This window comes from Sciurus carolinensis, chromosome 11 (genome assembly GCF_902686445.1).
Source record: "Sciurus carolinensis chromosome 11, mSciCar1.2, whole genome shotgun sequence".
Classification (NCBI taxonomy): domain Eukaryota; kingdom Metazoa; phylum Chordata; class Mammalia; order Rodentia; family Sciuridae; genus Sciurus; species Sciurus carolinensis.
Window position 1 is genome coordinate 130064506 of NC_062223.1, and position 72089 is coordinate 130136594.

Here is a 72089-nt window from a genome sequence, read left to right on the forward strand (position 1 = left end):
GTGTTATGGTCTATTTGGTTTCTAAAATTGAGAAGGATTTGTTTAACATATATGGATGAGCCACTGTTTGGGGCATAGATGTTTATGATTGTTATATCTTGCTGATTTATGCTTCCCTTAAGCAGTATGAAATGTCCTTCTTTATCCCTTCTAACTAACATTGGCTTGAAGTCCACTTTATCTGAAATGAGGATGGATACTCCAGCTTTTTTGCTGAGCCCATGTGCATGGTATGTTTTTCCCCATCCTTTCACCTTCAGTCTATGGGTATCTCTTTCTATGAGGTGAGTCTCTTGCAGGCAACATATTGTTGGATCTTTCTTTTAATCCAATCTGCTAGTCTATGTCTTTTGATTGATGAATTCAGGCCATTAACATTCAGGGTTATTATTGAGATATGATTTGTATTCCCAGTCATTTGGTTCATATTTAAAATTTTTGACACATCTTGGTTCCTCCTTTATTTGACAGTTCCTTTAGGATAATTCCTCCCTTTGCTGATTTGCTTCTTTGTTTTTTATCTCTTCCTCATGGAATATTTTGCTGAGAATGTTCTGTAATGCTGGCTTTCTTTTTGTAAATTCTTTTAGCTTTTGTTTATCATGGAATGATCTTATTTCATCGTCAAATTTGAAGGTAAGTTTTGCTGGGTATAAGATTCTTGGTTGGCATCCATTTTCTTTCAGAGCTTGAAAAATGTTGTTCCAGGCCCTTCTAGCTTTTAGGGTCTGGATTGAAAAATCTGCTGATATCCGTATTGGCTTCCCCCTGAATGTAATTTGGTTCTTTTCTCTCACAGCCTTTAAAATTCTGTCTTTATTTTGTATGTTAGGTATTTTCATTATAATGTGCCTTGGTGTGGGTCTGTTGTAATTTTGTGTATTTGGAGTCCTATAAGCCTCTTGGACTTGATTTTCCATTTCATTCTTCAGATTTGGGAAATTTTCTGATATTATTTCTTCAAATAGATTGTTCATTCCTTTGGTTTGTTTCTCTAAGCCTTCCTCAATCCCAATAATTCTCAAATTTGGCCTTTTCATGATATCCCATAGTTCTTGGAGATTCTGTTCATGATTTCTCACCATCTTCTCTGTTTGTTCAACTTTGTTTTCGAGGTTAAATATTTTGTCTTCAATATCTGAAGTTCTGTCTTCCAGCTGTTCTATCCTATTGGTTGTGCTTTCTATGGAGTTCTTAATTTGGTTTATTGTTTCCTTCATTTCAAGGATTTCTGTTTGGTTTTTTTTCAATATCTCTAACTCTTTATTGAAATGATCTTTTGCTTCCTGAATTTGCTCTGTTAACTGTCGATTGGTGCGATCGTTCAATGCCTGCATTTGCTCTTTCATCTCATCGTTTGCCTCCCTAATCATTTTAATTATGTACATTCTGAACTCCCTTTCTGTCATTTCTTCTGCCATGCTGTCGTTGGATTTTATTGATGTAACCTCTAGATTTGTTTGGGGCATTTTCTTCCCTTGTTTTCTCATATTGTTCAGGGATCAGTGGGTCGTTAAGATATTGCAGATTTCCTCTATCAACTTATAATGTCCCTGAAGATTGCTAGTATATCCCCTCTTATCCTTCAGTAGCCTGAAGTCTTGGAGGAGGTTGATAATGCAGAGCTCCACGAAGAAGCTGCCTCTCTAGGGTGGTGACCCTCAGGTGGCGTATATTCCCTGCTAGTGGGCAGAGGTGTCTCCACTTGTTGACCAATGGTCATCCAACGGGGAAGTAGGCTGCGGGCTGAGGCAAGGCCTGTTTGTGCCTGTGTCTCTGGTTTTACCGTCCCTGTGGGAAAACCTCCCCCGGCCGGGAAGAGTCACTCGGTGGGGACGTCTCGCTAGTCAGTTGCCCTCCTAGAGGTTCCCCTCAATCTACAACTACCCCCTGGGCTGGGCTGTCTTCTTCTGCAACGATCCCAGAGGCCCGGACCTACGTCCTGGGCCTGGGAGCCTCACCCTTCGCAGGCGAGTCTCCTTAGGCTGCCTCTCCCAGAGAGTCTTCCCGCCGCCCTGGAAACTTCGCTCCGCCCCTAGGCTTGTCTCTGTGCGGCTCTTCCAGCAAGAAGCCACCTAGCTCCTGGGACCCTGCTCTGCACCAATCGCCTGGCTATGCAGCCCCTCCCCTGAGCCACCACCTGGAGCCCCGTACAATAGCTCCGAGACACAGAGACCCGCCACACACCTCCTCCTCCGGACAGCCGCCCGGTTTCCGACGCAGTCACTAGGAATCCAAACAACTCACTTTGGGTCTCCTCCTCCCACCAACCACCCGTGGCCCTAGGCAGTCACTCCAAGTCCAAGTGACCCGCCCTGTTCCTCCTCCTCCTCCTTGGGGTAGCCGCCCGGGTGTTCAGGAGCGGTGGCTCCGAGACCAGGTGACTCACCACGCTCCTTCTCCAGGCAGGCCACCGGTGTTCCGGAGCGGTTGCTTTTAGTCCAATCAGCTCACCACTCGCCTCCTCCTCTGGCAACCGCCTGTGGTTCTGATGCAGTCACTCACAGACTAAGCGTCCCACCGCTCTCCTCCTCCAGGCAGGCCACCAGTGTTCTGGAGCAGCTGCTCCGAGTTCAAACAGCTCGTCACGCAGCTCCTCCTTCGGCAACCGCCCGCAGCTCTGATGCAGTCACTCCCAGGTCAAACAACAAGCCACACTCCTCCTCCTCCTCCGGGCAACCTCCCGGCACTCAGGAGCGCTAGCTCTGAGTTCAAACAGTTCACCACGCAACTCCTCCTCTGGCAACCGCCTGTGGTTCTGATGCAGTCACTCCCAGACCAAGCGTCCCGCCGTGCTCCTCCTCTTCCTCCGGGCAGTCCCCCGGCGCTCAGGAGCGCCCACTCTGAGTTCAAACAGCTCACCACGCAGCTCCTCCTCTGGCAACCGCCCGTGGCTCTGATGCAGTCACTCCTAGACCCAAGCGACCCGCCGGACCTCTCCTCCTCCTCCGGGCAACCCTCCGGTGTTCGGAAGCGGTCACTCTGGGTCCAAACAGCTCACCACGCAGCTCCTCCCCAGGCAGCCGCCCGGAGCCCCAGCGGCTGCTCGAGTCCAAGCGCTATGCTGAGCCGCCTCCTCTACGATGATCCCAGTTGTCCGTGTTTACCGCTCCAGTGGGGGGAGGGGCGTCTCGCCGAGCAACTCCACTTCACAAATTCCCTGCGTTCCGGGGCTACCGCCCCATCCGGGACGCCTCCCCAACAGGGGAGACTCACCCGGCAGCTTTGAGTTGGTCCCAAGTCTCTCACTATCTCCTCTTTTGAATCTTGCGTCCTGGAGCAGCGTGAAATGCAGCCGCCCTCTAGTCCGCCATCTTGGCCCCTCCTACCTCAAGTTTTTGTGCTAGTCACAACATAAGAACCATGGACAAGATGTACTTTAGACATCAATCTGCATTATTAACACTTTACCCATTATTTTCCTAAGTCTAGGCAATCAAGAAACCAATAAATCAGGCTACAATTAGTAGTGCTTTCCAATTTCTCTGATGTAAATATTCCAACTGGACTGAGTATCAACATGAAGCATTCAATACAGAACTGGGCAGAGATGCACAGTAGCTCTCCATCATACAGTATTTCCACTAGGCTGACATAGTAGATGTAAATAGCCTCAACACACTTGTAAAATAGTTAAGAAATCATGGGTTTGAGTATTTGCTACCTTTGTTTTCAATATACTGCTATTCCTCAACTTGTGATGGGCGTGTTAGTCAACTTTTTGTCACTGTGACCAAAATACCTACAAGAACTTCCTAGAGGACGAAAAATTTATTTTAGCTCATGTTTCAGTGGTTTAGTCCATAACTGGCCAACTCCATTGCTCTGGGCCCAAAGTGAGGCAGAACATCATGGCAGAAGAACAGGGTGGACAAAAGTAGCTCACCTCATGGTAGCCAGGAAGCAGAGAGAAAAAGGGGAACGGGCTTCTGGGAAGATGAACTCTTTCAGGACATGCCCCCAGAGACCCACCTCCTCCAGCCACACCCCATTAGCCTATGTTACCAACCAGTTAGTCCATTCAAGCTGGGATGGACTGATAAGGTTAAAGCTCTCATAATCTAGTCATTTCACCTCTGAAAATTTCTGCATTAATTAACACAGGAACTTTGGCAGGGTGATACCTCATATCCAAACCATAGCAATGGGGTTACAATAAACCCATTACAAGTTGAAAATATCCTTAAGTCCAAAATGCATTTAATATGTCTAACCTACTGAACATTACAGCATAGCCTCGACAACCTTTAACTTGCTCAGAAAACTTAATATATCAGCCTATAGATGACAAATCCTCTAACAGAATGCCTATTTTATAATAGAATGTTGAATATCTCATGTAATTTATTCAATACTGTACTAAAAATGAAAAGCGAAATGATTGTATGGACATGCTTTTACACACCATGATAAAGTAAAAAAAATCTTAAGTCAGGGAACATCTGTAATTTATTTGCTTGCAAGTTAGTATAATTTAATTATTAATAATGGCTGAGTTTAACATGTGGCTTGCATAATTCCTGAACCTTTAACAACTGGCTCTCTTGAGCTCTCTAGAGCACACTTCTGGAATTGATATAGACCTGCAGAAGCTAGGAATTTTTTGGTTGCAAGTAATAAAGGTTTAATTTAAACTGGTCTAAGCCGAGAGGGATTATTTTGCAGCATAGAATTTGAAACCTACAGAAGGGCAGAGTGGGTGTGACTTCAGGCCATGTATCATTAGGACCTCTTCTCTCCTCCAGCTCTTCCATCTTCTGCAAGGTGTTGGGGTACCTGCCCCCCAGTTCAGGCCTTGTTCTTTGATATTCTAGTCAGGCAGGGAAGGAGCAGGTGCTTGGGGCATTGCCTGTATTGTGTTCCATCAACTGGGCATCGTGGCGAGGGGAGTGTGAGGCTGTCCAGGGTAGACTCAACTTCACCCCAAGCACCTGGACTGAGAGTGGAGAGAAGATGCTTCCTCGGAGGAAATTCCAGGCACAGTTACTAGAAGGGCAAATGGATGTGGACAGCAAAGCAAATATCCATTGTTAAGAGTCCTCTCTTTGGATGGGGAAATAATTTCTTGCTTCTGGTTTCAGGACAGCTTTGTTGGGAATATGATTTTCTACATAAGGGAAAAACAGGATAGGAAGGGATGGAAAGCTTAGGGGTAACCTCAGTCCAAGTAGCTCCATAATGTGGTGCCTTTTCCTTCCCTTGGGGAGAATGCAAGATATTTTTGGCATAAGGGACTACAGGGAATTTTAAGTCTTGAGGTTTAAAATTTGGCTATTTAGGTAGGAAACTCATGCCTAGGAATGGGAGCTGAGACATTCTAAGGAATGTCTTTGCTGTAGAGTATCTTGCTGATACCAAGAGTAGTTTGCTGAGGGTTCTGGACTGAAAAGCCATCTCTCCACTGACCTCCCATCATTAGGCCCAGAGAAGTCCCTTAAACTTGGGGACTGAAAAGTTATGCAAGTGTCCAGAGAAATGAAATGCAAACTGGAGGGTCACAAGCTAATGTCTCCACCAGGAAATTCTGAAAGAAAAGGACTTGGGGTTGGCAATGGGCAGATATTGCTCCAGTATTTTGTATGAACTTGTGAGGAGGTGAAAGGGAGAGAAAATTTGAACAGAACCAGATGTGGTTTATCTGTTCCAGAATAATGACTGTTCCTCAGGGTCGGTCAGGGCCATGGGTGAAGGAGAGAATGCCAGGCTTCCTGTCCAGCAGCAATTCCAGTGTTCTCCCTATCCCCAGAGATTGACAAGACTGTGACCTGGTGTCACCTACATTTTTTCAACTTTGAACAGCAGAGTGGGGCAAATAAGAACCTGCATATGCATGTAGACCAAATGATATGGAGAGATGCTCTTATATGTGCTGGGCACTGGGCCAGATGATTCCATACACACACACTCGATTTCTCTCTAGGGTAGCCAATTATCTTTATTTTATAGAAGAGAAAACAGCCTTAGAGCCCACAGCTTCCATAAGCTATTGAGGGGTGGGGCATCAATGACTGTGTCAATAACTGTCAATTTCTGTGAGCCTCAGGTGCACTAATACATGTTGTAGTCATCTCTAGGTATTCTTGGGTTGGTTTGTGTCTTGTTCACAGTTGTATCCCAGTGAAGTTTGGAAAAAATACACGATGACATTTTTCTTAACCCTTGGAGTAGGTTATTTTTATTTTTCTTATTATTAATTTTAAAATTCCTGTGCAACCTCAGAACATTTAGATGCCTTTTCTGAGTTCTCACAGATTGTTATTCAAACCTGGGTTTGTGTGAATTCAAAGCTGGTGGTCTTTTCATTATCTGGCCTATCTTCCCTCTTGACCTGACTCGATGGTACTCAGATTGTGTCCCCACTGAGTAGAGTGAGCCAGGAGTACCTGGAAGATGGGGAGGCAGGGATAGAGGGGTTTGCATCAGCCTGGAGTTGAAAGAGAAGTCACAGGTAGACCAGCAAGTTGGATCCAAGTCCCACTCCTGTTGCAATTGGAGTGTTCTAATCTATTTGGGGGGATTTTTTCCTTTAAGATTTTTTCCCCAAAAAAAACATTCTCAGAAATACATTTTTCATATAGAAAATATTCAGAGGTTTCTTTGGTTTTGAAAAATTTACACTTAATTCTTACTAAGTGCACCTTAAAATTCAAACTACTTTTATTCTACATTTAGCAAATGTTGCAGTTACTTTTAAGGAACCTTTGACTACTAATGGGTCCATTTACAGTCTTAAATGACTCTAAACTTTTAAAATTGCTTTTATAATTGAAATATTTTAATATCATTTTGAAATCTTCTCAAAGTAAGCCTTCCCAACTTCCTAAGTAACTCAGGAACTTAGTAAAATAAACTTACATACATAGTTGATTAAGTAAGTACTCTTAACTGTTCCAATACTGTATATAAACTTAGTAAGATTACACTTAAATATACAAATTTAAATCAATTATTCCACTACACATTTCAACTAGGAATTTTCAATGCAAGTATATTTTATTCTATTCAAAATACTCTTGCATATTATAAATACTGACCCTACACAGATTCTTAATGCATAAATATGAATGCTGTAAGTTTAGTTCTCTTAAACACTTTACTTGTAATTTACTTTACTCTATTCCCAGAGTTGAAAGGTGCTAAGGAAATAATGTTCATCCCATGTGATTTTGAGAAAGTTAAGAAATTTTAGCTTGAATTCTTATCAGCCTTATTCGTAGTCCACTCCAGGAAATTTGTACTGTCATGATCAGTTGATCCTGTACACAGGGCTGTACACCCTGTGCAGCTGCACAAATGTGTACAACTGGCACCCACCCTGTTTGTTGGGACCTGCACTGTACAGGGGGCTAAGAATTTAGTTTATCACCCCTGCTTCCTTCTATTTCCATTGAGCCCCATGCCAGGCCAGTCATGGAATTCTGCTTTCAACCCAGGTTGCTACATGACTTAACTTGATTTTTGCCTTCCTTTGTCTAGGATATATTAATTTCTTTTCCATTTAGCTCCAGTGACCTTTGACATGGAGGGAATTCTATCTTCTTTCTATATTCTTCCTGATCAGTAGGACCACACAGCTCTTGCAGTTATTAAAATGATATCGGATTGCATCCTGCAAATCTCCCAGCTTCTAAGGGAACACTCTTGACAATTTTACAAAGTCTTCCATTGTTGAAAAAGATGTTTTTAAACATAACACTGACTGGTGGAATCTTCAAGGTTTAGAAGAAAGAACAAATATTTGGGGGGCACCTGCTATGAGCCAAATGCTTTGTGTACACTCTTTCCTTTTGTTTTCCAACACTCTGTCAAAGTGTTTACTTTTGGTCCCCCATATTCAAATGAGGAACCTGGGGCCACATGGCACACAAATGGTGGAGCTGGAACTAGTTTTGCTAAATTGTTTGCAAAATGTAGGCTCCCTCTACTATGTTGGTTTCCATGGTTTTGAAAGCGTTATCAGGCTCGCTGAATAATCTCCTCACTTCTTCACTCTGGCCACTAGAACCTTTCTAGTATAAACCCAGTCTTTCCAGGCAACCACAAGGCTCAAAAGCAATATCAGTTCCTCAGCTCCTTCCTTTCATATTCTTTAAGCCCCTAAAGAACTTGGTTAAGATTTTCAAAGATTTTCATGATAGCAGCATATCCAGAGCAAGCTCTAAGACATGAATTACAACCAGTCTTGGGCCTATATCCCAGGAACCCAAGAGGATTGCAGAGCTCATCTTGACTTCGGCTGACTCTGTACCACCACAGATGTCCATGCTTCCTTTCCTTTCTAGGAAACTCTCCAACAGCTCAAGGCTCAAGCACTGTCTGCTTATCACTCTTCTCTGCCTTATGTTGTGTTTGCCCAGGTGAGATCGGCTCTCTCTGCCTATTTCTAGGTGGGCTATATGGCCTGCCCTACTCTGCCTATTTCTAGGGTGACTAGTGACCCCCGCTTTAGGGAAGGAGCCAGAACTGGGGACCAGGTGAACAATATTTCTTTGTAGTGCACAGACTGACCCACTGGCTTTTATCCCCCAAGTCATCCTGAGTGGTCATTCAAGAAGGAAGAAAGGAAGTACTTGACTCTAGAAGCAGGGTGCATTCATAGTTATCCACTGACCCCTTTCCTGGGGGTGAGGTGAGGATTAGGGGGAAACTCTGCAGGGTGGTCAGGCTTCCAGCAAACTCCAGTCAGTACCTGATGTGGAGACCCAGTGCCATCCCACAGGGACTGGAGCCAGAAGAAAAAGATCTCAGGACTGGGTTTGGAAACCTTGATTCCTGTCTTGGCTCTGTCATTGACTGGCTATGTGATTTTGGGCTGAAATATTGTCTTAGTCCATTTGGGCGATTATAACAATATACCTCATAGACTAGGTAATTTACAAACAACAGAAATTTATTTCCTACTGTTCTAGAGACTGAGAAGTCCAAAATGAAGACACCAGCAGATTCAGCATCTGTTGGGGGCTCACTTTCTTCTTCATAGAGGGCACTTTCTCTCTGTGTTCTCTTATGGTAGGAAGGGGAAGACAGCTCTCTGCAGCCTCTTTTTTAAGGGCACAAATCCCAATCAAGAAGGTTCTGCCCTCTAACCACTGCACAAGGCCCCACCTTCTAATACTAACTCATTGAAGATTAGCTTTCAAAGTATGAACTTTGGAAAGATACAAGCATTCAGACCCTAGCAAATGTGGATTAAGATACTTTCCCATTGTTAAAACTTTCATTCTCCTAAAAATGCTCTCTTAGACTTATTTGGACATAGGTTTAAAAAATCATAGATGACCCTTGTACATGCATAAAGGAGAAAGATTACTAGTAAATTAGGGAAAAAGTTACTCCTGAAATGTCTTCGCATTGAGAGACCTGCTCTTCTTAATTACTTCTTGGCTTAGACATTACAAAACATTTTTTCCCATACAGCATTGTCCTGGGTGCTAGGTCAGGAGGTGTTGGCATAAGGGAGGTGCCCAGAAATGCCCAGGTGCTTCTCTCGTCACATTTCTATCAAGTCTCCTGAGATTCCTAAGGCACTGCACACAAAAGGAGCAACCACTGAATAGGAACAGAAGTGTCACTAAGATGTCAGCATGGATAACAGATCAAAGTTCCTCAGGGTGTATGTCATTATAGGTCTAAAGGAATACACTTTTACTTGGGTTTTAAGTCTCAGTTTGGGACCAACCTGCTCAGGTGCATGTGGGGATTCAAGTGGGAACCTGGGGTCATCTAAAAGGAGTGCTGTCTGTTTTGTACCATGAGATGCTGCCTCTCTAAAGCATGAAGTCCTTCTGGTTTTCTGGTTTCTTCATCAAAAGGTGAGCTCAGAGCACCATAGATAGCCACAGGCGGTGGGACCAGATCCATCCTCTGGGCTGGCATGGGTGCCAATTGCAGAGCCAGGGACAACAGCTTGAGTCTCAATTATGGGGCTAGGTCAGACAGCCAAAAAGAGATGCCTGAAAGGGAGTCAAAGAAGCAGTGTAGCTCCATTGTTTTCTGGAAGAGGAAGGCTGCTGGGCATTAATGGACACATTCATCCTCCAGACAAAAGAACATTTGGTGAGATGATTCACCTCCCCCTCCCAGCCACACCTTCCCTTATCACTTCACAGGATGCTGAGCAGACAGGAGGTATTTAAACCTACTGGCATGGGACCAGTTTCTCATCCTTTCCCAGATACCCAGTAGTCTGTTTTCTTTTCATTATGGGGACCAGGCAGGGAAGTAGGAATAGGTAAGTATTAGTGTGAGGAAGTAATTCTTACCCCTAGATCAAGAAGGGAAGCAAAGTTCATATTGCTCAGTGACCTTGAGAAACCTTGGTTAAGTTTCTTGCTAAGTTCTGAGAAACTACTTAAGATAAGCTTAGGGTGATCCTGGCCATCTGTACTTATCTAAGCAAATGAAATAGATTGGGACACCCTGTAAGGCCAAAATGATCTGAATGTGGCTGGATTTCAAAGTGGTTATGGCCACAAGTTCTGAAGTCCCAGAGGTCTGAGTTTTGTTCCTGGCTTTGTGACTCTGGACTCTTGGCTCTCTCCAAACTTCAGTTCCCATTTCTAGAAGAAGATGAGAACAGTGACCACCTCCCATCAGGGTTAACTGGGGGACGTGTATGGAGGCTCTCAGCCTAGTGCCTGGTGGCTCTGAAGCACTTAATAAATAATAGCTATTATTATTGTCTAGAGAGGGAAAGGGCAGGGGCAGATGACTCAGCACAAAACTAGGCATTTAGCATAGAAATTCTTGTTCCATTCCATTGCCTTTCCTCCACAGCTCATTTTACTAATGTCTATAAAATCTTGACACTGTGATGTGTCTTGCCTAAAATGATATCATAAAGAAGCCATTGACAGGCCTTGGTGAGGGGTGTATATATGTGTGTGTGTGTGTGTGTGTGTGTGTGTGTGTGTGTGTGTGTGTCTACGTGGTACCAAGTCAGGGAATAAGGATAACTTTACTTATTCTTTGGTAATTACATACTGTGACAGTTCTACCAGCAGGTAAAATATGTCATTTTGATGGTCATTTTTCTTCTCTTTGCTGGATAAAGATGTAATTGTTGGGTTCTTCAAAGCTCTCTAGCATTTTTCTAGCTCTAACAGAAACCAATAACTATAAAAACAATTATGTTTTTGGGAGAACAAACAGAAATTGAATACTTGTTTCTATGTAAGAGCCTGCAGTTTCTACTTGATCACTAGCCCATCTATCAAGGGGAACATTCTAGGACCTTATTAAACCCTTGCCATTATGATGCTGGTAGTAAGATTTTGGTGGTGGCAGGTAGCTCTAAGGAAAAGGAACACAGAGAGAGCCCTTCACACAAATCTTTCTGGGTAAATAAAGTCCATTTCTGAGGAATAATCAGCCAGTTGAAGGAATCTGGAACTCTATATTGTAGTTTTCATTTGGCTGAATTCTAATATATTCCAGAGGTGGCCCCAGGCTGGGTGAGACACTGATGCACCTAACTTGAACTTTCCAACTTCTGTTGCTCAGTCTAAAAACCAGACAAAAGGCTTTGAAAAGATCTAAAACTGAGATACCAATAAGTCTTGGGATTTTTTTTTAAATCAGAAAACCACAGTTCTGGGAGGAACTTTAGAGATGAACTGTTATCCTGGTCCTGAACACCTATTTTATGGATGAGAAAAAACCAAGAAGCAGACTGATGAAGTTATTAACTTTTTTTTTTTATTTTTTTATTTATTTTTTTATGTTTACATAGGGTAATGATGTTTATTTTTTTTCCCTTCCCCCACACCCCTCCCACCCTTTTCCCTTTATACAGTCCTTCTTTCCTTCATTCTTACCGCTCTCCTTAGCCTAACTCTAAACCTAACCCTAAACCTAATGCTAACCCCTCCCACCCCCATTATATGTCCTCATCCGCTTATCAGCGAGATCATTCGTCCTTTAGTTTTTTGAGATTGGCTTATCTCACTTAGCATAATATTCTCCAATTTTGTCCATTTGCCTACAAATGCCATAATTTTATCATTCTTCATTGCGGAGTAATATTCCATTGTATAAATATGCCACAGTTTCTTTATCCATTCATCAACTGAAGGGCATCTAGGTTGGTTCCACAATCTGGCTATGGTGAATTGAACAGCAATGAACATTGATGTGGCTGTATCTCTGTAGTATGCTGATTTTAAGTCCTTTGGGTATAGGCCAAGGAGTGGGATAGCTGGGTCAAATGGTGTTTATATTCCAAGCTTTCTGAGGAATCTCCACACTGCTTTCCAGAGTGGCTGCACTAATTTGCAACCCCACCAGCAATGTATGAGTGTTCTTTTTCACCACAGCCTCGCCAACACCTATTGTTGCTTGTATTCTTGATAATCGCCATTCTAATTGGGGTGAGATGAAATCTTAGGGTAGTTTTGATTTGCATTTCCCTTATTACTAGGGATGGTGAACATTTTTTCATATATCTGTTGATTACTTGTACATCTTCTTCTGTGAAGTGTCTGTTCATTTCCTTAGCCCATTTGTTGATTGGATTATTTGTATTCTTCGTGTAGAGTTTTTTGAGTTCTTTATAGATTCTGGAAATTAGCGCTCTATCTGAGGTATGGTTGGCAAAAATTTTCTCCCACTCTGTAGGCTCTCTCTTCACATTTCTGATAGTTTCCTTTGCTGAGAGAAAGCTTTTTAGTTTGAATCTATCCCAGTTGTTGATTCTTGCTTTTATTTCTTGTGCTATGGGAGTCCTGTTAAGGAAGTCTGATCCTAAGCCAACAAGTTGAAGATTTGTACCTACTTTTTCTTCTATAAGATGCTGGGTCTCTGGTCTGATTCCAAGGTCCTTGATCCATTTTGAGTTGAGTTTTGTGTAGGGTGAGAGATAGGGGTTTAATTTCATTCTATTGCATATGGTTTTCCAGTTTTCCCAGCACCATTTGTTGAAGAGGCTATTTTTTCTCCATTGCATATTTTTGGAAATTTTGTCTAGTATGAGAAAATTGTATTTATTTGGGTTTGTGTCCATGTCCTCTATTCTGTACCATTGATCTACCTGTCTATTTTGGTACCAATACCATGCCGTTTTTGTTACTATTGCTTTGTAGTAGAGTTGAAGATCTGGTATTGCAATACCCCCTGCTTCGCTCTTGCTACTGAGGATTGCTTTAGCTATTCTAGGTTTTTTATTTTTCCAGATGAATTTCATAATTGCTTGCTCTATTTCTGCAAGGTACATCATTGGGATTTTAATTGGAATTGCATTGAATCTGTATAGCACTTTAGGTAGTATAGCCATTTTGACAATATTAATTCTGCCTATCCAGGAACATGGGAGATCTTTCCATCTTCTAAGGTGCTCTTTAATTTCTTTCTTTAGTGTTCTATAGTTCTCATTGTAGAGGTCTTTCACCTCTTTTGTGAGATTGATTCCCAAGTATTTTATTTTTTTCGATGCTATTGTGAATGGGGTAGTTTTCCTAATTTCTCTTTCTGAAGATTCATCACTTATGTATAAAAATGCATTGGATTTATGAGCATTGATCTTGTAACCTGCTACTTTACTGAATTCACTTATGAGTTCTAAAAGTTTTCTGGTGGAATTTCCAGGTTCCTCTAAATATATAATCATGTCATCAGCGAACAGGGATAGTTTGAGTTCTTCTTTTCCTATTCGTATCCCTTTAATTTCTTTGGTTTGTCTGATTGCTCTGGCTAGAGTCTCAAGGATGATGTTGAATAGAAGTGGTGAAAGAGGGCATCCCTGCCTTGTTCCAGTTTTTAGGGGGAACGCTTTCAGTTTTTCACCATTTAGAATGATATTAGCCATGGGCTTAGCGTAGATTGCCTTTATAATGTTTAGGAATGTTCCCACTACCCCAATTTTTTCTAGTGTTTTGAGCATGAAGGGATGCTGTATTTTATCAAATGCTTTTTCTGCATCTATTGAAATAATCATGTGATTCTTGACTTTAAGTCTGTTGATATGGTGAATGACATTTATTGATTTCCGAATGTTGAACCAACCCTGCATCCCTGGGATAAAACCCACTTGATCGTGGTGCACTATCTTTTTAATATATATTTGTATGCGATTTGCTAAAATTTTGTTGAGAATTTTTGCGTCGATGTTCATTAAGGATATTGGTCTGAAATTTTCTTTCCTCGATGTGTCTCTGTCTGGTTTAGGTATCAGGGTGATATTGGCTTCATAGAACGAGTTTGGGAGGGTTCCCTCCTCTTCTATTTCATGGAATAGTTTGAGGAGTATTGGAATGAGCTCTTCTTTAAAGGTTTTGTAGAACTCGGCTGAGAACCCATCTGGTCCTGGACTTTTCTTTGTTGGTAGGCTTTTGATGACCTCTTCTATTTCATTGCTTGAAATTGGTTTATTTAAGTTGTGTATGTCCTCCTCGTTCAGTTTAGGTAATTCATATGTCTCTAGAAATTTGTTGATGTCTTCGAGGTTTTCTGTTTTGTTGGAGTATAGATTTTTGAAATAGCTTCTAATTATGTTTTGTATTTCACTCGTGAGTTATTAACTTTTAACTCAGATTTCCTCATTGCTGGTCCATTGTTCTTCCCACCAAAATTCAGTCATCACATATTTGTGGGCCTGCTGTAACAAGGGTGTGGAAGAACTAAGACATCCATCATACAGCATGAAGGTAACTATGTTAGATCATCAAAGCACATACACATGGAACAATAATAGTATTTAATGTAGATTTGACATACACCATGTTTGTAATGGGAGTTGGGACAGGAGAGATCTTCTCATTCTTGATGGGCCAAAATAGATTTATGGACAAGGTAGGATTTCACAGGGGCAATGAAAGATGTGTGTGATTTAGATGGGAGGAAAGGAAGACCATTCTAAGTTAAGAAAGACATGTTCAGAAGAACAAAATTAGGAAAAAGGTATTTGTGAGCCAGCCACATTTTGGTAAAAGTGGCAGTTTTCCTACAATCACACAATATTGGAATTGGGAGAGACCACAGAGATTATCAAGATCCATTTTTTCATTTTACTATTGAGAATACTGGGTTGAGAAAGTTTAAATGACTGGCCCAGGTTTACATGGCTAAGAGAGGCAGACAGGATTGAATCCCAGCCCATGACCTCTTTTTAAGTGTGTTTTCCACTATACACTGCTGATCCCAGGGAAAGTGATGACCGAGAGACAGAAAGACCACAGAGGATCTTGGATAAGCTGTAAGATGTTTACACATGGAAACCTGTGGTTATTTTTGAACTGGAAAGTGACACATGGACAGAGTAACTACATAAAGAGGGAGCTGGTGATGGTGTGTAGTATGGATGGAAAGAATTGAAAAGAAACACAGTGGGATCGAGAGGACCAGTCCTGGACTTGCTACGAGACAACACAAATTAGGGTGATAGAAAATGGAAAGAATGAGTATGAGAGTTGAACCTTAACCATGGCTATAGAAGAGTAAATACATTGGAGATTGAAAGATAACACTTGATATTCAGAGTTGACCAGTTGCCCATGAAAGAAACCTTTTCATATGATTTCTTAGAAACCACCTATACTTTCCTTCTGGCTTCTACTGTCATTTCTCTTTAGTATCTCACTCACTTATTCATTCTTTCATTCAAAGAATGTTTTCTGAGCTCTATGGAAGATGTTCTGTATTCACTCAAGCCAGTAACCAACTGAATGTGATATTTCTGTTGTTTTCTTGAGATCTTGAACTCTTCACAGTCAGAGATGTTGGACAGAATTGAGGTGAAATGAGGAGAACAGCTTGGTCATTGAAAAGAAAGAAACCTGATTGTCAGGGAGGGTGTTGAAAAGCCAGTAAGATTTGAAATGGGAGAAGGATCAAAGTGTCTTGAGAAGAGAGAAGGCGGCCCTGTGCACACAGAAGCTCCTGGTCTTAGGGAGAATAAAAGGTCCCAGTGTAATGACAACAAAGGAATTCTTGTGCATTCACAGTCAGGGGTCTGAAGGGTTCAACAGCCTTGGCCCCGGGGAGGGGTGGCTTTAGGCTCAGGCTGCTGCCTCCCACGAGAGCAGGAGGGTCCTGGTGTCAACCTTCAGGATGAGCAAGCACCAAGGACTTCTTGTGTCAGAGGGAGACCCAGGCATCTCAGTTTTAAAGTCTGGGGGCCACTGAAGGTCAGAGGCTGGAGTTCCTTACCATTCAATCCATCTCCCAGTGACTCCTACCTTTCCATGATCTTTGCATACCTTTAACAGTTGTGATTCGTCCTTCTACCCTTGACAATTGAGACTTATTGTCTGTCTTTATTCTGTGCATTTAGTTTTACCAACTGGACTTTTGACTATATATGATAAGTAGGTTAAACCACATAGATCGACTAATAGATAGGCCATAGCTATAATGAGAATTGACCTGTCATACATCTAGACTGAACATGATTCTGGACAGATAGGAGGTTTCAAAGTTATTTAATTTTTGTAACGTGTCTTCTAATATTGTCATCCCTCAGTATCTAATGGGGATTTTTTCCAGGACCTCTTGCAGATACCAAAATCTGCAAAGCTCAAGTTCCTTATATAAAATGGCATAGTATGTGCATGTAACCATACATATCCTCCTGTATACTTTAAATCACTTCTCAATAAATTATGATACTTAATGTTATATAAATAATTGTTATACTATATATTTAGGGACTAGTAACACTATAATAGTCTGTACATATTCAGTACAGAGAATAATTTTTTTCTGAATATTTTCCATCAGTGGTTGGTTGAATAAGCAGATGCTGAACAACTGGATGCAAAACCTGTGGCTAGAGAGGACCAAATGTAATGTCAAGAGAAAACAGGGCAGAAGGAGCTCCACAGAGATGTTTCCAGAAACAGGGTCAGAAAGCCCAAGTTGAAAAGCTTCCCAATGACCTTCCAAAATGTTCAACTATTGTCAATGTCCTCTGGTGACCTGATGTGTGCGCTTTGGTCAGGAGAGTTTGGGTTGCATTGCAGTGCTCTGGAAACCTCCCTCCGTCATTTTTGAGAGTGTGACTGACATTAACTTTTGCCTATAACGAAGGTACGATATCTAGTTCACATACTTTTAATGGGAAGATTTAGCAAGTTTCTGGCAAAGATTAGGTATGTGTTAGTGGAAGTTGTTATTAGGATTAGCTCTGGATGAGACCAATTCAGAGTTTAGGAATTGGTATTTGATTCTTGCTGTTATCTCCTAGTTGCTTCCTACATGGAATTCTGGAAAGAAGGAATACCAATTTCAAAGATATGTGATCCTCAGGATGCAGATGAAGGGGATAAAGATAGTGGGGGTTGCTATCTATGGGTTCATCCTGAAGGTCAGTTCCCTTACCACTCTGCCTTGTACCTGGACCCCAAGCCAGCACACCCATTTAGACTTGATTATAGGAAGATCTAGGGCTGGGTACTGTGTGGTTAGGAAAGTCACATCCTAGCAGGAAAGGGTGAGTGACTTGTTCAAACTGTAAGCTAAGGCTGGAGTACAATCCAGGTGCCCTGACTCCCCTCCCGACCATGCCTCACGATAAGGTCCCCAGTCCACTCCCTGTGTCTGGGGTTGGACTTCTGTGGGGGCAAGAGAGAGACCTCAGGGCATTGGTGAGCTCAGATGACTGTCCTGGTTTGGAACGTGGAGAAATGTTATCAGTCCTCTGAGAGAAGGCTTTGCAATCTGGATTTCTCAGAGACCAGTGGTGGGAACAGGTTCTTCCCTGGAGACTAAAGGAGCACTGAACTTTGAGAAGCCTCCACAGGAATGGGAGGAAAGAGCCACTGAAGCATTGAAGGGGAGGGAGAGAATGATTTATGAGTAAACCCGAAATGAGCAGAACTTGCCGGGCTGACCTCAGCACCAACTGAGGGGCGTGGGAGAGCATTTTGCAAATATTTAAAAGGCATCGATGCCAGAGAACTCAATGACTGGACCTGGGTGGAAGGGAAGGGAGGGAGTGCAAAAGGAAGGCTGTCAGGGAAATCTTACCCAGAGCCATGGGAGGCAGGGCTTCCTCCCTCAGGGAGGGTTGTCTGTTTGGGCGTCTCCCCAAGGCAAAGGGTTTAAGGGCTGACAGATTCCAGGAAGCAGACAACATGGGTCTGGATCACTTTTCCTGTAAGGAAATTGGGCAGAAACACAAGGAAAGACAGGCAGTGAGAACAAAATGAATGGAATAACCCTGTCCTTCTTTTTCGTATCCTATTCTAATTGGTTTTCTAGGGATCCGTGTTGTCTGTGTTAGTCCTGGCCTTTCCTGCCTTCCTGACTGCCTGCTTGTAATATCTTCCTATTTTATCAGGCCAGAGCCTTCTAATCTTTCATTGTCCAGATTAACCTTTAGCTCCTCTGGAAAGCTTGTCTCAACCTCAAATGTTGCACACTATTATTACCCCTCCTCAGCCCCCAAGCACCTTGAAAGTTGCCATATATTTTACATACTAAAGGTTCTGTGCTGTCCTATGGTAAAGATATATTTTGAACTTTGTTTATTCTAATTTTTCCTAAGTTTGCTTGGTCATGATATCTGACTTTTATAATGCAATGTGTGTTGGCTTATAAGCATTCTTGGTGATTCACATATGTATGACTGGCATCACCCAACTGCATCCTAAGAGAATTGAGGCAAAGAATACAGGTTCTACTTCCTTTGCAGTTCCACAGCACACAGCAAACCCTATGTGATACCAACATTTGGGCTTAATTAAAAGGCAAGAAGAACACACCAGAAACAAAACGAAAAAGCACATGACAAAACTGGGAAAAATTATCGACATATGTACAAAGGAATGATGCCTTGAACATAGAAAAATGTGTATATCAGTAAGAAAAATAATAAAATATTGCAATAGAAATGGGGGAAATCATAGTCAATTCTTAAAATGAATACACAAAGCTTCTATATATTTGAAAGAATCTTTAACCTCAGAGCAATCATAAATGTGCAATAAAAATGTACCAATTAAACTGGTGAAAACAAAAAAAGTCAGGTTAGTTAGGACATAAAGAAATCAACATTCTTTTACAAGGCTGGCTTTTGAAAAAGTTGGTATATGCCTATTTTTCAAAGATGGGAATTTTCCATTATGACTGGTTTTTCAAAATATGATATTACTGACTGCATTATATGGAGTATTAAAGTTCATTTTATGACTGAGCTTTTAAGTAGTTTTCAAGGTTTTATATACTCTTAGATTACTTCCTTAGGATCAAATTTTATTAATAGTGTATTAGTTATTTACTGCTGTGTAACAAATTATCCGGCAAACTAAATATTATAGAGCTCAAAACAATAACAACAAATTAATCTGGTTACTGTGGGTCAGAAATTTGGACAAAACACATTAGGGTGCCTTGTCTCTGATTCCTCATGTCTGGGGCCTTATCTGGAAGACTGGAAACCTGGAACATTGGATCTAAAATCACCCAAAGACTCACATCTCCAACACTGATGTTTAGTGGGGGCTGTTGGCTGGAGCCTCTGCATGTAACCGCTCCATTGATCTAGGCTTCCTTACAACATGACAGGTGGGGTCAAAGGTAAGGGAGAGGGTATTGCTGCTGTAACAAATTACCACAAACTTAGTGACTTGAGTCTGCGCTACTGGCTCATGGAGGTTACTCATGCTTTTGATCTGCTCAGGCTCCAGCCCAGAAATATTCTCACCATTTTATGTGGACACTCACTGGGCTTATCAGCTTTTAACTTGATGGATCTGACAGAACAGGACTCATCTCAACAGGTAGTTCCAAGTGTTTGCTCACTTGGAGTCCTGCTGTCTAGCATTCCATCTCTACCATAGCTTGATAATATGCCAAGAATGGTTCTCCAACACCAGATCCTTGCACCAGCAACCCAGAGGCCTACATAGTGACTTACTCTGGGGCTCATCATACTTCCTATGCTACATCTTTTCCCATTGCTGACACCACAGTACACATAGATACATTTTCTATCTTCCAAGTGACTGCTGCCCAATTATATGGCTTGAGTGTCAAGCCTTTTGGCACAAAGGCCTGGGGACCTACTACAGAGACCTTTCCTACTCTGGATACCTCTCAAGGCTGGTGGCCTCCCATACTCCTCAGTATAGCCAGCCCTCCATATCAGCAGGTGCTGAATCAGCAGATCCAATCAACTACAGATCAGATCATACACTATGTAGTTAGGCCTATGATGGTTCCATCTGTACCGAACCTGTACAGATACCTTTTCTCTTTGCCACTATTTCCTAAACAACACAGTATATCACTTATTTACATGATAACATTTAGGTTGTATTAGGCATCATAAGTAATTAGACATGATTTAAAGTATATCGTTGGATGTGTGTAAGTTATAAGCAAATACTAAGTCATTTTATACGTGGACCTGAGCATCAGTGGTTTTGGGGATCTTTAGGGAGTCCTGAAATCAATCCCCTATGCACACTGAGGGATGACTGTACATGAAGAAGAGCAATATTTCTAGGTAAGGACTATGTGTGGCCTCCCAAACCTAAATAAAACAGTAGGCTCTGTTCTTTTGTCCTTGTGTTAGGGGATTTAAGATGTAGCAAATTTTCCGGAGGGAATATCCTGGCATGCTTCCTTATCTCTCTGCACCCCTATAAACTTCATCAAAGTGACTGATTCCTGAGTATTCATAGGGTTTATAACCCACCTTTGGAATGTGTGTGTCTTCTCAAAGTTTCTTGCTTGTCCTTTCCAATCAGCATGAGGTATTGACCTAATGGATAGGTGAGATATTTTATGCGCAGTCTAAGAAGTTGGAGTTCCTTGGTCTATGACCTGACAGATAAAGGAGAGTTAATAAAGTCCTGGGGCAAATCTCTAAAGGCATATTGTTTTTAATTTTGCACAAACATAAACTGTTTACATTTCTGTCTTTTTAATTGGAATGGAAAAGAATGCATTTACGAAATCAGTGGTTACATACCCTGTGGTCTTGTTAATCTGGGCTGGTAATAAGATCTCTTTGGACATATCAGCTACCATCAGGTTTCCCACTTCTTTAGGCCAGTAATAGGGTAGAGTACAGTAATTCTCCAGGGTTCATGCAGAGGGCCGTACAGGTATACTACTTAGTACTGTTATAGGGATGATAGACTCAGCATCTTGTAGGTTGCCAATGGTAAAACTTATTCTGCCACCCTACTTCTCCCCAGGGATATGGCACTTTGGTTTTGAGGACAACAATTCAGCAGTTACCAATTAACCTTTTCTACTATGTTCTTAGCTTTGAAACCATAATCCAGGGACCCAATGTAAGAGTTATTCCAACAGCTAAGAGTATAAGTTCCAGTTATATGCTAGGGGACTGTGTATTTCTGTGGACACATTGGGCCTACTGTGAGCTGTATTTATGCCAGGACTGCATTTATTTCCTGGCTCCAAAGACCAGTTTCAACAGAGGGGGCATTACCATGCTTTGGACCTGTGGGTATTGATGTCAGCTTATATCCTATGTTCAATTATCCTAGAAAATTCTAGTTATATCTCTTATCTCTGGGACACAGTCACATAAGCAGACAGCTGGAGAACCCTCTGGAGGATTCTACGATAGGTATTTGCCATGGTGGGCAGGATCTTTTCTCCTAGAAATGCAGTTTTGTCTCCAGCCAAGGGGTTCCCGTCAGCAGATCTGGCAATTGAGCAAGGAATTGCATTTTTTTTTTTTTAGTGAGATGATTTTCTTCTGCCTCAGTCTTCTGCTTTTCCACTTTTGCTTTCTTTGGACAGTAAGTATTAAGCAGAACTCTTATTGTCTCTATATTTTTATTCCATATCATTTATGTTAGATATTAATAAACCTTGTGTTTATTTCTACCATAAAGCACATAGAGGAAAACCACCATTACTAGGATTGTTAGATAAAATACAGGATGCCTAGTTAAATTTGAATTTCAGATAAATAATAACTCTTTTAAAAAGCATAAGTATGCCACAAATGCTTCATGGGTTATATTTATATAAAACAAAACAAAACAACACTGTTGTTTATCTGAAATTCCAATTTAACTGGGCCTCCTGCATTTTCATTTGCTAAATCTAATAATGTTGGTCCCCAGAAATCTCTGTAATTTTCTGGTGTTCAGCACCTGGCCTCATATATATTCATTCACTCAAGCATGGTCAATTCCATCAACCTCTTCATAACTTCCTTTACTCCATACTTGGACAATTTGGGTATTTCCCATTTCCCAAGTTGATGAGTAACCATCATTTTACCATGGTTTTAAGAACCATTCTAGCAGCTGTTGGCCCCATCCTGGGGGGTACTTACTAGGGTTAAATCTGCTAATCAGAGAAAGTTTTCTGAAGTTGATTCTACTATAATATTTTGAGAGTCACATCAAATGCCTTCAACAAGCAATCCCAGCAGCACTCTGGGGGATCTTGCTGGTACTTAGAGGTCAATTCTTGAAGTTCTTTCAGTGTATAGTTTCTTTCCTCCCCTATTAGACTATGTTCTGTTTCTCCTCTGAAGGAGATACCGGCCCCATTGGGAGCTCCCCAAAAAGCCCTGTGGCTCTTACACTCAACCAGCATTTGTCAAGGCCCTTCGGTCCCTATCCCTTTTCAGGGCATCTGTATAATTGAATAGTAGTTATCCAACTTCGTTCTCTTTGTAGGCATTGCTCTTTTCCATATTTTAAAAATTCTACATTGTCCAGGGTACCACTGGGGAAATTTAGCAATTTGAGCCATCAGCTCTTACTAGAGGGTCTCTGGGCCTAATCTACCAACAAAGATGGTTGGGCGAGTCAGATAGAATCAGAAACTATCTTCTAATCACTTCTTTTCCTGGGGCCACTTCTGGGACACCTTGTGTGAGCAGTTTCCCGTGAGAAGCAGATGACAACATGGGGAGAGAGAAAATGAGGAGGGAGCTGCGGGAGGCTGAGATTTGGCTCTATCTTCAGCTGATGGTGAAAGGAAAGGAAGTAAGTTTGGGTCTGCACTAAAGTCCTTAGTGAGCTCAGCAAAGCCATAGTGGAGTGCTCAAGCCAAAACAGCTTGTTAGAGACGCTCTGTGTCTTCAGGTCTGCTGAAGTCTGTGTCATGCTGGGTCATTGACTGAAACAGTTGTGACTTCAGAGTGAAAGTAAGGATGGAGCTGAGGGCTCAGTAGCTGGGACTGTCTGTTAATTATGCTCCAACAGTTGGAGTGATGGGAAATGCACATCCCTGGTTTCCACAGTAACAGTGGCTTTAAGATTTTAGAATCTCTTTTGTCTGAGTCAGAGCTCTGCAGGCATCATCTGAGTTCTTTTAGAGGTTCTTACAGAGACCCAAACACCCCTAACTCAGTCTTATCCTCGACTTCCCATGCTTCATTGGCAGCTTCCTGTATTTGGTCTGTGTTGTAATTAAATTTGGCTATATCATAATTTGTGAAATTTTTCTGGGTAGAGAGATTAGAGATAAGAATAATTTTACTTATATTCCTTCTAAATTTGGAGTGGAAATTGATCAATTCTTTCCTAAACTTGCCTCTCCCCTTTTTACAGTATCATATACAGTTGAAAGAAATCAATTTATGTTCTCAACTTTCTATCCAAGCTTACAAGTTCATCAGATACATTTTCTGTCTTCCAAGTGACTGCTGGATGTAACTTTACCAAATATTTACCACCATATAGCACAAGCCATTTTTCTGGCCTTTGTAATAATTTCCTTATCATTTTTCTAGTCTCTACCTACTGTCCAATTTTGATGACCAGGGCTATATAGCTTTTGATCACAGCAAAACCCCATATTTATGTCAGTGTCCATTTCTAGATCATTTAATTATTGCTTCAGTACAAGATCTCATATAACAGAACATTTATTTAGCTCATGTCTCTCTGGGTTAGCAGATACAGGCTGGACTCAGCTGGCTCAGCTCTATTCACTAGCAGGTTAGCTGGGTAGGTTCTTTATAAGATCATATAGCAGAAGCACAAAAGAAAAAATTCAATTTTGTAAGTGCCTCCTAAACTTTTGGTTATTTTGCACTTGGTAACATTCCATTGGCTGAAATAAGTCATTATGGACAAGTCAGAAGTCAAGGGGTAAGGATGTATACTCTACCCAGGGAGATGGAAAGGGAATAAATGTCTCAGAACTAAAATCTCTTCAACCACAAGTATTTACCGTCACCCTCTTTGTTGCAAACCATGTTTCCATTTTATGATTTTGAGGTTGATTTTATTATCAAATGTATTTGAAGTAAAAGAAATTTAAATCTTGCTGGAACCAGAAGGCTAATTTTTTGTAAACACTTGTAAGTTTGTCTTCCACAAATTTTTGAGTGTTTATGAACTGTTTAAAATTGTAGATAAAGAGATAGATGGTCAGGATATCACATGCCCTGAGAAGAAAGGGTTCCTTGTTTGGAGTTCTACCTATGTTCCCTTTTCATCTATTTTAGGAAGCTCTCAAAAATCCTAGCACTCTACCCTTCCCCACTCCTGTACTTTCTGGTCTATAATTGCTCTATCTTTTTAAAGATTGTCATCACTAACTCCAGGTCAAAAATTAAGTGCTTCAAATGTGACATCTCATTGAATCTTAATGATATTGTTATGAGACTGGCATTGCTATATGACCATTATGATAACCTCTTCCAGATGGATAGTGAATCAACAAGATTTCAATTGGGGTTTATCTGACTCCAAAGCCAGGGCTCCCACCCTACTATATGGATATTGCCTTTTTGTTTGAATCTGCTTCTACTCTTCCATCAAAACAGAGACGTCTTTATTGCCCAAGTAGCCCTTAAAGTACAACGACATTGTAGAAATGGCAAGTTTAAAAGAATCTGACTATAGACTACTATCAGAGGAATAAATGGCATTGGCATGTTTTGCTTTAGTCTAATGCTGAGTCTCCTTAAGGAAGATGATGACTTGTTCCTAAGTTGCCAGGAGTACTCACCCCCATGACTTGTCTTGGTGGCAGAAACACCACTGGCAGAGTTGGGAACAACACCAAGATGTGGTTCTTGTAACTTTAGGTCATGGAGACTTGGGCATAGAGTGGATTATAAAGGATAGAAGTGTATCTAGGCCTAGTCTCTCCTTCCCTGTTCCCTCCTTCTCTGTCTGACGCTTGGTTGCCTTTGACAACCAAAAACCTCTGGTTGAACACATTCAACCATAGTGAACTCCCTCTACTCTGTGACAGATCTTTCTCTCCTTGAGCTGATCTTTCAAAATGTTCTTCCATACATTGTGTCATTGTCATCACTCTCCTTGATCCATTATGCACAAGAATAGGCACTAGAGTTGGGAGGTAAAGGGTAAGAGGTGAGTCCGGGAATAAGGAAGAAAGAACTTCTAGCACTTTATGTGCAGAAGAAAGGGAGGCAAAGAGTGGAAAGCCATGGTGAAAGAGACATGCAGATGCCTGAAGTTGGCAGTGACTGATGAATGTCATCCCTCCCAACTCCCATTTCATAAATGGCACCTCCCAGCAAGAGGCTGGATTTCCACCATGAGGGTCTACAGGGTTTTGTTTTGGCTCTATAACTCAGGGATTCCCAATGCTCAGAAAGTCAGAAATGATGTAGTGGGAGACCGAGAGGGGCGTGAAGGAGGAAAGGAGAAAGGTAGGGAGGGAGAGAAAGAAAAAGAAGAGGGGCAGGGGAAGGAGGAGGAGGAGAAAAAGAAAGAAATGAAAAGACACCAGGAGACTGAGAATTTCATAGAACAGTAGGGACTAGGGACAGAGAGGAAGAAAAACAGAGTTAAGGAGAGAGTGGAGCAAAAAAAGAGAAGAAAAAAGAAGTGGCAGGCCATTTTAGCTCAGCAGCGTCTGAAACGTTGTAGTCTTCAGGCTATACGTCGTACGTTGGTTGGTTGCTGTTTCTAGTGGGTATCCTGGCTCCTGGCCCAAGGCTGGGGAACTTGGTAGTGGTGGTGGTGGTCAGGGGATGGGGACACCGGTGGAGTCTTAGAGAGGAGTACTACAGAGTTTCCGTCTGTGCTGCCATGATCTTGAAGTCCCGGAGCCCTGACAACTCCAGGAAGGTGGATTCTGGGTGGTTGGATTTGGACTGAGCCGCCGCGGAACCCTGTCCTTTGGCAGTCGCTCCCGCCTTGGTGCCAGTCCCCACCTGAGCTTCCCCTCGCTTGAAAAGAAGCTGGCGTGAGCTGGAGGGCTGGAGCCCAGCATCGACCTCCGTCCAATTCTAAAGGAGGCGGCGGGCTGGTCCCCTGGGTGCAGCCGGGGAGAGGGAAGAGGAGGGGCGGGGTGCACATGCGCTGTTGGCCTGGCGCGCCACATCTGGATCCGCTTCTGAGATAAGCGGAGAGAGAAATTCCAGGCGCGCCTCCCCTTCCTAAGGGCTCAGGAAGATAGACTGGGGGTTGGGCATGTGAATTACAGAGCAGGGGCCAAGTCTACTGGGACACGGGTAGTGTTTTTTTGTTTTGTTTTTAAAAATCTCACCAGTGAAACTTATTTGGGAAAACGTTTTATAAAGTATTCAGAGCTTTTACATTACCACTCCTGTCTTAGCTGCAAGTCAAGTGCAGGAATGGCTCAAGGGACTGTTCAGTGAGACTCCGAAGTAAAGCTTTCTGTGCACTGTGGTGGAATAGCAGCAACTCCTTTGATGGTTTAGAACAGTTTAGCCTCTAGGTTGTCAGACCTTGACTTTTCACTCCCTTCATAGGTCCGCCTAAATATTGGTGGGATAGCTTGGGGTAAAGGAAGAAAAGCATTCACTCTTTTTGTTTTTTCCTCACCATGTCAGTAGCTGCTAAGCACAAGCCCACGATGCAAGTCTCACTTTTGCTGGGGCTCATAGAACCAGGGAAAGTATGTTCCCGGACCATGAAAAAGAGTAGAAATGGTCTGAACTCCTGAGAACACTAGATGAGAGAGAGCAGAAACCACCAGTCACCAACAGTGTGATGGAGGGGGAGATGGAGAGAACTCAGACATATCCAGGGGCTTTTAGACCCTTCCCTGCCAGCATGATCACAAGTCAACAGGAACCAAGAAAGTGGTGTTGGTAGGAACCAGATTCAACCCTGCAAGTCTTTTATTTTGTACAAAGGGCTGCAGAAAGTAAAAGCTGGGCAAGCTAGTTCAGTCTCATAGTGTAATAGGACAAGACTAGTTCATATAGAAATGCAATATACAGAAGAATGCATAAGTGGCAAGAAATGAATCATTACTGGAGATGAAGGAGGGGAACAACTCCCTTGGGCTGGAAAGTGGGCATTCAGAAGGAGGTGGCTTTCACTGTGCCATTTGGATATTGATGGAACTTCACAGTTTATAACATTTTTTGCACACATTATTTTGATACCCAGTATTATAGTAGCAAATGTGGATAAGGTGGAGAAACAAGCCACTAAATTGGAGAAATTAATCCATTGCTGGTGTTCAGAGTATAAATGATATCACTTTTTTGAGAAGCAATTTGACATTTAGAATTCAAAATCTGAGGAATTTATGCTGCAAACTGACACATATGGAACGATAAACATGGATAAGATACTCCACTCCAACAATATTAGAAGTAGAAAGAGACTGAAAACAACTGAAGTGTTCATCAGTGGGATGCAGTTTAAAGAATTACAGGATATGCAAGTAATGGAATCCCATAGCCATTAAAAAGAATAACGTAGCTCTATATGTATTGATATTGAACAAAATCTCCAAAATATAATGTTAAGTAAAAAGTTAAAAAGGCTGGGTTGGGAGTGTAGCTCAGTGGTAGAGTGCTTGGGTTGTATGCATTGGGTACTGGTTTTGATCCCTAGAACCACAGACAGAAAAAAACAAACACCAAAGAATGTTGTGTACAGCATACTTTCATCTGAGTGACAATTGGGTATGTGTGTGTTTGTATACGAACCGAAAATTTCCAGAAGGACACACAGGGAATGGTTCATATGGTTGCTTTAGAGAAAGTCGATTGAGGGTTTGGAGTGAGAGGTTAATTATTAAAACATTTTAAATGATTGTGAAATGTATCATATTTCTAGAAGAGTGTATGAAACATATGTAGCATCTGAAAAGCAATTATAAAGCATACCAGTCTTAATGTATATTGTGTAATAAATTCTTGTACTCAGAATTTTATGCTGTCTGCATATAGTAAGCAGTAATTGTTTTCCTATGGAAAATAATCTGTGTGAGGTACATAAGGACGTTCCTTTCTCTCTCATTCCCTGAGTAGGCAGAGAGTTCAGTGGGAGAGCCAGAAGTGTGTCCAGGGACAGGAGCAGCAGTGTGACCAGGCTGAAGGCTGATGATGTCCAGGAAGAGAGGGAACCAGGGAGGGGCAAGCCAGGCTCCATGCTGTGCTTCGATTAGCCAGATTCTGTCTGAGTTTCTTTGTTAGTTCCAGAGGACTCCTTAAATATTTTGGGGGAGTCATGTGATCAGAGTGTTACAAAGAGGAAATAAATGCAGATGCTCCAAGGGTCAGCAAGTCTATCAGCCCATGGGCACAGGTGAAGAAGAGACATGTCTTCCCTTCTGTTTCACTCCTTAGGAATGAGAGTGGGCATTCACTGATGGCTCCAGAGGTTCTGTGACCCTCTTGATGGCATTGTTTCAGTTATTCCTTACAACACAATCAGATAGGTATTTTATCCCCATTGCACAGGTAAGGAAACAGGGTCTTAGAGATAATAAGTGACTTACTGAAGGTCAAACTGCTGATCAAGGGCAGAGATGAAATTTGACTCCATGCCTGCCTGGTTGTGAAATCTGTTTTTCCCAGACTCTGTAAGTCTTCCCTCTTCCTCTTACTCTGTCTGACCATGTTTAGTTTCAGAAGGACTTTCCCACAAACTTTTTACTCTGGTGTTGGGTGTTTTCCTATCCTTCCGTGATGTTGGCTATGCCACTAAGACAAATGTGTAGTGGATGCCGATGTAATTGTGCGTAACATCAGGAGGCACCAAGCTCCTCTTGCTCCAGGCACCTGCCTTCCATCAATCAAAAAGTCCCTTGGTGGGCATGGGAATAACTCAGGGTAGTGGAATCTTTCTGAGGATAGCCTCTGGGGAATTGGACTGCTTGTGCCCTTCTACTTCTCTCTCACACTGTGTTCCTCTGTGCTCATGCCTGAGCTTTGCTGGGTTTCCATATGTGTCATGCAAATTCTGAGAAAGGGAAAGAATTAATGAATTTGCACCCTTTCTTGCCCCCTCCCCAAAACATACTGATTTTATTTTTCAATCTTGCATATCCCACTAACGAACACTATTTTCTGGTGACTGATCCAAGGGAGCAACTCTATAGATTTGGCCAGGGTTGTGCAAAAAGAAAGAAATACCATAGCATGGATTGAGCTCTGGCTTTGGCCATTGTGCCCACCCTCATCTATTAAAATGCATGAGGGAGTCTGATCACCCCATAATGTGTGCAGAATGGGTGAAAAGCATGACTGGATGAACAGTTTTGATACGGGTCTTATTGACTATGGGGAACTCAGGCGCTGAAACAGAGGTCTGCAGTATTGGCTTCCCTTTCTGGAAGTTTGCTGGGAAGCACCAATGTAATCATCCTGACTTATATCTCCAGCCAACCCCAAAACATAGCTTCAGTCCCTGACAAAAGTAATTCTCCCTTGGACAGTAACGTGTGGGAAACATGCCAGTGTGAGCCTATACTGTACATTCTTCTCCTTGACAGGACACAGCTCAATGAATATTTCACCTTCATAATCTTGGCCACAGTCGGGGGTTTGCGAAGCTGTCTAAATCCAGTTTATCAGCAGGAATAAATGCCCTCGGATTTAAAGAGGGGGAAGCAGAACTTGGCTCTGTTGGGCTGATGATTTATGGAGGAACACCGAGCTGGGAATGGACAAGGAGCTGGGGGGAGGGAAGGAAGACAAGAGTCTATGGGATTCCACTCACAACCTATAAAAGCAGAAACATGTACTCTAACGAGAGATCATATTCCAAGATACATTTCCTCCTATGAAGAATACTGTGTCTGGCATCCATCACTTGGGAGGAATGGAGGAACTGTAGGGACCACAACTGGCTTTGGGGTGCTCAGCAGGTGTGGGGATGGGCCCATACTGGGCCAGCACTGTTTATGCAAAAGTCATGGCCTTGATATGGCACATCCTTCCCCTTGGCTATCCAGAAGGCCAACCACATGTGACTTACTACATTTCAGAAGTCTGTGTCCTTTTGTCCAATGATTCCTAAAATTTGTTCCCTTCATGAGTCCTCTAAGACTGCAACCTGCTTGAATTGTCCTCTCCCTCTATAGCTACTACCTCAGAACCTTATATGGTCCTGTGAAACCAAATAGTTTTTGTCTTGTACATTTTACCTTTTGTTCTGTTTCTGTTACATCTGTCACTCCCCACTTCCCGGAGGGTAGAATCTCAAACAATAATCAGCGTCTCTGAGACAGTGAGACTCGGAGTCACGCTGTGCAGGTTGGCATTTCACCTCTGCCTCTTAATAGCTGTGTGATTTGGGTGAGTTTTTCCCTGAACCTCAGTTTGCTCATCTGCAATGTGGGTACAATGACAGCACACTTAAACTCATTGTGTTGGTAGGAGAATGAAATGGAACAACAACTCAGCCCTGTACCTGGCTCATGGTTACTGTTATCTACCTGGAGACTCATCAAAATGATGATGATAAGAGAAGCATGGCTTCACAATTTTACTGAAAAATATAAGTGAGCAGGTCATTGTTTTAAATAGCAAAGGTTTTTTGTAGATTCTGTAAGTTGACAACCTTTTTCTTTTTCACATAGTTTTGAGATAATCAGCACCAGTGCCTTCTCTCAGTTCTTCCTTGGACACAGTGTAGTGAAAAGAGAAAGAGTTCTGGAGTCACATGGGCCTGAGATTGAATCATGATCATGAATAAATCATTTAATCTCTCTGGGCTTCAGTTTCCTCATTAGAATGTAGGAATAATAGCCTGGGCACAGTGACTCAAGTCTGTAATCCCAGCCATTCACAAGGCCGAGGCAGGAGGATTGCAAGTTCAAGGTCAGCCTCAGCAATTTAGTGAGATCCTCAGCAACCAGTGAACCAGTGAGATTCTGCCTCAAAAAAAAAAAAAAAAGAAAGGGCAGGGGATGATGCTCAGTGATGTAGTGCCCCTGGGTTCAATCCCCAGAACTCTAACCCAAACCCAAACCAACCAACAAATAAATAAAACAAACAAAAAACCAAAAACAAGCAAAAAATCACAAAACAAACAAACAAACAAAAAACAGAACAAAACAAAAACAACAGAAAAACAAACGAAGTATGAATAATAATAATAGCTACTTTGTGTGGCCATGGGTATATTAAATGGGATAATACATACAACTTATTAAATATAGCAGCAACACAGTGGATACCTGAATGCTGATTCTGTACTCCCAACATTGTCCCAGAAGGCTTGAGGCTCCAACTGTCTAAATTCTTTCTTTCCCAAGATCTCTTTGAGAACTTCTACCTCCATAAATTATTCCCCATAATAATGAGGTTTATTTTATTTTATTTTTGGGTCATGTGTTGTGTGTCTTTGATTATTTCATGCATGCCAAATTTGTCACTGAAAGATGAAAATCTTTGAATGGAAATGCTTATCTTAAGTGCCATTTTGTCCCCTTAGTAGAAGCACACCCCTAGGCACCCCAGGGAATTATAAACATGTGTGTGTTGAAATGACCTTCCTTTTAAGAGAAGCCATCTTCTGGAAGAGGTGAATTGGGGGAGTTAAGGAGCCATGCTTTCTAAGGCTGATTTTCTTTTTCTTGCTTTCTTTTTCAATCTCTCTCATTCTCTCAGCTCCTAAGCACAACTGGAATTCCAGGAGACTATGAGAGAGAAAAATGTGTGGTTCTTTTAAAAAGGGGAAATAGGACATGGAGAGTGGAAGAAGACATGGAATATTCATTCACTTTTTTCTCTACTCAACAAACATTTGTGTGATTATTGTGTGCAAGACACTGTGTTTGGCTCTGAGAGGGAGAAGAAGGTTATAAAGAGGAGTGGACAAATTCCATGTCCTTAATAAATTTATAGCCTTGGGTCACTGAGTTGGCAACTCTAGGTCTGGCTGACCTGCTAGGGTGGAATTTCATCGCTTTGATTTTCACAAGTAATGAAGTCAATTCCTTTGGATTTGTGGAGTTTATCCAGGAGACGTAGATGTGATTTTCTTCCCAGATACATTGAGGACTCTTTGAAGATGTTTTTTTGTTCAATACATGTTTGTGGCTGTAGCATAAGGTCTGGCAAATGGTAGACCCAATAAATGTTTTTTGAGTGAATGAGGAGAAGAATGATGCTCTAGAAAGGTAGAAGACACTCTGAAATTAAGAGTAAATTCCCTAGTGTCAGCTGACCTTCTTGCAGCCTAAGAGGAAACTCTTTCCTTGTACCACCCTAGAGTTATGTCAGATGGGCTCAGGCCTACAGAGCATGGCTCAATAAATAACAGGAAAAAAGCAAAAGTGTTCTGACCAGCCTGCTCTGTTTGGATTGACAGAAGGTTTCCAGTTGGAAGGAATGCCTCAGACCTGAATATCTGAGGCATTCCATGTGAGAGGAAGGCTTGTTGGCTCAGCCTCCAACTTTGATGTGGAGCATATGGCCTAGATGTTGTGACTGTAAAAGAGGAGAGGGGAGGAGAACACAGTGGAGTTGGCTGTATTGGGAACTTATCAGTCCTTCTTGGTCCTTCCCATTGGTCCAGGCATGGACCAATTTGTCCCTGTGTGGTCAGGGGTCAGGATAGCAGGTTCTAATCTGGGCTTTGCTATTAGGTAACTGTGTGACCTTAGACAATTCACTTCACCTTTCTGGACCTCAGTTTAGCTAGCTGTAAAATGACAGGATAGATGATATGATCCCCAAGACCCCTCTTTACCATTTTATGAAATGTTTTTGTTAGCGTGTTACTGTGGGTCCTGGTCAGAAAGTGCTAACATTTTTTTTTCCCCCTGTGGAAATGTACTTTATTGGCTCCCAGAGAAAGGACGGCAGGCCCAGAGTGAGTGACTGGGGCAGAGGGGGAGTGAGGTGCTGAGCTGGTCCAGGTCTTTATTTCCCTGAGGATGGGCATAAATGGGTTCCTGTTGGACAGCTGCCTGGAACGCCCTGGCAGAGGTGGTGGGATGTGGCCTGGGTTGCTGGGCAGTGTCCTTGGCTCCTGGCAAGGTCTGAAGGTGGTGGGCACTGGGTTTTGTCAGCAGTGCTTGCTCCTCTGCATGGCCTTACTCCTGGGCCTGCTCATAGTTGTCAGTGAACCATGCACAGGTCTCCTTTACAGCCTGCTTGAAAGGTGTGAACCGGAAGTCAGGTAGGTAGCCCCGAAGCTTGCTGTTGCTGGTTGTCTTCTTAAACTGCCCATCTGACTTGGTTGTATCATAAGTGACTTCCCCATGGAAGTCCATGGCCTCCATCAGAGCCTCAGCTGCCTCCTTGAGGGAGACCCCATCTTCCTCACCCACTGAGAGGATGAGGGGCTCTACCTCACTGTACTCTCACAGGACCCAGATGAAGAGCTGGACCAAGTCCAGTGAGTATATGAACTGCCTCCATGGCTTCCTTGTACCCTACATAGTCAGGGCGGAGCTGCTGCTCTTTGCCAGGTGTACCTTGTGGACGAGGCCGGGCAGCATGTGGCCATCCTCAATGTTGAAGGATGAGACCCAAAGACATTGGTGGGGATGACAGCAGTGAATGTGCAGCCATGCTGCTGAAAATAGGCCCAGAGCTTGAGCCCTCTTTCCCCTCTTCCGGGAAGGCCTGGCCAAGAGAGCAAGGAGGACCTGTTCTGCATGTCAATCACCCTCTTGGCAAAATTGCTGTTTTGGGGTGGCCCATTGTGGATCATTGTCTCATTAGTAGGGTAGGTGGTCTTGTCAGGGAAGATACAGGTGAACAGGCAGAAGACCACCTTGCAGGCATCCACCCCAAAGGCAGAATGCAGGACATTGTCGTTGATGTGCACATTCCTCCCCCAGAAGTCCAAATTGTATCTGATATTCCAGAACAGGCTCTCTACCATTGCAGCAAGATGGATGACGTGTGTGCTGGACCTTCTGGAACAGGGCTTGGGTCTGTGCGGTGTCCGTGAGAGTGGCATCTTTGGAGGAGACAAACACCTATTCCTCTCCAGGCAGGGCAGCCCCATCTTCTACCACCTTTTGGATGGCTCTGCCCACCAGTCCAGAGCCCCCATCACTAGGATCTGCATGGACCTCTGGGCTCACCCATGTTGGTTGTACCTGTGCTCAGCCCCCTGCCGCAGGCCAGTGCTGACATTTTTGATCTACATGTAGGAGTTGAGGGGAAAGGGATGGGATATTGAGAAAGAGTACAATAAAATGCACCCTGAAATGCAAGTCTCCTTCCCCTTGTTCTTGACACTCACCACTGTTCTGTCCTGTGGAAGCACAGAACATTCCTTAATCTCTGAGCCTTGGTTTTCTCATCTGCACAGGGAGACTAATGCCACCTCCCTGACTCAGAGGTTGTGAGGATTAAGTGAAGTCATCTGTGTATTGCACCTTGTAAACTGTCAAACACTACATAAGTGTAAGGAATTGTTACATGGCATAAAGCTGGCCTGGATGGAAAAAATATTAACAAATAGCACTCTATCAGGTAGCCCCCTTCTTTCCTGGGAATGTTTTAGTACATTGAAGGAATGTCTTCCTTCAATGGCCTGACCTGCCAGTTTTCTCTGTCCCTTGGAGATCAAAACACTGCTGACCGAGTTTTCATCTCTCTAAATGCTTTTGCACTGGAGCAGAAAAAGCATTTTCCATATGATTTGACTTATCACACTAAACATGTGCGGCAGCATCCCTAGGTGGTGAGAATGAGAAGAATTTTCTCTCTGTCCCTTGGAGTGCAGGGCCTGGAAGACTGTGTTCAGAGTGGATGCCAGGAAGGGATGGTTGGAATAAAGTTCTTCATGACTACTTTGAAGTTGGAGGTACAAGGGCAAGGGCACCAAATAGGATGTGGAGTTACTTAATATCATTATGGTGTTTTTTTATCTTCACACTCAATGAGAGTTTGAAGGAAACTTGGAGAAGATCTAGTTGAATGTCCTTCTAAAACCTGAGACTTGGGGCCCAACTGAAGCCATCCAGTTCATGTAGAAAGGAACTGGGACTAGAATCCCATCACTGGACTTGGTTCTAGTGCTCTTGTCCAATGTAACTCGTGGGTCCTTTTTCCCCCTCTGCCCACTCATTTCCCATCATAGCTCATTTCTCCCTTCCCCTATGTCCTTTCACTTCCCTTTTCTAAGCCCATTTGATGTAACTCTTAGGATGGAAGTGTTTTTTGAGTTTTGGGGGCAGACTTCCTGTTCAACAAGGGTAAGGCGGTCTTCCCAAAGCAGCCTGGGCATGTTCTGGGGTGTCAGGGAACATCCATTGCACCATGGGTAGGAGCCAGACTACACCCAGGGCTCCATGTTTAAGGAGTCAGTCAACCTGTGAACTGGATTCTGTGGTGACCAGTGTTCACTGACTCCCCCTTCCTCCTTTGCTGATATGAAAAGCAGGGCCAGTATATGATGGGCACTAGTCACAAGTGTGGTCCAAGGTCTCCTCCTTATACCCCACCTTCCCATTCTGCTGTCTCACTTCCCCCTGGGTCATTTCAAAGCCATGGGAATGGGTTGTGCCTCATCTGTTGTCAGTCCTGTCCAGACTCACCCAGATAGCACTGGCTTACGTTCAAGTGCCCAATTCAGCCCAATACCATGTTGGCTTGTCTAGGGGAACTTACCATGGGGAGATCTCTCCCTCTGGAAACAGTTGACTCTATTTATTCAGATGAGAACAATTTTCTCCCCCTTGCTCTTTCAACAAGTTCGACCTGGGGTGGGGGGGCCCTGCTCTGCTGCCAAGAGCAATAAAAGGCAAAAGGAGGAGGTGGAGGGCAGGGGAGACGCTCCATGATAATTGAGCTGTCAGCCAAATCCAGTGTTTCCTGGATCTGGGGTGTCTCACTGCCCACACAGGTTAGTTTGCAACTAATAGGGGAGGGAGCTGTTTTATTTCCTAATCACACTTAAAGACAACTCTACTTAGGCATATGGGACAGGTCTTAGTTGGAGTAGCTTCTGATAGCTTCCTCCATGGCTGATCTTCCTCTTGGTCTGGGCAGGGGCTGCCTCAATATTTGGATCAGGAAAACAATTTGTCACTTGGGTCTGGTGGAATGGGAGCATCAGAGAACCTCAAGGCAGTTTCCTAGCATGTGGTCTAGACCATAGCCCAGTTCTCACCTGGGCATGATTCTGTTGGTTTTGTAGCTCTCCACTCTTCTGCACTGGCTACCCGTGTGGTTGAATGATTGGGTTAGTAGTCTCCATGAAGGAGCATTCTGGAGGGTTGTTTCTTTTGGTTTTCCACCATCCAGGAGTCTCAGGAGAATAGACAAGCTTGAGTTGTATGAAGCTCTGATTAGATCTGCTCCCCTATAGCATTGAGGCCACACTGAGCATAAAGGTACAGATGGGCTTATCTCCATGGGATATGGATGGCTTGAGATTCTATGAGGCAGAGGTCGCAGATAGGAAGGGTAGGGAGCAGCTTTCTGCAAATGAAGGGTCACCTAGAACCCAATATCACTGTGGTTGGAAAGCAGTTCATTCTCCCAGTTTGGTGGCCAAGGCCTTCCTTGGTATTCATTGCCTTCCTGCTTTCTTACTGTGGCTTATCTACATCACCCAGCACAGGAACCTATTAGTAGGTGTGAAATAATTGCTTATGGGTCTGAATCATCCTTAAGCATATATTAACATGTATGTGCATACATCTTAGATATTGTACCAGAAAGATGGAGTTTTGCTCTTTGGTAGCTCTTGATCTTGAACAGAGGGCTACGATGAAGGAAAATGCGTAAGTGAAAAAACTCTAGGGCTCCAAAGGCAAGTTAGAAGCATTGAATTTTAGAGCTGGAAGAGGTATTAAAGATAATCTGGTTACATCCCTTATCATACAGCTGAAAAAACTAAGGTCCCACGAAGAGTCTGATATTCATTCAGTCATTAACAGCAGAGTGAGGTTCTGCTCACTTTGGTCTAGGAATCCATAACTGTATCTTGTGATTGATGGAGAAAACTTTCTACCAATGCTCCTGGGAGTTCTGGATCCCTCATATTTCCCTGATAGTCTCACTGGCAGCATTCTAGTTTGGACATCTTGAGAAGTCTCACCTAGACATCTCTTGTTGGATCCTGAAGGGGAACCAACTTAAATACAAACAACACTTGGTATAGGACCCCAAGTCCTTAAGTACCCTTCCACAGCACTGATGAATTCCTAGCTCTACTCCCTGTGGGATGACCTCAAAATGAGTTTAAGGTCACAGTTAATGGGAAAAGAAAGATTGAGATGAAATTAAAAATAAATGAGAATAGCACACAGAATCATGGAAGGGCAGACAGGATGGGAGGCCCTGGGTTCTGAAAAAAGAAAGATGATCTTTCCATGAGAAAATCATATGAAGGCTTCAAATAAGCCTCTTGTAAGGGTCAGAGACTCCCGTATTTCGAGACTCCCTCTCTGAGAAAGGAGAAGATTCTGTATTTGAACTGTCTCCAGATATTGGGCTGACAGACTGGGCTCAGACTCAGGGCTGGTGAATGAGACGTCTCAGAACAACTGGAAAGTCCTTTCAGAACAGCTTTTGCAACTGAATGTAGAAACCACTTGGGATAAAGGGGAGAGCTACAAATATCCCCTTCCTCCTCCTATCTCCCATACCCCCATTAGCCTCTGAAAAGAAGTGATTTCTAACTACCTCTTCCTTGTCCAGGGCTTTGAAGAAAATAAGACAAACAGGGTCAGAGAGAGGGTAGCCCAGCCAGGCAGGAGTCCCAGCTGGGGGTGTTCCAGCAGAACCCGGGCACGAGCTGAGCAGTCGCCCTCCATCCAAGTTGGCCTGTGCTGCCCCAGGCTTTGCACTCATTGGCTGTAAGGTGATAGGGGCAGTAGGATGAAGGGCAGGGTGCTGCGTGCCCTGAGTCAGCTTTCCCCCTTTCCCTGAAAAAACATTTGTTATATTATTTGACCTGAGAGAATATTCTTCTAAGAGACTACTGAGACCCAAAGAAAGTTCTTTATCTGCGAACCAAAGACCTTTATTGAGTGCTTCTCAAATAGAAATCAGATCTGGCCAGAGGGAGGATGGCCAGAGGTCCAATGGCAGCTTTCCTCAAGTCCCAGATGTGAGCTGTGACCTCCAGGTAGGGGCCAAGAGGTTTGGACTTGCCATGTCCCCACATGGCTTTTGACTGCAGAGCTCAGAGATTGTGTAGCCTGCAAAACTGCTGCCAGAAAGAACTCTTCCATGCTCCACCTGGCATAGGGCCCTGCCAGCTCCAGCCAAGGAACGGCGGCCTGTGAACATGGTCAAATGTTGTGGTGTGTGTGTTCATGAATCAGAAGCATCGCCAACACCAAGTTTTCCAAATTTCTCTGCTGTACATCTGCCTTGAATCTTGTCTTGACCCTGCCCATATTTTCTGTCTTTAACATTTATTTTCCATCTATCTGGGCTCAGAAATTAAACTCTCTTACATCCTCTGGGTCTTTGAGGTGGAACAAGATTGCCAGGACACCCTGAAATTCAGTGGGGGTATGGAGCAGAAGATCCTAAGACTTTGTTACCTTGTCAAGGTCAGTCAGATATTGAAGAAAGTTTTATATCCTAGTTTTTCTAATTGCTATAACACACAAACATACATTATTATTATTATTATTATTATTATTATTATTTAGTTCTTTAAATTGCTTTGGGGACCAAAGCTCGGGGAAATTAGTGCTATAAACAGGGCCATGTTTTCTGACCTCAGACAGAGGCTAAGAAATCTTCCTTCTTGAATCCTCTTCCATTATTTAAGTGAAATGAGATTAGCCGCTATCTTTAAGATCTCTATGCAACTAGCAAGAGGGACCAACAGGCTTGATTTCTGCAAGGCTTTAAAAGGCCGTGGAAAGCAGACAATAGTGGGCCCTGGGGCTGGATAGGGCAAGCAGCTGTCCACTATCCTTGGACATAGTTGAGGAGGAGTCTCTTGAGATTTTCTTCAGGGCAGTGTGTCTCCAAATTCCATCTTTTGCCTCATCTTGAGGTTCTGGCTTGGCAGACAAGGACATTTTTCCAGCATGGGGATTTCTTCTTCCAGGCTGGAGGTATAGTTCAGTGGTAGAGCCCTTGCCTTGCACAAGTGAGGCCCTGGGTTCAATCATCAGGACCACAGAAAAAGAAAAAGGAAAAGAAAGAAGAAAAAAGGAAAGAAATCTCTGCTTTTCCTTTGCCCTTCTTCTTCCTAACTTTAACCCTGTCTTTGCTCCATGGCCCACTGATAACTCTAGGGTTTCCCTTTTTAGAGCAAGGCTCTGTTAAGAATAAGAAAATAAAAACTCTGCTGGTTGTGTTGTGTGCTTCCAGAAATAGTGCCCAACTACTATTTAAGACCTCAAAGTCAGAATTTCCAAGGAAACATCTGGAGTGGGCTCTATGGGGTGGGGTGCCTTGCAGAGGCCTGGGTGGTTGCTCTGCCCTGCAAGTGGGACCACATGTTCTTTGGGTAGTTGGACTGTATCCTTCTCTGGGTCCAACTGAGCATCCTCCAGAGGATGAAGAGAAAGATTGACTTTCTATTGACCCAGAGATCAGCCACCATTGTTGCTTGCCAGGTTATCTAGGAATCTTATGTAGCCCAGAGGTTAAGAGTAGAACTTTCTAAGCAGAACCTCCTGTCCTCTTCCTGGCACTGTGGCCTTGGCCAAGTTCTTTAATGTCTGCAAGCCTTTAAGTCTTCATCTGTAAGAGGGAGCTAATAATATCTGCTTTATAAGGTTATCTTCATGGCTGATGAATAGCATAGAGGAAGTCCTCAATCCATAACAGCTTTACAACATGTAAATTTACCTATAGAGATGCTTCTTTCTGGATGAGCACATATCTCTGAAAATGTAATAGGTGATTGCTCACTTTCTTGTCTGCATCACCTTCTATACTATGATCTTGCCTTTTCTAGTTTAGTTCATATCTAGCCTAAAGCAAGGAACCTAGGAGATTCTCACTAATCTAACTTGTTGGATAAATTAAGGAATGAACTGATTCAATAGATGAGGAGCTGGGCAACTCACAGTGGATCTCTAATTACTTCATTGGATAAGAGAGCATAAATTTGACCTGCCAAGACCTTCTGTATCCTGTTTAAGTGTTCAAGGACACTTAACACTTATTTTTTATTTTTTTGTAATCCTGAAGATTGAACCCAGGGGCTCTATACCACTGAGTTATACCCCCAACCCCTTTTAATTTTTATTTTGAGAGTTGTTAAGGCTGGTCTCAAACTTGGAATCCCCCTGCCTCAACCTTCTGAGTGGGATTATCAGCATGCACCTTGATGTTGGGTTGAGTGGTTAAAATTTTTAGCAGCTAGGCAAGTTGCTGAGGCTAAGAATTCACCTTGAAGTCTTGGAAAATTTTGCCATTTCTGTTCTACCTTTAACCCAGGAAGATATTATGACTCCAGAGCAGTCACTTCCAGACCCTGCATTTTGCAAAACCCACATGAATGATACCTTTTGGAGTTGTGTGCTGTACAACTTGAGGGGCTATAAGTGGCAGCCCTGTCTTTGAGAAAGACTTAGATTCTTGTAAATGGGAAGACTCACCTTCCAAAGGATGATCATTTCTAAATGGTCTGAAAGAAAGGAAGAAAGTAGAAAGATCCAAGGCAATTTAACATATTTCTTCTGGAGACAGGAGTGCAGAGAGTCCTAGCCTAGAAGGTTCTGGGGGCTGCAGTGGTGTGATGGTAAATGCAAACTCATGAGACCTGATTGAGTACATCTCTCCCCAACTTGTGGTAAGAACATTTACACCATGGAAAATGACATCTGCTACGATCTCAGGCTTCTTCCTTCCCCACCTGGCCCTGAGAGCTGGTTGTTAAATATTTACAACACGACTTTGATTTTGATGGAAGGCCAAAAATGTCTATAAGAAATAAAAGAGAGGACATTAAGGAAGAGGATAAAAAGAAATACTGGGCAATGTGTCTGGGCCTTTGCACACATCACTGGGGGAGTGGAATTTTTGCTTGCTGAATGCAGTATGAAGTGTTTATAGGTCCACCGTGGTGAGAATGGCTCTATTTTCAGTTTTCAGTGCTACAGCACAGGAATTTGCTAACTATTTCTGGGTCCAAACCCTGCCTTCAGAGACAGGTTTGCCTCAGGACTGAGGTGACTGGAGTTTCCCAGTACTATAGTTTGGATTTAAAAAAATTTTTTTTGTGGTATTGGGATTGAACCAAGGGCTTCCCACATACCACATATTAGGTAAGGGTTCTATCAATAAGCTACACCCTGACCTTATCATTTGGATCTTAAATGTCCCTCATAAGCCCATGCATTAAAGATTTGTTCCCAGGGTGGTGCTTTTGGGAAGAAGTGTGTCTTTTAAGAAGAGGGGCCTTGTGAGAGGTCTTAGGTCATTCTTAGGCCATTGGGCCTAATCCCCTTCAAGGGGATTGAGCCCTGGTCCCTTCCTCTTTCTCTCTTTCACTTTCTAGCTATGAGGTGAGCAGTTTTGCTCTGTCATGCGTTCCTGCTATGATGTGATGCTTCACTATGGACTTGAAAGAAACAGGGCCAATAATGAATGATGGACTGGAACTTTCAAAACTGTGAGCCAAAATAAAACTTTCCTCTTTAAAAGATGATTATCTCAGGAATTTGTTATAGTAACTGTTATGGTTTGGATATGAAGTGTTTGTCAAAGATTCATGTGTTTAAGAATTGGTCCCCAGTGCAGCAATATTCAGAGGTTGGGCATTTGGGAAGTGATTGCATTATGAAGACTCTGACCTCATCAGTGGATTAATTCATCAATGGATTTATAATTTGATGGTATTATTGAGAGAGAGTGGAAACTGTAGGAGGCAGGGCCTAGTTGGAGGAAGTAGGTGACTGGAGAGAGCATATCTTGTCCCCAGTTCTTTCCTTTCTCTCTTTCTCTTACTTTCTGCTTCCCGGTTGCTGTGAACTGAGAATCTTTCCTCTGCCTTGCTCTTTAGCCATGATGTTCTGCCTTGCCTCAGGCCCAAAGCAACGGAGTCAGTCAACCATGGACTGAAACCTCTGAAATTGTGAGCCCCAAATAAATCTTTTCTTCTTTGAGTTGTTTTTTTCTCAGGCATTTTATCAGAGATGAAAAGCTGACTAACAGTGATAGAAAACTGGCAAACACACCCAGGAAGCAACTTGTCCCTCCTTGTGCTATAGCTGGCCTTTTCTTTCCCTTTTATTCACTTGGAGTGATTTTTAATAGGTAATACGAATATACATTTTTTTCTTGTTACTTGGAATTGAACTTGGGTACTACCACTGAATCACACCTATCAATCCTTTTTTGAAATTTTAGTTTGAGACAGGGTCTTGCTTAATTGCCAAGGTTGGCCTCAAACTTGCAATCCTCCTGCCTCAGCCTCCTGAGTAGCTGGAATTATAGGTGTGTACTATAGTGCTCAGCAGTATATAATAATTGAAATTTTATTCAACACAAAATCTAGCACAGAGTGGACACATTAAAAAGAAAGAAAAAGCCCTAAGGTTAATTGAGAGCATAAATATGCTGTACACAAATTGCTTTAGATATATTATGTCATGTATTATCTGAGAAAGTTTTGGATTATCCTAGTCCCATTGAACAAAAGAGGACCCTGAGACAGGTGCTCACTCCAGTGAGGCCCCACGATGCAAATGCAGGTCTTTCTGAATCCAAAGCCTCCATTTTTAACCACGGTGCTACAAATATCAAGGAAGAAATGAGGACACATGTGACTCTAAGGTTTAGTGTCTCTGAGTGGTCCTGCCTGTGAAGCATAGTTTTACTTTTTAGGAGGCTTTGAAACCCCTCTGGTAAAGGTTGGGTCACACTATTCCCCTCCATCTTTTGGGTTTGAAAGAACTTCCACTAATTGTGTCCTCCTTTCTGCCCTTCACCTTCCAAATTGCTCATCCAGCTACTCATTAAAGCCAGTGTTATAGTTTAGATATGAGGTATCCCCCAGAAGCTTATGTGTGAGACGATGCAAGAAGATTCAGATGTGAAGTGATTACAGGAGAGTTGTAACCCAATTAGTGGATTAGTTCACTGCTGGAGATTAACTGTATGGTAACTGGAGGCTGGTAGGGTGTGACAGGAGGAGACAGGTCACTGAAGGCGTGACTTTGTGGTTCCTAGTTTGTTCCTGTTGAGTGGAGCACTCTCTGCTTCCTGTTGTCATGTCCTGAGCTGCTTTCCTTTGTCATGTCCTTCTGTCATGATCTTCCAACTTATCTTGGGCCCAGAGCTATGGAATTGGTTGTCTAGGGATTGAGACTTCTGGAACTGTGAGGCAAAATAAATTTTCCCTCCTTTACCTTTCTCTTGTCAGGTCTTTTGATCATGGCAATGCAAAGGCTGACTAAAACTGCAAGTTTCCTCCCGAGAAAGATATACTATGTACCCCCGTGTGTGTGTGTGTGTGTGTGTGTGTGTGTGTGTGTGTAGACTAATAACAATAAGAAACCCAACTCCTAAGCCACATGTTTCTCTTTGCCGCTTGTTAATTTTAACAAGGCAGCTGGTGGTTTGGGCTGAGAGCTTGCTTTTCTATTAACCACAGATTTTCCTCCTATGGATTTCCTGTTTGCAGTTTTGGAGTAAGGAGTCTTGGTAAAGGCAAGCCTTGAGTCATTTCGACTTAACCAGAACATCTCTAAGAATTTGGGGAAAGGGAGCCTATCACTGAGGCAAACTTGGTTCTTCAAAATAAGATTTTTTAAAAAATAGCACATTGGTATAGTTCATGCACTCTGTTCAGCATGGGAGATAGTAGAGATTAAGAAGACCAGAATCCCCAAGGACTGTACAATTTAGTAGTGGGGACTAGAGATACCCAAGGAGTTATTATAAAGAAAAATGTGCCAAGGATTCTAAGCATAGCACAGGCTATGGTTGGAATGCAGAGGAAACAGCTGATTCTGGATCTAGTAGAAGTCAGGCCTGCATTGGCCTTTGAGCAGCAGGCAGGTATTTTTTTTTTTTTTTGTCTTATTGTAGGAATAAGGGGAAGGGCATTGCAGGTAGGAGATATCCCTATAATCATGCAAAGACCCATGGGTGAGTACAGTGACTGTTCAAGGCTAAGGTGACAAAGGCATGTGGGAGCCAGATCATGGTCACAGAAGATTGTGTAGGCTTTTTTTAGGCAATGATGGTCACTGAGATGACTGTACACTAGAGGGATAGTCTCAGAACCGAATCATAGAACGATAACTAGTAAGTGGTTATTAGAATGTGGAAGTAGATGATCATTGTACTGAGGAGTCCACAAGGAAAAACAGTTGACTCTTCATATCTGTGGGGTTTGCATCTGTGGATTCAATGAACAGCACATCAAAAATATTTTAAGGAAAAAAATGAATCTGTACTGAATACATACAGGACTTTCTCTTGTCACTCTTCCCTAAACAATATTGCATAAGAACCATTTGCATAGCATTTACATTGAATGAAGTATGATAAGTAATCTAGAGATGATTTAAAGTATACAGAAGAATGTGCATAGGTTATGTGCAAATACTGCGCCATTTTCCATGTGGGACTTGAGCATCCTCAGATTTCTGTTTCCACAGGGTCCCTGGAACCAATGTTATATGACTAGGGATGAATGACATCAGTTTGGTAGGAATGTAGAGCAAGCCCTATACAACCTTCTCCCCTTTACTGTGAGTGGGACCTGTGACTTGCTTCTATCAGATGGAACATGGCAAAGGCAAGGAGCTGTCACTCCCATTATTTGTTGCTTTATATAAGACCTGCCTTGGCAGACCACAATGCAACTCTGTTGCTGATCTCAAAAGAGGCGAACAATTGCGAACTGCCTATGGAGAAAGCCACGTGGCAGGGAACTGAAGGTGGCTTTTAGCTGACAGCCAGTAAGAAGGGGAGACTCACATAATGCACCTGCAAGGAAGTGATCTCTGGGCCTGCTGAATGAGTTTGGAGGAAGATTCCTCCTCAGTTGAGGCTCCAGATGAGGGTGCAGCTGATGGACACTTTGAAGCTGAGAGGGGGTCCCTGACACAGTGAAATAGTCAGATAATGAAAGTTTTGCTTTAAACTCTTTTCTGTAATTTGTTATGCAGCAAGAAAAGTAATATACTCAGTATGGTTTTTAGATGGAAGTGTTGGAAGCCATGGAGACGAAGTAGCAGAGCCTATATAGGCAAAATGTTGGGAAGGGGCACGAGCTATGTGGTCTGGGTAACTGATAAGTCAAGGTCATGGAGAAGGCAGGAGAGAAGATGAAGGAAAGAGTGTGAGGCCCTTTCCTAAAGACTCAATAGCTCCTTGACTCTGTAAGTCATGCAAGCTCTATCAGTCTATGATTAATGATGATAATCATTTAAGCATGTTTTGCCTTACTTTCATTCCCTTTGAAAATATTAGTACACATACATAAAGGAGATTAAATACCTCAAGTTCATTTTAAAATTAAAAAATTCAGCCAGAATTCTGCCATCTTAACACATTTCCAGCCTCTTGACATGCAAACATACCACTGCATATTTGCAATTGATTTAGATACAAACTATAGTTCCTATTTATACTGCACAGTTACAGAGTTTATATGTGATCCTGATAGTTAGAGGAAATGTACATATAATATTGAGTTATCCCTTACCCTAAATATGCTTCTATATTGATTTACAATTTCTGATGTTATTTCATGACTACCAATAGTATATCAAATTGAAATGATTTACTGTAATATTAATAGATTGCAAATATTTTATAGATTATGCTTCAATATTTTTATGCAAATAATTTTTTAGGAAAAAACCATTTAGGATAAATTTCAAGTGAGGTTACTGTGTAAAAGATTATAAATATTTTTATGGCACTTAACATATATACCATTAAAAATAAGTATTTAAACATAACACAAGAACTGTTCTTCCCTATATCCCAGAATAAGCAGTTATTTGAAATCATTACTTTAGGATTTATTCCTCTGACCAGTCAGATTTAGGAAAGTGCCCCAATTTGGTCACAGAAGTATACTTACTGCAGATCTCTTGTCAACTTATCCATTTCTCTTCAGGTAGTCTCGTATCCATCTATCCATTCATTCAGCCACCCATCCACCCACAGCATCTACTCACCCATTTCATCCATCCATTCACCCATTCATCCATGCATCCACCAACCTACCATTTGTCCATTCACCTAGGCATCTACCCACCGATCTACCCATCCACCCATTCATCCATTCACCATTCTATCCACCCATCCATCTCCTTGTCCATTCATCCATCCACCCACCACCCACCACCTACCTACCCAACTTCTCACCTACTCATTCATCCAATAGATATATAGTAAGCATCCATCACTGGCCAGGCACAATGTTTCCATGATTACTGAACTAAAGTAGTTAGGGCTACTCCCCTACTCCCCTCCTTCTTTCTTTATATACCTCTAATTTTTTTTTTTCTGATAGACTAGCATTGTTCTCCAGCTAAAGAAAAACAACTCATGTGCTTCACAGGAAGAGAACATTAATTCATGCTAGTGATACGTTGTTGCACTAATGCCAGGTCTGTCAAGAAATATGACAGGTAATCTCATTAAAACAAGGCATATTGTTTTCCACAGTGAAGAAAATTAAAGGAAGGTTATTAATTCAATAGTTGTTAAAATTTTTAGATTCTTCTTTTAGGTTGTATGCTTCACACAATTCTGATTTTTATAAATTTCGATATGGTTAATTGGTAGCATCTCTACTAGGCGTCTAAGAAGAACAGAGCTTTGGGAAGGAGTTATGAAGAATATGGAACATGCCCACTGAATCTTGCACCAGACTGGAAAGTGGCACTTCCCTATTCTTTCCTTTCCTTTTTCCTCTTTCCTTCCTTCTCTCCATTTTTCCTTTCTTCCTTCATTTATAACACTTTTGCATCAGGCAATAGGAACTAAATTACTGCTTCAGGTAGTCTCGTTTGTAATCTCAAACATCTCTGGATATAGACTTCTCTCTCTTTATGTGACCAAATCAATATTTTCTGACAAAACTCTCTTTTGTTCCCATTGCAGTCTTCCACACACAGAAAAACGACTCTGTCTGAAACCAGATGCGTTATGTGTCTAGTACTCTGTGACCTGACACCATCCACACTAATTGTTTCCATTCTTAACTAGACCCTAGCGTTTATTTGAAACGATTATTCATCCTCCCCCCATTTCCCTTTCTTGCTCTTTGGAGCCATGCTCTTTTATTTGCTTCTTTCTTCTCAGTTGCTTCTTTTCTTTCCCTGGCAGCCTAACATTTTTAACTTTAACTAAGCCCCCAAGTTGTCCTAGTTCAGGGAAATCTCTGTTCACATACATTTTGCTCTATTCACTTTTTTTTTTGACAGTTTTTCTCTTTTAAATAATCCCAAATTTATTCAGAAAAATCAATCAATATGTACTTTGTGTTTATGTGCAAGACATTGTGGTGAGCATCTTGGAAGGAGAAAGAACACTTGGTTTCTGTTCACAAGGATCTTGCAGGATGTTCAGGCACATAGGAAATCTTCCTCCCAAACCCTGAAACAAAACCAAACCCAAACCAAAAAACCACACACTTTAATATATTCCTGTGTATATTTCTCTTACAGATGGTACTTCATTCATCTGACTCTTCCATTATGGTGTGAGTTCTCCTGAGTGCCGGAATTTTCATCTCTGTAGGTTTCACCTAGCTCTTAATATGTTCATTAATCAGTCATTAATCCAGAGAAACCTTTATTATGTGTCTTCTGTTTGTCAGGCACTGTGTTACTGTAGATAGCAATAAGTAGGAGGGTCAAATCAGACAACTGTTACAGATTTCAGAGGAGAAGGAAAGAGATTCCTTTGCGTTGGTGTGGTTAAGGAGGTGGACTGCAGAGTAGATGCTAAGAATGTATAGCATTTGGTAATATGGGCGGAGAAGGGCCAGGGTCTATCCAGCCAAGAGAAGCAGAATGAACAGGAGTGTGGGGACTGGGCAATGTAACAATGATCCTGAGGGACTGAGTAGAATGGTCTGGCCAAAGTGGAAGATCTGTGTTTGTGTTGGGATGTCCGGGAAGATAAGTCTGGAGGAGGCAGGCTTTTGTGTTGGAGAAATTCCCTGGCTGCTCACCACACTTGCTATTATTGCTCACTTTCCCACCTGCTCTTCAGCAGTTTCTATTTCTTCCTGGCCCCTTTCATCAGTTTTATTCTCCTTAAGGATTGGGGCTGGATTTCTGCAGGCATATCACATTGCAAGGTCTAATATAATGTTTGGATACTGTACATTGCTATGTTCTTAATGAAAACATCTGGCTTACCTCTGCATAAACCTGTCTGCTCTTGAGTGCCCTGAACCTACATGTTTACAGAAGGCTCTCAACTGCTTTACGTATTTACAGCACTCTGCTTCAGTTCTCACACAGAAAATTCCAGTGGGTCAGTGTCTCTCAACTGAAGCTCATAAAACCTTGTAATGTCAGTGCCGGGAAGGGGTTTTGAAAGCTGCTTCACTCAATGCCTCCATCACATGGTGATGAAACTGAGACCCAGAGGGCAGTTATTTGCCCAAGACCACATTGCTGACTTGCTTACTCATGGTTATTTCGTCGTTTTGTTCATTCATTTAGTAAAACATTTAAGAAGTGCCTGAATAGGCCAAATGTGAGACAAATATGAATAAAACATAAAAGGAAAGACCTGAGGAACATCCTAGAGGGACAGACAGAAGAGAGAATTGGAATCCGTGATAAGTGCTATAAACAAGTGGGGAGGAAGGAGTTTACCGTGTCTTGGAGAACCAGGGAAGACTTTGTAGACCAGAAGTCTTTACCAGTAGGTCTTTAAAAAAACGAGTAAAGGGTCAGCCAGGAAGAGATAAAGCAAGGTCATTCCAGACAGGGAGAAAAATCAAAAAGCCAAGAATCATGGAAGGAAGATTATGGTGTTGCTTGGTAATTGTCAGTAGCACATTATGGCTGGCGGGGCCTCAGGAAGGAAGGATGGGCTGTAGAGGCTGGTAGGGTGCAGACTGTGACAGTCCAGCTTCCCACCTAAGGCAAGAGTGAGTTCATAGAAGTCTTTAATCAGGAAGTGACCTGATTTGATTTTTTCTCTCTGAGTTCAATAACATCCATGGTACTGCAGCAGATTGCATGGAGTCTAACAGGCCAATAGAAGGAGACTAGGAAGAGGATTATTACTAAAAGTAAATACTGACAAAATTAATCTGGTGTAATGACTTTGCAGAAGTGGGGCCTGATTTGGGAGGTATGGAGTAGAATGAGTTGGCAGTTAGTTGGTAGTCAGTTGGTCTTGGGGATGAGAAAGAAGGAAGAGGAGGGGATGACCTAACAGGTAGCTTGATGGGTTGGTTGGAAGTGGGGGTCAGGTGAAGGAGTACAGAGTGGAGTGCTTGGAGAAGAGTATAGTGAGAAGGAGGAGAGGCTGCATTTGACTTGGTTGCCGCCCTTCCAGGAAGACAGAGGCAGCCAGGGCTGGAGATTGAGTCCAGAAAGTTAGATATGACTGTTTCCCATCAGTAGTAGGTATGTCAAGGCAGAAATTCAAAATGAAAGGTGTTGATTTCTGGCTCTGTTCTTCCCATTCAATCAACGTTCTGCTCACTGCCCCTTTCTCTAACTCACGATGCTCACTGGATGCTTGCTGGGGTGAATGAGCTCTGTGGCCACTCTCACTTTAGTGGAGACCAAGGGGTCTTTGTTGCTGTTTTTATTATTTTTTTCTTCAAGTCATTTCCTAGGACTGATGGCATCCCAGGACTCCAGGGGAGAGCCTGTCAGATGGAGTTTATTTATTTAATGAAAAGAACTTAATAATTTGGTTTTGTTTCCCCCTGGTTCTTTATTTTTCTTTCTAGCCCCTCCTCCTTCTTGGGCTTCATAGGGCGGGAAATGGGTCAGTAGCTTGGCCAAAACATTCTTGAGTATTTAATTCTTTGACTGTTTTACAAGCTTGCCTGGTTTATGTAGCTAAGCTCTCTGAGCCTTGTTCCTGAAGGACTCTGTGTGTGTGTGTGTGTGTGTGTGTGTGTGTGTGTGTGTGTGTGAGTGTGTGTGTGTGTGTGTGTTTTGGGGGGTCAGTGAAGGGTGGGATGATGGTGGGGGAGGTCCCATTTAATTAAGAGAACTAAAGGCAGTTTGGGGTGCCTGCATGGGTTCTGGCTGTTTATTCTTTATTGTGCTGGCCTTGTGCTTAGGTCTTGCTTCTGTGTACAGGGTCTTTGTTTTCTCAGTCTGGGGAGCTTGGTTGAGGGGGTTTGTCTCAAGATTTGCTATGAGGTTTGAAGACTCTTGGCAAAATGTGGAGAGACATGATTCTAAGATTTGTTCATTTTTAGGCATCCCTGCCTCCAGAGTGGTCACATTTGATCCAGAGCAGGCAGTGAAAAGCTACATGCCTAAGAATGAAAGCCATTCCTAGGCTTCCTCTTTCTTCCTTGGAAAGACACTGACTATTAAGGAATTTTCTGTTGGCCCAAACTCCAGCTCACTACAGCCCTTCTCCTGGCAAAACCACAAACTGACTCAAATGCAGCCCCCTCTATTCCTTAGCTTAATGACTTTCCTCTTGACTAGACTGTCATGCTGAACATTTTAACTGGAACTTTGTCACAGACTAGATCGGCAGCGAGGGAGAGGGTGGGAGGCAGGGTGTGGGCTTCAAAATGTGGAGACATGTGGCCTGTTTCCCTGTGTTAGAAAGTGGGGTGGCTGTGGGTCTGAAATTTCCCAAATGTCTAGAATTTCATCTTAGGAAAGTATGTACATTGCTAATGGATTGGAAGTGGGAACAGAGTCATTTTTGATGCTTATTATGTGCTAGGTCCTGTGTGAAGGTTCCTACACCTCATTTCATTAAACTTGCCAAATCCTTAAAAGACAGGCATTATTATTATCATCGCTATTATTATTTACATTGTACAAATAAGGAAACTGAGGGCCAGAGGGTTAAAAGCTGTGTCTGAGGTGATTCCAGTAATCACTGTGGAGCTGAGCCTGATCCCCGTGACCCCACACCTCTGCACTGTGTGACTTTTGTAGCGTTTCTCACACACTCACGGATCAGATTCCCCACCACAGAAATGTGATTATCCCCTAGGTATGATTATCCCCATTTGACAAATGAGGAAACCGTGACTAAGAAAGGTTAAGTGACTTGGCTAGAGCCACAGGGCTAATTAGCAGTAGAAGCAGACGCAGATTTTGATCTCCTGATCTTCATCCAGAATCTTCCCAACTGCTCTTAAGCTGCCTGCTCCTTCTTGTCACTGCTGTACTCAATCTTTTTTTTTTTTTTCTGCAGGATGGAAAATTCCCTGGTTTTAATCTCCAATCTTAAAGTGTAACTTAAAGAACCCCAGGGAAAATAAACCAACTGCAGTTCTTTCCGTCAAGGCTCCCTAGAATGAGTGGGACAGTTATTGTATATAAATGCTAACCCAATTAAAAACATATTTATTGAGGATTAACAAGTCTGTAATAGCTATAAATCTCCTTTATGGTCATTAAAATTTTAAAATATGTTTCTAATAACAATGCAATTTTTTTTTATATAATTGCCTGAGTAAAATAGAATTAAATGCTTATTTGGAGAGTATAAATTTCAATCTGTAATCCTCACGAAAGGGCCTGGAATTATGGGGATGGAATAGGAAAGAACAATTTAGGATCCCTTAAAAGAAGAGAGAGTGAGCAGGAGCTGGGGACAGTTGGCAAGCAACCCCTCGACTCCCATCTGCCAGCCCTGGGCCCCAGACCCACCAGGGCCTCATTGGGTGTTTCTGTTTACTTTTCACATGGTGCCCCTGCCAAGTATTTTCACTGTGTTTCCAGATGTACCTAAAGTATTTCCTGGGTGAGAGTCAAAGAAGAAGAAGCAGGGTGGTGAGTGCCAGCAGACAGGTCAGCTCAGGTGGCCTGTCATCCCTTGCTTTGTTGCTGTGGAAGTGATATGAATCAGAGGAATTACACAATGGTATTGTTTTTATGGCAACAAATTTTAACAACCATTGTTGTAGAATGGTTGCCATTGTTGTGACAGAGTTTCACTGTCACTGTGATCTTGGGGGATGTTATTTACCATACCCTGAGATGAAATTGATGGCATTATTTACCACTGAGATGGAAATGAGCTGTTCAACAGATGGTGTTTCCTCTAACAGTTCTGACCATGTGGTCTTACTCATATACTTCCAAATGTCAAACCTTAACATTACTTATGACTCCATGCCCCACCCCTTCATTAAATAAATATTGAGAACCAATTAAGTGCCAGGCACTGGGTAGGTTTTTTAAATAGGTAAAATAAGGCACACCTTCTATGTGATTCCAGGGTGTGGGGAAAAAATCCTGAATTAATCTGTCTTATCTACTTGATTTTTTTTTAAACTAATTTACTCAAGAATATTTATTGAATCGTTATTATGTACCAGGAACTAATCTAGGTGCTGGGCCTATAACAGAGAAATAAATAAACCTCCTGCCCTCATGGAGCTCATATTCCTGATCCCTGAGGTTAGTTAATAGAGGTATAAAATGTTCTAACTGCACAATAAGAAATATGACTTGAAAAGTTATCCATATTGAAAAGAAAACATAAAATTTACCTCTATTTGCAGATGACATCATTTTGTATATAGATAATCCTAAAGTATGCACAAACCCCCATCAGAATTCATAAATGAGTTCAGCAACATTGCAAGATGTAAGATCAGAATACAAAAACCTACCATATGTTTTATATATTAGCAGTAAATGATCCAAAAGTGAAATTATGAAAACAAATTTATTTGCAACAGCATCAAAAAGGATAAAATAAATTTAACTAAAGAAGTGTAAGATCTGCACATCTAAAACTACAAAACATTGTTGAAAGAAATTAAATGATACCTACATAAATGGAAATATATCTTGTGTTCATGGATTGGAAGACTTGATATTTCTAAGATGGCAATATTCCCCAAGTTGGTCTACACATTCAATGTAATTCCATCAAAATTCCAGCCCCCTTTTTTTGTGGGGGAGGGCAGGAATCAAAAAGGGGTTCCTAAGATTCACATCAAAATTCAAGGGAAAAAGAACAAGATTAGAAAAATGACACTTAAACTTCAAGACTTACTACAAAGTAACAGTTATCAAGACTGAGTGGTACCAAAATAAACTTGTACAGTTATGGTGAACTGATTTTCAACAAGGGTGTCAAGACAATTCAAGGGGAAACTAAGAGTCTTTTGAGGCAACTCGATATTCACATGCAAAAGAATGAATTTGAACCCCTACCTTATTTCATATATGAAAAAATTAAGTAAAAGTGGATCATACACCTGAATAAAATAGCTGAACCTACAAAATTATTAGAGAAAACTTAGTCATAAATCTTTATGACCTTGAACTGGACAATGGTTCCTTAACTATTCACCAAAAGCTACCAAACTACCAAAGGAACAAATATTATTAACTTTTGATTCAAAAGACACCATCGAGAAAGCAAAAGACAACCAATGGAATGGGAGAACATATTTCAAAGTGTGTATATGATAAGATTTCAATATTTGGAATTAAAAAAAAGAAACTCTTACAACTCAATAAGAAGATAAGTAGTTTAGCTAAAGAGTAGGCAAAGGATTTGAATAGACACTTGTCCAAAAAGATACACAAATGGTCACTAAGCACAAAAAGTGATGTTCTACATCATTAAATATTAGGAAAATGCAAATCAAAAACCACAAGGAGCTATCACTTCATATCCACTAGGAATGCTGTAATAGAAAAAGTCAGACAATCATAGAATGGAGATATTGAAATCTTCATTTCTTGCTTTGGGAATGCAATCTGGTGTAGTCACTTTGAAAAATAGTTGGAAGTTCCTCACAATATTAAATACACAGTTACCATATATAATACATAACAATTCCACCCCCAGGTATGGACCCAAAGGCATTGAAAATGTGTACACACACAAAAATAAGTGTTCTTAGCAGCATTATCCATAATAACCCTAAAGTAGAACAAATTCAAATGTTCATAAGTCAATGAATGGATAAATAAAATGTAGCATATCCATATGATGAAATATTATTCAGCCATAGAGGAATGAAGAACTGATGCAGGCTACAGCACGAATAACCTTGAAAACATGCTAATGAAGGAAGCCACACACAAAAGGGCACGTATGATTCTATTTATATGAAATATCCTGAATAAGCAAATCCATGGAGACAGAAGGTTAACTTGTGGTTTTCAGGGACTGGAAGAAAGAGGAATTGGGGGAATGACTACTAATTGGTGCAGGTTTTCTTTTTGAAGTGATGAAAATATTCTTTATGGTGGTAGTTGCACAACTTTATGAAAATAGTAACAACCCTGAATTGCACACCTTAAATGGACGAATTTTGTGGTATGTGAATTATATCTCAATAAAAAGACAATAGCCTTGAAATGTAAATACACATAAGAGAAGTTATAAATGATTAAAATTTTACCTATTGCATACCTGGTACATAGTAGTTGCTTTCTAATAGGAGTTCAACACATATTTGTCAAGTAAATGAATGAATAAGTTATTTTCCCAGTAATCAGGTTTCAAAGAAGGAAGAGGGCAAAGAGAAGCTTGAGGGAACTTTTTACAGTAAAGGAAGGGAGAAGAATTGGAAAGTAGAGGATATAACTAATGCATTTCTAGTTCACAGTTTTCCCTGGGCTTATCTCCACACACTTATGTTTGTCTCCCTTCTCTGACCTGCTTGGTGTTGTTTCCCAGTGTATCTCTAGTGTCTAGTATGTAGCAGGTTCTCAGTGAATACTTTTTAAATAACTGAACGGTGAAAACCTCAGGCAGTTATCTGAGATTCCTTGGTAATTTTAGAAGATGAGGATTGAACAAAGGTATAGACCCTAGGTAAGACAACCAAATTCACCTTTTGAAGCAGGATCCATTAACTGGACAGAAAAGTTAAGTCTTATTTTCTCAGGCCCTCTGCATTGCTATGCACAAGATGAAGGTACTACCCATCTCTTTCTTACTGTCCTACAGCATGACTGGGAGCTAAGCCAGGCTATAGTGGTAAAGGAACAAATTGCGGCAGACTTGTTCTGACCTGATGGTAGGGACCCTATTATGAGTTAGGTACTATTATTATTTTCCTATTATAAATCAAGAAACTGAAGCATAGAAAGTAATTTGTTGAAGATCAATTGTTAGCAAATAACAGAGATAAGTTTCAAAACCAAGTAGTATAACCAAGTTTTAGTACTATGCAACATGGCTTCTTGGATTGAGTCTAAAATGAGAATTCATTAATTGAGTACATTGTGTGTAGTTCTTCCAAAACTACAGAGTAAGAAGTGGGATAAGGGTAAGAAGTTTATCACCAGTGGAGAAAGGACCAGTCTTTGAACCGCATGGTTATTTTGCAAGAGAATTCTTCTTGGTGAGTCACATGGTCTAGAATTGGCCCAGGCATTGGAATAGGTCATGCAAAGTTCAGGTGCAGGATTTAGATCACATCATTTATGTCCTTCTTAGTTGATGACAGCTGCAGTGGTCATCTTTGGTCTTGGTTTTCTGTGGTGAACTCCTCTCTAGTTTTCATTTGGTTGCTGAGCATAAAGAGAATAAACAGATAAGGTAAGTAGTTCCACCTACTTTCATAGATGGAACTAAAGGGTGTTTCAGAGAGGCTACTCTATCTCCTTGCTATATATGATAAGAAGAAACCTAATGACTTGCCATAGTAGATCTGAAGAAAATTTAGGTTGATCCCTGCTCTATAAGTTAGATTCCCAAGCTTGGGTTTATAAGCAGTAAATTCCTCTATGAGGTTTGTCTTTTCATTTTGTTGGAGAAGTTTCCTCATAAAGTCCCTCTCCAGGCCATCAAACTTCTCTAAACACTTGGGAACTGCATTTCATCTATATGTCTTGTGATTTCCTCCCCCAGTATATCCTCTTCTTTTGTTTAGAGCTCCATTCCAATCTTTCTTCCTCTCCATCCACTCTACCCCAACTTGTGATTCCAAGAAGTTTTATTTTATTAGGGCTGCCATTTTGAAAAATTCCACTTCCTACTATAGAGCTTTGATATCATCTACTTTAATCTCTCTCTCAACATGCGTACTGTGCAGGCTTTAAGTCAAGCAGTCATCTAGTAGCTATTTAAACACCCTCAGTGACATGGAACAGCCAGTTCCACTTTCAGAAAATTCTCCTTGGAACTTTGTTTTTAACAGTGCAGAGATACAACATCCACCTGTTAGTCCCCATTTCTGCTCTGAATCCTGACAAGTCTTAAAGAATTTGAAGAAATCTTTCATGGCTTTTACTCCATTATCCATGCCAAGACATTATCTACTTTTTTTTTTTATTGAAGCTACATGTCTTGTTCTTTTAATTATCCCTTAGGGTTCCAATGATTCTTTCCAGGCATCTTTCAGTGATGCCTGGAAGTGAAGCAAGGAATATTCCAGGTGTGGTCCAGCAACACAAAGGATAAAATTGCTTGTGTGTTTTGTGTTCCAGAAATTTATCCTAAGAACTTGTTCATTTTTTGTTTGGTAGTCATATTCCCATGTTAAACTTTCAGGAAATTAAATCCTCAAGTTTTTCTTGCTAATGCAACTATTTTGACATATTCCTCAATATGGTCCAGTGATAAGATAATAAGTAGAATGAGATTTGGGTTCTCTTTATGACAAGAGACATCCTCTGTCTGACCCTTTGCTGTCTGTACAGACAACTGACTTGGTATATGAAGGCTTGATGCCACATGCTGTCATGTGACTGACTGAACTACTTGGTGAAGGAAGCTGAGTGGACCCTTGGTTAAAGTCAAGGGACTGGGATAATGGAAAAATGGCCACTGCCTCATTAGCTGTTTAGCAGGATAAGACCTGGGTGTTTGAATTCAGGGTAGAATTTTTCAGAGAAGGCAGAGAAAGAATATCAACAGTAAGGAATGAGTGGAACCCATTGGCTCATTTCCATTTGCTGACGCAAAGTAAAGAAAGTTAAATGTGGTACTTTCTGTCTGAACTTGTGTTACTTAATCCATGAGCAGTTAGTGTACAATTTATAGACTTTGATAAATTCTCATCCTGGGACTGAGGGCATTTGTGTTGTAATCAAAAGAGACATCTTGGGTATTTTTAACCACTCTGTTAGCACACTACTGAGAGATTACAGGGGAAGGACATAGTTGTATTCCTAAAGTCCCATTTATTAACTTTTTTCAAAGATATGGAGACTTTGATTTTTTCCAAGAATATTCCAGGCATCCCTGAGACCAGAGATTTGGCAGTCATAAATTCAAAATGCAAAGGCAGTATCTTCTAATTCCAGGGGAGGACAGAAGAGAGTTCACAGGTCCCTCTGAGTGGGACGCTGTGGTCAGAGGGAAACGCATTGGCAAGAAGGGAAAGGAATGGTATCTTCTCTTCTTAGAGGCTCTCCCTCTCCCACTTGCCTCCCTTTGGCCTCATCACTGTCCCCTGTGTTAGAATGGATGAGCAAGACAATCTACACAGGGCTCAGCACTGAGGGGAAGATGGCATAGAAGTGGTGGTCCTGGATTTTCTCCAGAATTTGGACTTAAGTAAGAGTGCTGAAGGGGCTTATTAAGCTGGTCATGTGGGCTTGTCCAGCTCAGGGCTATAGAGTTTTAGGTCATATTAAAGAATGAGTTTATCCTGAAAGCATCCTTGGTTAAGTGGACCTTTAGGAATTTAGCAGGCATGGTGCCTGGCAATAGGCTCAGAGATCTCCCTACCTATCTTTATTAATAAATTCTGGCCTAGGCACCATCCTTCAGGTCACCTATCACAGTGGCTTAGTACTAGGTACTAAGTCAACATGAACTATTATCATAATTAGAAGTCAGATCAGTTTCTTCAAATAGGGTTAAGCAGTCTCCAATATTTTTGGATCTGGAAGACCTGGAAGAATTTGGGGGTCACATGAATCACCAGCAAGGAACTGTATAGAAACTGATTTTGTTATTCTTGTTCCTGACAGCCCAGCTCAGAGTGACTTCCTGAAGAACCCCACAGAGTGTTAGCAAAGGCCTTGGGGAAAGACCTAGGAACCCTGCCTGGTCCCTTGCTATGTTAGGCAATAAACCCTGCCTGATTTTGCCAGAAACAGCAACCCAACAATGCTCTCTCTGCCAGATCCCAGCTGCCCTACTGAGTCAAGCAGGGTCAGAAAGGCAGATGTCGGCCAAATGCGGCTCCATTTGAGTCATATCCCGGGAAGTATGTGTCAGAAGCAGGTGAAAGATGTTAAATTTCACACAAACTATACACCAGATGAAAGGTGAGCACACAGCAGCCTGAATGAAGCTTTACCTTGGTGCCCAAACCGCTCTCTGCTATGCAGAAAGAAAAGCACCAGAAGTTCTAGACCAGAACTGAGGCCAAGCCTGGTGACTGGGAATTGAATTAAGGAACTGGGGACAGCAAAGGCACTGCTATGGGGTTCTGCTTCCAACAGTCATGACCCTGAGGCTTCAGAGAGGCAATAATTGCACAACAATGCAAATGTGCTTAACACCACTGAACTGTACTTTTAAAAATGATTAAAATGACACTGAATATATTATGTTTATTAAACTAAGACAGATGCCAACATGGACAGTGCTACGGTTTAGATATGGTTTGTTTCCCAAAGGTTCGTGTGTTGGAGGATTGGTTCTTCAAGTGGTGGAAACTTTAATACTTGGGGCTTGAGGGGAGGTGATTATGTCATTAGGGGCAACATCCTTAGTAGGAATTAATGCTCATCTCCAAGAATTGGGTTAAATCTCACAGGACTGGACTGGTTACTCTGTGAGCAGTTCCTTAGAGAGCAAGGTTAGCTCCCTTAGTTCTCTCTTTCCCACTTGTGGCCACCCCCCCGTACCCCCCATCCACATCTCCCTCATGCTCCTGCCATGTGATACAATCCACCAAGTTTTGATGCAGGAGATTGCCACTGTCAGAGGCCAAACAGATAAGGGCAGCCAATATTGGACTTTCAGTCTCTAAAGCTGTGAGACAAAAAAACCTCTTTTCTTTATAAATCTTACCACTTAGGTATTTTGTTATAGTAACACAAAATGGACTAAAATAGCAAAGTACTAAACAAAACAATAGCAACAATAGTGGCAATGATTTGCATCCAGTTCTAAAGTGCATGCAATATAATGAAGAATAAAATAGGCCTGTCAAGAGGTGCTTACGGGTCAAGTGAGAAAAATGATTAAGCTCCCACAAAGACTATTCCAATGTACATTTTAATTACTAGGACTCTGGTCTGTGCCTTTTAATGGTTTTCTTGCCCAGCATCATCCTTGGAACCTATGGGCATACTTTCCTCACCAAAATACAGATCCCTCCAAGGCTAAAATTTTCCTCCAGGGTTCTACCTAGGACTCAAGCTGTCAGCATCATGCTAACGTGATGAACATGCTAAGTTCATTGTCCATGGCACCCTGCATCCCCAAAGTTTGGGCAAACACCTTACACCTTCCTTTTCTTCAGCCAAGACCGTGTGTATTTTCAAAGTAACTTTACTAAAATCTAACAAGGATACATGAAGAAATAATAACCCCCAAATACAAATTGCCTAAGTAGTAAAGTAGCTGTATTTTATTGAATGCATGTCATATGTTTGACATCAAACTAAGTGCTTGACTTGTCATTTTTAATCCTTGCAGCACTCTGGAAGGAAATTATTATTATTCTTTAAATTTGTTTCTTAAATAATCAAGGAAGCTGTTGCTCAGAGATATCGGACACACCAAAAGGCTAAACCAAGATTCAAAACCTGGTCTGACTGGTTCCAAAGTCTTTATCTACATTCTTCTTTATCCTGCTTCTAAATTTTGCACTCAAAGAATGTTCACAGAGACAGTAGAAGCTCCATGATAACTGCTCTACCCATGGTTTGTGACCACATTTTAAGTCTTTTCTTTTTCTCTTTGTCTTTTAACTCTTGCCTCTTTCTCAGTAAGCTCATAAGAGCAAGAACTTGGCTTGCTTTGTTCAGTGCCATACTCCTGTTGCCCAAAACAGAACTTAGCATACATCAGGAACTTATAAAGTTACTAAATGAATGAATGAATGATTTGTCAATGACGTTGCATTCTTGTACAGCACTCAAGGGCTGACCCACCAGTCCATCTTGTCCTGTTGTCCAAGGACAGATATCTTTCATTTGTAACTCATTTTTCAGAAGGACCCCAGAGTCCTTTTTAATATTAGTTTCTCTGTGACCCTATTAGCTTTTGATTAACTTAGGAGATCCATAAAATGAGTAAGTCCTTCCATAACCCAGTCACCTCCCTTGAGAACATTATAGACTATGGTTCACCCAGGTGACTAATAATGGTGGTTATGATCATGGTGGTGATGAATAACTTGTATTTATGGGACAGTTAACATGTTTTAGGTATCATACTAAGAACTTGACATTCATTATCACATTTAATGCTCATCCTAAGTTCTGTAATTATCCCTGCTTTGCAGATGAAACAGACTGAGTTCAGTGAAATATCCAAAATCATGCCTACTTCTTTCTGTTTCCAAAACTTTGAACTATTCACAACATGAAAATTTTCTCCCTAATGTCTCACAAAATACACTATCTTAAAAAAAAATCTTTGTTCATTACATCAGACCTATAATGTCACGATACCCAATAACACCCTACTACAACTATACAGTCTACACTGTAAGAACCAGCACCTGCTCTGTAAACAGATGAAATATCCTTTTACAGGTAGATCTGGAATAATCAATTTGGTTGATGAAATTGCCACATCTCTCCTTCTTCTAGAATCATCTGCTAGTTCTGCATTTCCTAACCCATTTTTTTTCAAAAGAACACAGCCCTTCCAGCTGTATAAATTTTGGATGGACCTCATTCAAGGCCAATATTTTATACTTGATCTCTTTCTAGATGGAGCAGTGAGGATCAAGAGGATTTATGAAGAGTGTCTTCCTGGAGCCTGACCTTTCCCCCATGTTTATAGTCTGATGTCTTCAGTGGAGACATCCTGGAGCCTTCAGTTGTGTGATGTTATCAGCCTGCCCCTCGATGCTGGAATGGAAGGTCTTGGCTCTGAAAGGAAGGGTTGGGGAAAGGTGAAGTGTGGGGCCTCAAAGATGGCTCTGGAAGTTTATGGGATGACTTCTCAGTGACCTCTTGTTGTGACCCCCTCTTCCACCACCTGCTGTGAGAAGATTCTGGTTCTCTGTGGGAAGTTTCCTTATGGCTTCTAGAGCTCCCAGCCCACTTTCCTTTGTTCTGCCTGACAGAAGGAACAAGTCCTTGAATTTAGCATTGGAGGTGAATAGGGAATTGAGGGAGGAGATGAGAAGTTTTAGTTCTAGAGAATTCATGTGGAAATATATGTCTACAGGATAGAAACAAATCTCCATGTTGCCCATAGAAGGGGTTCAGGTCTTTATGAAACCCAAGCAGCATCTGCTGATGCCCATCTCTTCAAGTCTATACACTCCATGATTTTAGAGTAAGAAAATCCATGCTTCCTGATTTGTTCAGTAACCCTTTCTTCTTCCTCACCTCAGTGACAACCTGGATACTCTCCAAGGAAGAGTTTCCTTTGCAATATTTCTCTGTCTCACCTTCAGAGAGATAGGGCTGCCTTGTTCCTACCCTCATGGGTCATTTGGAGGTTGCCGCTCAGAGTGACCCACTCTTTCCTCTTGTGCTGACACTTGTCTCCCCTGGCTTTGGCTGCTGTCCCTCTACCCCATTGTGGAGTGCCTACCTGACTCAACTCCACCAATGCTTATAGGAAAGGGAAATGGAGAGAGGGGAAGGGAAAGAGGAAAGAATGGTGTGATGAGAAAGAAGAGGAGCAGGAAGAGGAATCTGATTTTTCTTTTCCAGTCTAGTTTCTTCCTTCTCCACTCATTCTTTGCCATTGCCTTTGATGCATCCTACAGGTACTTTAAAATCTACGTATCTGAAACTACTTACCTTTCCTCTCTAGCAAAAACCTTTCTCTAGTCACTTTCCTACACTGCTGATGAAAGCATAAGTAGTTAATTTTTTCTGAAGAACAAACTGGTAATACGTTTTAAAGACCTTAAAAAAAAAAAAAAACTAGTACATTTACTTTAATCACAAATCATGCTTTTAGGAACTTATTCTAAAGAAGTAATTAAAGATGCACAGAGATATTCAGTCTCAAAGCTGTTGATTATAATTAAAATTGGAATCATGCAGAATGGTTTGCATCAGGAAACACAATAAGTTTGTGATAACTCCATAAAGTAAGATTCTATGTTATTAGTAAAATGATGCTGAATTGCAATTATTGATGTGGAAAGATGTTTATTATGTACAAATGAGTGAAAACAGTTTTAGAATTTTAATTTGTAATTAAAATATTACAAGTACCTAAGTGTAAGGAAAGGAAAAGACCATGGAAATATAAACCAAAGAGAATGGTTACAGAGAGATTACATGTATTTGTTTTTCTTTTACTGCATTTTCAGATTTTTTTCTTTAAAAACCTTTTTATGAATACAATAATCAAAAGATATAAAAGGAAGAAAGTAAAAGCCATGTTCTTGGCCTGGCTTTTCTAATTTTGTTAACAGAGTAGGTTTTCTTGAAGTTGTTGAACCCTTTGAGTGAACACTGACACCCAGGGTTCTGTTGATTCTCTTTTCAACATGTGTTGGGAAGTCCTTTTCTTTCTGTTTGCCTGCAATCTTTTCAGTTTGGGCCTCATCACCCTACACCTGGACTATTGCAGTAGGTACCTTGACTGAGCACTCTCCTCCATCTGACCCAGGCAGCCAGGGTATCACTCAGGGTGGTTCATTGATCACATCACTCCCTGTACAGAAACCTTTGTGGCTCTCCATTGTGAATTAAGCCTGGATTCCTTAGTCCAGCACTCTATCACGTGGTCCCCACCAGTCTTTCCTTACTCTAGTTTCACACTTGGACTCTGCCTCAGCAAACTGTTAGCCTCACTTTCTTGGGATTGTGTTTCCCTGCTACACTCTAACAGTTGGCCATTCTGGAATTATCATTACTTCCACTCTTGCTTCTGTCTTATTCTTACATGGCCCACTCAAGTGTCATCTTTTCTAAGATGCCTCTCTCAATAGATAGTACCCACTGGAAGTAATTTTCCCATCTCTGAACTGTGCAGCATTTTGTGACATTCCTAGTTTACACCATATTCAGTACTCTTTGCTCATCCCGTTGAGTCAATGTTCTTCCCTTGGGGTACAGTCAGTACGCTCTAGACTCTAAATCTTCCTTGGAATGCTTTATCTTTGGCTCAACCTTCTTGTCCATTGCATCCCCTCATCTGTGTTGTCCAAAATCAGATATCAAAATGACAAGATTTGGACCTGATCTTAATCTTTTTATGTGTGTTTGCTGACTTCTCAACCCATTAAAACCTAGTTTCTGGACACTATATGCTATCAGAATTGAACAAGCAAAGGTCATCAATGATATTCATTTGTGAAATCCAACAAACTCCTGTGAGAGATGGAGTACAGCATAAGAGGACCAACTGTGCAGCCAGACAGATGCAGTCCCAGCTTCCCCTTGTACTGCTCTATCTTGTATAAGTCACATAAATTTTCTAAGGACCAATTAAATGTGGAGGAATAATAGCACATTCTTACTAGGATTTTTGTAAACATTAAATGAGGTGATGTTTGTAGAATGTTTGTATGGCGTTGGGCACTATAAATGGTTCTGTAAATGTGACCTACTGTTATTAATACATTACAACATTACATTGGTCTCTGCTTACCTTTTACCTGCACTTTTTCCTGAAGTCCTTTCCTCCTACCCATTCTGTATATTTTATAATTTAATTGTAGCAGTCTGCCTACAACTTCCCAAACACATTCTGTCTTGCCTAAGTTTTGGGCTTGCTTTTCCTTTGACCAAGAATATCCTTCACCCATTCCTTACTTTCCTGGTGGATTTCTACCCATCTTTTGAAACCTAACCCATGTGTAACCTGCTAGTGAAAGTCTACCTACCCTTCTCTTCCCCAATAGAATTTCCTCTCTTATTTCTACTTTGCATGTATCACACTGCACTATATGATTTGTGTTTATATTGTCACACCTGTCCCAAATATAAAATCCTTAACTTGGTTTCTATGACTCTATTCAGTACCAATATGTGGCACATACTAGATACTCAATGATATTTGCTAAATTGAAAAAAAAAACATGGAAGGAGGCAAAGCTCAGAAATATCACAGTTAGGAACTGAAATCAGGATTTCTTACTCTTAATCCCAAATTCTTTCACTGACATCCCCTCAAAGTCACAGACACATGGAGTCAGTTTTGCAGGTTGTCATCTAATGTCTCATGGACTTTGACTGACCCTGAGAATGAAATTTATTTCCTAGTGTTATAAAAGCTTTAGACTCCAGATTACCTCAAAGGAGTTGCACAAAAAAAGGACCAAAAACCTCAGAAAACAGTAGAGACAATGAAGGCTCTAAGGCTGCAGATGGGAACCTCAAAGACCCCCATCAAAAACAAAACAAAAAGTATTTTACAAAGGCCAGTAAAGAGAGAGAGAGAGACACTTAAAAATTTGATATTAGTGTGATCTCCAGTCTGTGTTTATTGAAACAATCTTAGGTTCATAATCAAAACAGTGTTTTATCATTTCCCCTCTAGGCTGGTCACAAGCTACAAACCGGATCATTTGACACATCTCCCTCGCGCACTTGAAATTTAAATTGAAACTCTGCCATTTTTACTGTACAAAGAAAAATAACTTTACAAAGCCCCCCATATATATTTTTCTGATTCATCCTTTTGATATTTTACTTGGACCAAAACCCAAATTCACTTGGTTTTCTCCAAGCACATATTTGGGCAACTTCCATCATTGTTCTTGGAAATGACTTTCCCTTTTGACATACTGTACATTCGATATACAACCTGGTCAACACCATCAGAGGCCACAGCATTGACTCCCCCATGGGCTGTCAGGACAATCTCTGAAATATTATGTCTCCACTTAGGTTGACCAGCTGCTTAGTTTAGCAATGTTCAGGTGTGTGTGTGTGTGTGTGTGTGTGTGTGTGTGTGTGTGTGTGTGAGAGAGAGAGAGAGAGAGAGAGAGAGAGAGAGAGAGAGAGAGAGAGAGAGAGAGAGAGAGCATTCATGAGTTTTGTGTCTGCTGGGGAAAGTGCTGGGTAAGCATGTTTTTCAGAGGGTTTGGGGAATTTCTGTGGCTTGTTTGCTGATATGAACAAATGTCAGAATATGCTTTGGAAAGATGTGTATGCATGTTTTCATTTAGCTGAGGGAGTATCCTAAGAATAGGAGACTTAACATAGGGGAGACACTGGGTCTCTTGGAGAGGGATGTCAGTCGGGGTATTTGTTAGCAGAATATGGAAAGCTCATCAAAATTTCACCCTTTTGTCTGAGAGGAAGAAGAGCCAGTTTATAGCTGTAGAGTTCAACCACAGCAACTTCCAGAAACTGGGGCAGGCCATTTGGAGCATGAGTGAGGCTATCGAACCTAGCTGTTTCTGCCTGTGGCTGAGCCACCAATGTGGGCTTTTCAGACCATCTGGTGGGTCTGTTGCCACCACCAAATAGAATTGGCTCCTCCACATAATCCCTTCCCAGTCTAGCTCCACTCTTCAGGTCCTGGCCCCGTAACCCTGCCCTGTGACTGGTCTTTGCTGCATCTCCCACTCCCTTCTGTCCCTGTCTTAGCTGCTTTTGTATTGTTGGTCCTGGCTCTTTCTCCTCTCATTCTACTCCACCTTATTTCACCCCATGCCATTTCATTTTTGCCCCACCTTTCCTATTGTTTCATGCCTCTGCTGTCTTTAGGCTCTACCCTCCTCATGCATGACTGTTCATCCTCCTACCCCCCTTTTCTCACCTGAGCCCTCTTTTTCTCTGGGTCTGTGCTAGTTACTGGGAACCCAGGTGAATCACTGACAGATAAGGATGAACACAACAGAAGACTGAAGTAAAATAAGTGCCATGTTAGGCAAAAGCAGTTAGAATCCCTTGGAAGAATTTAAATGCCTTCAACTTAGTCTGTTCTTAATACAGAACTGGAGAATCAGAGCCAATTAAGCAATGATGCTGCTTCTGGCTTATTGCAGTACATTTTTAATAAACGTTACAGCTGGAGACAATGACTGGATAAATTTTAAGTTCTTTTCAGTGCTGAGATTCTATGGTTTATAGAACTTTACAGTTGTAATATTTTAAAAATCATATATTCAACCACGGGTGCTGTATTTGTCTATTTAATGGTGGCAACAGCATATACTTGTATATATTAGCTAGAAGGAAGATGATCCAGTCATGTTCTAAGCTCTGTAATTTGACAGGCATTGCTTTTCCTTCCTCTTGTCACTACTATAGCCAGAGCCAGGCAGCCTAGCACACCCAGAACTTTCAGAGAGGCCAGAATTGCTTCTTTCCAATTCCTCCCACAGTTTAGGGAGGAGATGCCATATCAGTGCTTTCCTTCCAGTGTTGCTGTGACTTCAAAACACCATTAAGTAAGCTGAGAATGGCTCTGGCCAAGACTTTAGCCCCAGCCTTGCTCTTCTCCTGGTCCTGACCCTTCAGAGGCCCAATCAGAACCTTCTGATTCTTAGCCAGAGTAGGTGATATTCACATAGATATCAGTTTATCAGAGTTCATGGAAGACATTTTTCCTAGAATCTCCCACCAGAATCCAAGTTGCTAGCAGGTCTGGCATTGTATATAGATCTTGGTTTGACCAGTGTCTTAGCTTTCCATTGCTATGACAAAATACCTGAGATAATCAACCTTAAAGTAGGAAAAATTTATTTTGGCTCACAGTTTAAGAGGTTTCAGTACATGGTAGCTTGACTCCATTGCTTTGGGCCAGTAGCAAAGCAGAACATCATGGCAGAGTCCATGACTGTTAGAGGAGGTCTATTCACCTAAGGGTGAAGGAAGCAGAGAAAGAGAGAGAAAGAGAAGAGAGAGAGAGAGAGAGAGAGAGAGAGAGAGAGAGAGAGAGAGAAGAGTGAAGAGAGAAAAAGAGAGGAATGGAGTACTTATATCTCTTTCAAGGAAATACCTAACTTTCTTTCTCTAGGCCCTATCTAATAAAGGTTTCACTACTTCCCAATAGCACCACACTGGGGACCAAGACTTCAACACATGAGCCTTTAAGGACATTCAACTTCCAAAATATAGCAATCAGCATCTGAGCAGGTTTGATGGTTAATATACACCAATGTGACTAGACCAAAGTAACCAGCTATTTGGTCATATTCCAGCCTGGATACTGCTGTGAAGGTATTTTCCAAATGAGATTAACATTTAAATCACTAGACTTCGAGTAGATCAAATTATTCTCCATAATATGGATGGGCCTCATTCAATCAAGTGAAAGACTTAAGAGAAAACAGACTAACAGGACAATAGATTATAGACTGAAACCTCCAAAATTCTCCAGGTGACCTTCAGAAACAAACCTATAACAGTGACTTTTCCTGAATCTCCAGATTTCTGACCCAATCCTATGGATTTTGGACTTGCCAGTCTCTGAATTCATGTGAGTCAATTCCTTAAAATCTCTCTATCTTGCTCTTATTCCATTGTTCTCTTTTTTCTTTGGAGAATTCTGACTAACACACCAGGTAAGGACTAATGTAGAAGGAGCATGAGGTGCCCTTAATTGTGTTGTTGAATTTATCCCTGCTGCTAGATATTTATTGCATCTCATTGAGTTTCCAGGATTAAATTTTCTCTGGATGGTTGACTGTGTTGGTGCCTCTATGATATCCCAACTATAGGATGATGATTCATTCTGGTTTGGATATATTTGCCAGTGCTAAAACTGGGAAATCGAATAAAAAAGTCAACCTAACCCACTTTAATCATTTGGGCAACTGACTTTTTTCCCACTCAAATATCCAACATTTTTGAGAACATTAGAGAGAATACCTCTGGTGGACTTGTTGAGGGACAATTTTACCTCATGCTCCTCTCTGTCTTGGTTATTGATGCAATAAACATCATCCCCATAGCAAACATGTCATTTTAAGGCCCTAGCATTGCATCCAAGAATCACTCAGCACCTTACATAAACATACTTTCCTAATGTCCCCAAAGCACTTTAATTATCAGTGTACTTCCTGCCAGCAAGTACATTTTCACCCTGGCTGTAGGATTACCTTGGGATTCTCAAGTTTGGCTGCTATATGTCACAAGAGATCCCACCCAAGTCCTGTTCTGTGGGTAAAGTGCTGGGGAACCACAGCTCTGCCTGGGTGAAGGCAGGTCCTGAACTCCACTTTCTCAAAAAACAATGCATAATGACTTCCAATTTTCTGTAAAATTCACCTTTGCCTATTAAAAGGCCTCCAAGAGTCTTTTCCTATGGTTAGTATCAAGCTGAATGTCCATACTCAAGTTCTTGAACAGAATCTGGCAAGATCAAGCCTCTCCCTTTGCCGGCCTCCTTCCCATCCTGACATTGTTTCTTGACTACCAACTCTATGACAGGACAAAGAACAAAGTTGGAGTGTGATGGGGTTAATGTCCCCTTGCTTGATCACTCTGTTCTCCTCCTTCCAGAGACTTTGTGAATCATGACCTCTTGCGAAGATTGAGGTCTGGAGGGTTCAGGCCTTCAGGCCCTTATAGCATATGGTTTTTGATAAGAGAAGTTGCCTATTGGGATTATTTTGTTTTTATTTAAACATCATGGCTCAGAACAGCCAAGCCCATGTTCTCTACCTCAATTATAGTTGCTAACCATGATTCATGGGACATGGGGCATAGGGCATGACAGAGGCACAGATTTCCACAGGCAGATGCTAAATCTCTTGCAGACCTCCATAGTAAGTACCATGCTAGGCATTTCTGTCACCATTTTACAGATGAGGAAGACAGCTCCAAAAGATCAAATAGTTTCTTCAATATCAGGCAATAAGAAAGCAGTGAAACTAACCAATGTTCCAAGTTTTTTTGACTCCTTTCAAATATGGTTTCCCTCCTCTGATGCCTCACAGATTCACAAATTGCACATACACGATACACCTGCTTCTTGACTTGACATCCTCTGTGATCTAAGAACTAGGACAGTGTGTTGGATTGTGAAACATGAGCACAAATTCCTCCCCTCTCTGAATGCATATTCTGTGCATGGTGAATTTGCTGTTTTTCCAACTATGAGTTAGAGACTTGTTCTCTAGTCTTTTAATTTGGGCCTGTCCAGGTGCTATTGTTTGACTTTCAAATGTCTCCCAAAGGCCCATGTGTTGGAAGCTCAGTGCCCAGGTGGGCATTATTGGGAGGATGTGGGAATTTTAAAAGGTGGGGCCAACTGAAAGGTCTTTGGGCCATTTGGGGTCATGTTCTCAAAGGAGATTGAAAGACATTATTTTTTTGTGCTTTCTCTCTCTCTCTCTCTCTCTCTTTCTCTCTCTCTCTCTCTCTCTCTCTCTCTCTCTGCTCCCTGGCCATGAGGTAAGTGGTTTTACTTTGCCATGGGCTTCTGCCATGTTATGTTGCCTTGCCACAGGCCCAAAGCCACTGGGCATTAGATCACATAGACCGAAACCTCCAAAACCATAAGCCAAAATAAATCTTCTCTCTTTTAAGTTGATTATCTCCAGTATTTGTTATAGTAACAGAAAGCTGGCTAACACACCAGGCAACGTGCTTTGACAAATACAACATTAGCAAATGTGATGCAAGATGAGGCTTGAAAAGTGCCTTGTGCATTGGTGCTTGCCGTCTCTTACTGATAGAAACACCTCCTCTACCATAGAGCTTTCTAGAGACATTTGACTTAGCCAATGGCTAGCACAAACTACCAGAAAAGCCAGTGATGCCATCTTAGACCGACCAAAACCTATAGTTGTATGAGTGATTTCAGGAGAGACTGGGGAAGAACTGCTAAACTAAACTTAGTTATGTATAGATTTGTGAGCTGATAAACAATTGGGATGGCTTAATATACAATACTAGATAACTAAGGAAAGTAACACTTCTTCTCCCTGACATGTGAGCTGCAAAAACACACTTGTGCTCATATATCAGGTAACCTTATACTGACTTAATCACTTGAGAGAAGTTTCATTCTGCTAAACCTTTAAAGAGTCTCCCACCTAGTAGCTGTGCCTTTGTTTTCTGTCTTTCTTTCTCTTCCTATTACTTCCCATTACCTTCTTGTTTCAGACTCCATATGTCCCAAGTCTCTGTGCTGGGTGCGGGTGGAACTTATCACATATATGAAGATAAGTTCTACTTCTCTGGTGCATTTCTCTGCTTTGCAAATTCAGGAGACTTAGATATTTCAAACATTTACTGTTTTTAGTCCTTTCCTTGTTTCTGTTGAACTCCAGGTTCAGTACATTATGATTTTTCTGGGTTTGGGGAATAAACAGTGGGAGTGGGAAGAAAGTAAACTTTGATCCCCCATTAAGGGGAGTGGTGTGAGACAGAGAAGGGTGAGAATTTTTCACTCCAGGGTGTAGGTGGTTTATATATAAAGTATGAAGATTCAATTCCTTTGAAATATTAATTCCTGTCATTTTCTTTATAAGAGAAATTTGTATTTCTCTTATGAACATAACATAGCCTTATTTCTTGCGACCTGAAAACCCTCACTATTTATGTGTTCAATATGGCAAAAATAATACCGAAGGTATCAATGTTCTTTCTTTCACAGATTGAGTAGATTTATTATCTTATGTTAAGGTATTTAAGCAGTATATAGTAATATAAAGCACAAACTTATCTCAGATTATCAATTTTTCATCCATCTTTTAAAAACAAAAAAATATAGCAAGATTTGATTTGATATTTTTGTTGAAACCATCCAGTAACCTTCTAGAACAGGGAATGCAAAATTTCTGTAAAGGGAAAGATAATAAACTTATCAGGTTTTGTCTTCATATAGTTTCTGTGATAACTACTAAATTGCTATTATAGTATGAAAGTAGCGATAGACCATACTAATGAGTGAGCAAGACCATGTGCTAATAAAACCTTATTTACAAAAACTGGCAATGGACTGGATTTGGCACAGTAGGTTGTAGTTCACTAACCCCTATCTAGAACATGGAGGTTCTGAGTCACTGGCACACAGTCCTTGAGGTTGTAAGTCAATTTCCCCAAGGAAATTCCCCCAAGTTAACTTATGTACAATAGGCTGCTGGTATTAGGAAGCATCTTAGATAAGCATATAATCTCACCTTGTCCTTCTGAAAATGAATCTACAGGGGCTCAGAAGTGGAGGAAGTCACACAAAATTGGGAAACAAAACCCATTCTCCTGGTTCTGAGCAAGGGTATACCTGTTCCTACATATCCTTTTATGAATATTTCTAATAAAAATTTGAAAGATTTTAATAATAATAACACCACCTAACATTTGTATGTCTATTTATAATTTACAAAGATGGGAAATTATATCTTTTCTTACCTTTCTTATACATGAACAAATTGCAGCTAATAGACTTTCAGGGACTTGACTATGATCACAGAGTAAGTGGTAGATCTAAACACAGACCCATGCCTTTGGACTCTAAGTGGTTTTTTCTTTTGATTACATCAAGTACTATTGCTCTGTATACACAGGTTCTGCAGATAATGCTCTATCTGCATACATCTGGCAAGATGTGGAACTGATAAAATAGAGAAAAGATATCAACTTCCCACTTAATTGATAACTTTGGTCTTGAATGTATTTCTGGGTTAGAGTAATAGAGGCAATCCTTCTTGGTTCTGTTTTTGGAAGTTTGATCCCAGGAATCTGGGCATTAACTGGTATGAAATCTTAAAGTGATTCCAGCACTGAAAATTCAAGATCTCCAGTTTTTCCTAGTACTGCCCTACTAAGTACAAGAATCTTATACCTCTATAGAATTTTCCTACGTATGTTCTCAGGGATTAGAGAGTGTGAGGGGCTTGCTGAATAGCAGTCGCTAGGTACAGAATAATTCAGACAGACAATCTCAGTGCTGGAAACACTTCTCATAGCTTGTCCTTTTTGTCCTGGGGAGA

At 41.6% G+C, this 72089-nt stretch overlaps 1 pseudogene; it reads right to left on the reverse strand.

Moving 5' to 3' along the window:
* Positions 1 to 33168: 33168 nt before the first annotated feature.
* LOC124960667 (GDP-L-fucose synthase-like) lies at positions 33169 to 34174 on the reverse strand (annotated as a pseudogene).
* Positions 34175 to 72089: the final 37915 nt, after the last annotated feature.